General features: G+C 44.5%; 1 long non-coding RNA gene across 1 annotated transcript; it reads right to left on the bottom strand.

The window, feature by feature from the left end:
* Nucleotides 1-17,664: 17,664 nt before the first annotated feature.
* LOC125961925 (uncharacterized) lies at nt 17,665-55,173 on the bottom strand. Its single transcript, XR_007473060.1, has 3 exons — nt 55,153-55,173; nt 54,919-55,008; nt 17,665-17,745 (listed from the first exon to the last, which is right to left on the bottom strand). It is a non-coding gene; the product is annotated as an uncharacterized LOC125961925 (long non-coding RNA).
* Nucleotides 55,174-72,089: the final 16,916 nt, after the last annotated feature.

Below are 72,089 nucleotides of genomic sequence, written 5' to 3'. Positions count from 1 at the left end.
GTGTCCAGAAAGAGTATTTTTTTGCTGAGATCTGGTGCTGTCAGGTCCCTGTTGACTCACTGCACTGCCTCCTTTCACTTTCTCCCCACACTTCTGCTCAATCTCAGCCCTTCTGGAAGCCCTTACGTCTGCTTTGGCATTTGAAGATCATATCGGTCTCCTAATTTGATGGGAAATAGAACTTGTGGAATATTTTTACCATCACTTTGCTGATTCAATACAATTTAAAGGAGGAAAATCGGGATCAATATTGATTTATGCCACCATGTTCCTACTGAAGTCCTCTCCAAACCAAAACTGAATCCAATGGGCACTTGAATTCTCAGCTCATACAGTTCCATTGGGATGCGTTCTGTCTTAGATGAACACCAATAATAAATACTTGGAATTATTATATCAATATAGACCAAATAAATGAAGGTTAGTTCATTTTATTGATGTCATTCTGATGATAGGTGGGAATTATATTTCCTCTCTTTGTCCTTATTTCCTTTATCATAATTAACACATGGCCAACTCTAGAAGCAAAGGAAGCTGGGAAATTGAGTATTTCAATTTTCTAGTCCTTATATTAGAAATGACCAGAGGAGATGAGGGTTGGATATAGATGTTAGGTTTGCCAAAAATGGTGTCTTCTGCAATTTCAGTAGTAAGGAGGAACATGGACACAGGTTCAGTCCTGTTGAAACCTCTTAAAACTTAACAGTAGTCCAGAGGCCTGGGTTCTAATCCTACTTCTGCCACAAACTGGCAGTGGGGCCTCGAGCAAGCCATTGTACCTTGGCTTTCTCATCTATCAAGTAAGCAGGTGCTAGAGAATCATAAGATTTAGACAGAAAGCTGACATACAATGGCTCAGAGACAGGCCAAAGATGTGTCAGTTGGCTTGTCGGGAACTAAGAGCACAGGATAGGAAAAGGTCTCACTGCTTAGCAATGAGAGTGAGGAATAGGACAGCATTTTGACTATGAAAATCCTCCAATGCTTCTCAATCTTCCTACATCACAAAGTTAATTCAGGTTATGGCTTCTGAAAAAAAAAAAAGTTATGGCTTCTGGGTCAGATTTTCCTCCTGACATTAATATAGATTAAATATATCTTAGCTAGCCAGCTAGACAGACAGACAGATGCTCTATCTACTTATCTACTTCTCCAAGTAATAATTTAGGGAACAGAATGGGAGAAAAATATTTGCAAACGATGTGACTACAAGGGGCTTAATTTCCAAAATATACAAACAGCTCATACAACTCAACAACAAAAAAAACCAGACAACCCAATCCAAAAACGGGCTGAAGACCTTCATAGACATTTCTCCAAAGAAGAAATACAGATGGCCAATAGGCACATGAAAAGATGTTCAATGTCGCTAATTACTAGAGAAATGCAAATCAAAACTACAACGAGGTACCACCTTACACCAGTCAGAATGGCCATCATTAAAAAGTCTACAAATAATAAATCCCGGAGAGCATGTGGAAAACAGGGAACCTCCTACACTCTTGATGGGAATGTAAATTGGTACAGCCACTATGAAAACCAATATGGAGGTTCCTTAAAAAACTAAAAATAGAATTACCATATGAACCAGCAGTCCCATTCCTGGGCATACATCCATAAAAAACTAATTTGAAAAGATACATGCACCCCATTGTTCATAGCAGCACTATTCACAATAGCCAAGACATGGAAACAACCTAAATGTCCACTGACAGATGAAAGGATAAGGAAGATATGGTACATATATACAGTGGAATATTACTCAGCCATAAAAAAGAATGAAATAATGCCATTTGCAGCAACATGGGTGGACCTGGAGATTACCATACTAAGTGAAGTAAATCAGAAAGAGAAAGACAAATACCATATGATATCACTTATATGTGGGATCTAAAATATGACATAAATTAACCTATCTATGAAACAGAAATAGAATCATGGACATAGAGAACAGACTTGTGGTTGCTGAGGGAGTGAGGTTTGGGCGAGGGATGAAGTGGGAGGTTGGTGGTAGCAGATATGAGCTTTTATATATAGAATGGATAAACAACAACGTCCTACTGTAGAGCACAGGGAACTATACTCAATATCCTATGATAAACCATAATGGAGAAGAATATTTTAGAAAGAATGTACATATATGTAAAACTGAATCACTTTGCTATACAGCAGTAATTAACACAACATTGTAAATCAACTATACTTCAATAAAAAAAATAACTAAGGGAACTCTTCTTGAACATGGGCTAGACTTGATGACTCATCTCTAACAAATGGAGAAGCATGGATGGCGAAGGTGAGTGACTACAAGCCTAGGTCATAAAAGGCATTTTGGCTTCTTATTTGCTCTCTTGGATCACTTGCTCTGGGGAAGCCAGCTGCCATGTCACAAGAACATTTCCAACCACTCTTTGGAGAAGTCCATGTGGTGAGAAACAAAGGAAGGTTTTCTGTCAATAGCCATTTGAGTGTTCCATCTTGGAAACAGATCCTCCAGCCCTAGTCAAGCCTTCAAGCCTTCTTTCCAATTCTTTAGCTTAGTTCAGTGTTGTTAAACTGGATTTGTTCCTTCATCAGAAGAGGTAAAAGATATGTCATTTAAATCACACCTTTTACATTTGTCTGTTTACATATTATCTGCAAAATAAGCTGTATCTAGAGATAGCTGGGATTTGAAGATTACTGGAATATAATTTGCAGATCTTTCAACCTGCATCCTTTAATCATTCCACATAAGCTCTAATTATCAGCAGAATTCTTCTGTAGGTACCGCTATATCCAAGAAAACATTGGACCAAATAACAAAAGTCTATTCAAATTAAATGAGATAAGCATTTAAAATTGCTGTGTAAACTGTAATTTACTATGCAAACGCAAGATACCTGCAGCTATCATTTTCATCTAACCAATTCTTTATAGAATAATGTTATGGGCGGAACTGCCTCCCCCTCACCAACTTCATATTTTGAAATCCCAATACCTCAGAAGGTAACATATTTGGAGATGAGGTCTTTAAAGAAGTGATTAAGTTATAATGAAACAGGATGGGACCCTAATCCAATATGACTGATGTCCTTATGAGGAAGAGACACCAGGGGTGTGTATACACTGAGGAGCCACCATGTGAAGAGGCAGCAAGAGAGACAACCGTCTGCACACCAAGGCGAGAGGAAGTCAACCCGGCCAGCACCTTGATCTGGACTTCCAGCGTCCAGAACTGAGAAAAAATAAATTTCTGTTTTTAACCCACTCTGTGATGCCATGCTATGGCAGCCCTAGCAAGTGGATACAGCTGGTCCCTTCTCCATCCTGTACATCCTTACAGCCACAGTTCAAGTGTAGGAGGTTCACATCATTATCTTTAAAATACTCAAAGAATAAAGTTTTTTATTAAACATTGCAAATTGCATCCAATAACAACCATTAAGTATACCATACAACAATCTATCTACAATTAATCGAGCCCAACAGTAGTTCATTCTTGCATAACCAACAAATGAGGGCAAAACACCCTGCTATTTATACGGGATTCCTAGCACTTGCAGGCAGGCAACGGGGAATTCCACTTTATTTAACGAGTGATAAGAAGCATCGGGAGAACTATATGAAAATGAAGGATGATTCTGATTTAAAAGCACATTATGTTTGGAAACTAAACAAAAACATCAAAACGACACAAAAACATCCATTAATACTAAATCCTTGGTCTCATTTCTTGATTTGGACCATGCTTATCATTCAGACACCCCCATTCAGATCCATTCTCCCCGCTGCCACCAGAATAATCTTTCTAAGTTACCCTAAAATACAGATGTGATCAACCTGTTTTCTAGCTGGGGTCTTGGCACTGTCAAATAATAACCTTAAGCAAGTCAATTAGTCTCTCTGAGTGTCAGTTTCTCAAGCTATAAAGTAAGGGAGTTGGGTTGTAGGCTGTTTTAAGTTTCCAGGAATTTCTCTGTCACTCCTCCGCTTAAAATTCTGTGAATGCTTCCTGTTTTCCATGGAAAAAATCCAAACACATGCTTGGTCTGTAAAGGCCCTTCACAGTCTCACCTCAATCTACCTTCTAGCTGCATCTCCCCCTCCCATTACGACTTCCAATGGCTCCGTGTGCTTGTTCATCCTCTGTGAGATTCTGAGCATCTTGGATACTGTGTCTTCGTCCACCTTTGTGTGTCCGATGTAGGACACTGACAGGGCTCAGAACAAGCTACCCCAGGGCTTACCTGGTGGTCCACAGGTAAGGGAAGATCCCACATGCTGCGCGGCAATAAGCCCACGCACCACAACTACTGAGCCCATGCGCCGCAACTACTGAAGCCCGCGCTCTGCAACAAGAGAAGCCACCGCAATGAGAAGCCCGCGCACCGCAACAAAGAGTAGCCCCCGCTCGCCGCAACTAGAGAAAGCCCACGTGCAGCTTTCAAGGACAAGCTACCCCAAAATATGGCACCTTGGTGTGCTATTTTAAGCTGAAGGAATTTGAGAAAAACAGAAGCAGAAAGATCTCTGACCTTCCCCCACCTTTTCCCTTGAAATAGGTCAAAAGAGCCTCATGTGAGAGGTGTCCTCCCTTCTCTCCAAGATGGTGGGATGCCGAGAAGCGTCCAAGCAAGCAGGTCTTGCAGAGTTTCCCCCAGCTTATTACACTTAGCTGCTACCCACACTTCGGCCCATCATATTTCTCCACAACCTTCCACTCTTCATCAAACCTAGCAGAAAAGCACTCAAGTTTAACTGCTGCTTCGAGTCTTCATTTTCTTATGAGAGCTCCTGTGTCATATAAATCTATATCAAATAAATCTGAATGCTTTTCTCCTGTTAATCTACCAGTTTAATTTTCAGACCTAGCCAGGGATCCTAAAAGGGTTGAGGAAAACTTTTTCCTCCCCTACATCCCAGTGCCAGACATAGAAATACTTTCTTAATAAATGTTGGATGTTGCTTCTGCCCTGAGTACCACCTGCCTACTTATCACTCCAGTGCCTCCTTTAGTATTTATCAGATTTCTATTTATCCTTTAGATACAGTTCAAACGCCACTTCGGTGAATTTTTTCTTTTCCTGTTCCAAATTAAACACTCTGTCCTCTCTGCACTTTTTTTTTTTTTTTTGCCTACCACAGCACATCTCCATTGTACATTATTAGAGTCCCTATTATGTCACTTCTGCGGTTGTATTCTAGTTGGTTGGATATGTGTCCAGATTATTTTCCAGATTAGGAACAACTTGTATTCAGAGACCATTTTTTGCTTTTGCTTTTTTTTTTTTTTTTGGCCACACTGCTCGGCATGTGGGATCTTAGTTCCCCAATGAGGGATCGAACCCGTGCCCCCTGAAGTGGAAGCACGGAGTCCTAACCACTGGAACGCCAGGGAATTCCCCCAGAGACCATTTGAAACTGAACTTTTTAGTCCCCATTCCCATGTCGTTCCAGTGCTTTTTCACTTGAACATAGTGTTAAATTAATTCAACAAGGAGGCCATTAGACTGAGGCGGCTCTAACGCCTTAGCAGCCTATGCAGGCAGACCAAAGCATAAGCCTGAAATGCTTCAAGGTTCAGAAATCAAAACCTAAGGACATATCATATGATACCACTTATATGTGGCATCTAAAATATGACACAAATGAACTTATCTACGAAACAGAAATAGACTCACAGGGAACAGACTGATAGGTGCCAAAGGGGAGAGGAGATGGGGGAGGGATGGATTAGGAGTTTGGGGTTAGCAGGTGCAAACTATTATTTATAGAATGGATAAACAACAGGGTCCTACTGTATAGCACAGGGAACTATAGTCAATATCCTGTGATAAACCATAATGGAAAAGAATATATGTAACAATCACTTTACTGTACAGCAGAAATTAACACAACATTGTAAATCAACTAAACTTCAATAAAATAAATTTTAAAAAAAAAGAACAGCAAAAACAAAAACAAACCTAAGGACAACCAGTCACAAGCAGCCAATGAAGCTTTCCCAGGTGAGGCAACAGATTAAGCGACAGCCAATCAAATAAGTTCCTTGCTTTGCTTCTTCCTCTTCTCTATAAAAGTCATGTTGCGGCTCCCCTTGGTGAAGGGGCTCCTAACCACTTCCGGTTTGGTGCTGCCCAATTTGAAACTCTTAAGATTCTTTTTATTTTTTTATTGAAGTACAGTTGAATTACAATGTTGTGTTAGTCACTGTACAGCAAAGTGGCTCAGTTAGACATATATATTCTTTTTCATTGTGGTTTATCACAGGATATTGAATATCATTCCCTGTGCTATACCGTAGGACCTTGCTGTTTATCCATTCTATATATAATACTTTGCATCTGTTAGCCCCAAACTCCCAATTCATCCCTCTCCCATCCCCCGACCCCTGCCTCGGCAACCACCAGTCTATTCTCAATGTCCCTGATTCTGTTTCTGAAACTCTTAAGATTCTTAACATGCTTCAGTTTATCTTTTAACAACAGTGAACATAGATGTTTACTGAATCCAGTTGTGGTAGGTTAAAATTTTCTACTCTGTCATACAATTTTTTTCCTTTGGATTTATTCAAGTAAGGACAGGAGTTTTGTGATAGAACCATTATACTTGGTCAGGTTCTAGTTAACTCCACTTAAAATTTTCATCCTTTTAGTGTAGGGTTTTTTTTTTTTTTTCATATTAACATGCAAATATAGGTCATAGAGATTTCTTAGGCCTCATTAATTTTTACTCTCTAGTTGCCAGGCTTTAGTTCTCTGCATTATTTTTGCATGTCAATTTCATCTGTGATGGGGAAAAAGGACAAAATGATTAAAAATAATAATTATTTTAAAATGAAAACTAGGATACAGTTTTTACATTTGTGGCAGCAATCCCATTTCAATTATTATCTTCATTCTTGCTGTCTCAGGCCCCCCCCGTGGATAAAAGCCAATTTTTTTCCATCTGCACTGCTGTCTCATGTGTAATATTTATAAATTCATTACAACTGTTCCAAACCATCAAGGGCAATTGAAGGTAGCAATAAACTTTGTCAAAACTGTTACTATGGTTAACCAGTTGCCTAGGACATTCACCATCATGGATTTAGCTTCAGGAAGTTAACTAGCAAACCTGGTTACAACCACTAGTGAGCAGCCTTGAAGAGATTATTGCTTAATTAATCTTTGTATTGTGCTAATGAAAATGTTCAATAGGTTCATGCTTGAATTGGATGGTTCAGAGAAAATGTGAATTCCCTAAAGGGCAAATGTGGACAGATCTCCCATTAAAGTCAGTGGTCCAACCAAGAAGCTCTTTTAGTCATTTTGAAGTTAAAAGGGCTAGTAGATAATTTCATAAGTCGATGACGTTTCTAGTGGCTACATGGGAGATATTACTACCACCTCTCCTGAAGATCTTTGCCTGTTCCTTTGGAAAAGAATCTCATTATTACAATTCTTAAATAGATACTGGCTTTTATTTTCCATCAGACTCCACAGGAAAAGGCATAAATTAAACTTGGAGCACTTATCTTTAACAAGCAGACTTGGGTGGGGATGGGAAAATAGCACGTGCTGGTGGTGTCACTGTTCAATCAGGAATCCATTAGGTTAGAAAAATTCTATCCAAAACTATATAATTAAACCAGAGGAAGGCCCTGCTGGATAGGGTTTTTTTTTGTTTTTTTTTTTTTCCGGTACGCGGGCCTCTCACTGCTGTGGCCTCTCCCGCTGCGGAGCACAGGCTCCGGACGCACAGGCTCAGTGGCCATGGCTCACGGGCCCAGCCGCTCCGCGGCATGTGGGATTTTCCCGGACCGGGGCACAAACCCGTGTCCCCTGCATCGGCAGGCGGACTCTCAACCACTGCGCCACCAGGGAAGCCCTGTTTTGTTTTTTTTAATGAGGGGACTCCTGTTTACTTTGCATTAGCCTGTCACGTGGGGTTCACGTGTGGGCAGGAGCAGCCCCATTGGTCACGGCTTGTAGGTGCGCTCCATGGACACTGGTAACTAGTTAATCACTAGTGTGTGTCCCAGGACGGCTGTGCTGGCTTTCTTTCCCCTGCGAAATGTGAATGAAATAAAGTCATTCGTGGAAACATGAAAGCACCCTGCCTCGAGGGTCGGGTGTGTGCAGGGAAGGAGATTATAAGCACAGGTTAAGATGCCTATTTCTCAAGGGGCTGGTAATTGCTGGTCATTAATACCATTTCCCCCACCCACACTCCAAAAACCATCTGTGTGGGCATTTCTTTCCTCTTTGTCCGTGTGGGAAAAGAAAATTCCTCTGGTGTATGATACAGCGGATGGGTAGCAAGCACTTCCTTGATCTCGTACGTGTTTTGTATTCATAAATTGAGAGTTACTTCAATTATGAAAATGGTTTTTTTTCCTGCTGTTGGTACCTAACGTCGAGTAAAGCCTTTTTGGTATTTTAACTGCGAGAAGAGCTTAAATACTGGGAATTGAAATAAACCTGCTGAGCGTAAGTAATAGCAGACTTTAATGACTAACAATGAGTTTATAAAATATAAGTTTAAATAATGAACTCTCTGAAATCTAAGTGCATACATACTTCAAGCTGTAAGTAACTTAGGCTGGTTAAAAGACTTATTCAGTTGGAAACAGTTTTTAAACATTGAAAATTGAGACCTAAAAACATCTGCATTGAATCAAAAAGATTTCAACCTAATCTTAAGCACAAGCGGGCTGAAATTATATTTTTATTTGAATGAAAATCCCAAATGCCAGAGGCTTTATGGAGAACACTGAAAGGTAATATTATTGTTTCATAACTCAGATATTATTGTCTTAATCATGACGCACGTTGTCTTAGATGCACACCCTATCTAGCACTTAGCGTTATGGTGTATTAAAATAGATCAGAGAAGTGAAAGTTAACTGTTGGTGTCAAATGTTATTCTTTCTCACATTCCTGTTATTATAGGCATTTTACATAATTCTTGGTATTCAGTTGACAGTGTTGAACTGAGCCTTGCCCTGTGTGTCCCAGAAATGGCTTACTGCAAAGAACCACCCTTCCCCACAGACTTAGAAAGGACTCATGGATGACCCTTTATCTATGACAAGGCTAGAGTGACTAGCCTTATCATGGGTTGAGTGACCGCTATGTGCCAGACCGTTTCCCATTCTGTTCATTGAATTCCTATCAACCTCTAAGAAAGATGTCATCAACCTCAGTTTTCTCATGAAGAAAGGGGGGTTCAAAACAATTACATGATTGCCCAAGGTCAAACAGCGACAATATCAGACTTCAAAACATATTTTCAACCACTATGCCATGCAGACTTCATGCATGAAATATGCCACCATCAAAGCAAAACCAGTGTTGAAAAGAGGAATCCACATGTTAAAAGGATTCATTTTTGTGCAACTGCCATTCAAATTCTGAAGCCAGTCTTGTCTTTCCTCTCTTGCCCCCCAAACCTCCCTTTTTCCTCACTCACTCTCTACAGTTCTTTTCTTTACGCCAAACTTCCAGCTGCCTCCCTTTTTCCACGCTCGCAGAATTATACCCTCACCTGTTTATCGACTAATCCTCCACAAGGTATTAGCTGACGATAGAGTGATCCTTTGGGAGTCATGAAGCCATTGACCCAAATATTTACTTAGTGCCCGTTAAGTACCAAGCAGTATTCAGTGTGCTGAGAATAAAATGTTGAAGGAGAAAGACAAATTCCCTGTCTACGAAAGCTTATAGTCTAGTAGTGTCAGCTGACAATGAACAAGTCAATCAAATCATCATAAAATACATTTTTACCATAATAAGTACTATGACGAAAAGTGAAGCTGTGTAAAGAGCAGGGGTGCCATTTGAAAGTAGTAACCTCTCTGAGGAATAGAGGCTTGAATACGAGATAAGGTTACTTTGGCAAAAACATTTCATGGGTGGTGGTGTGTACTTCCAAGAGGAAGCATGTACTATCTGCTTATCTCTTTTTGTGATGGTACCATCTATTGACTGTTATCGTCTACATCCATTACTTCATTATATGTTGCAAATATAATGATTTAATTACATTCTATCATTCTTTATCCATTTATAAAGTGGAAGCCTTTTATAAGGAGAAACTTTCCTCATCGATTATTTGGTTACAATAAGGTACGATTCATACAGGAGAAAACAAGATAAGCACTTATTCTTTTCCTCTATTCACCAGTCACCCCTTTCCCCCAAAGGTAACTGAGGGGTTTTTTCTTAATTGAAGTGCAGATAAGCGATTCAGTTATACATATATATACATTCCTTTTTCATATATATATTCTTTTCCACTATGGTTTATCACAGGATATTGAATATAGTTCTCTGTGCTATACAGTAGGACCTTGTTGTTTATCCATTCTATATATAATAGCTTACTTCTGAGGGTTTTAAAAATATAATCAAATACTCATGCATTTACACACATCGGATCTAACTAAATCCAATGCAGTTATTGATAGTGTTTCTACTGATGCCACAGTTATACCATCTCTGGCCAAAGGGAACCATTTTTTTTTTTTTTTTAGGGAACCTTTTCCAAACTGGCTCCTAAACTTTTTTTTTGACACAACTCGGTTCTTTTTTTTTTTTTTTAAGTTTCCCTATTTTCTAGTATAAGATGTTTCACCAATTATTTTGTACATTTCTTGCCAAGATCTGGAATCAACCGTTTCTCCAAAGATCCTGTTTCTTTTTCTGGGGGTGGGGGTGGGCGTATTTAAGACCAAGATCTTGCCTCTGGGCCTTTTCAGTGGTGAGATATAGGAAATACATATATTTCTTTGTTAAGATATAACACATTATGAGTTCATGCTGGTACAACTGATGCTTACAATTCAATTCAGAGCTATGAAGTTATCACTTAATCTTTTCTATCTTACATCAGTATCTTTTTTCTTTCATATTAAAAATTCTGCTTTCTCCCACTCTAGCCACTTTTATTCAATATATTTTTGAAAGTCCTAGCAAGAACAATTAGTAAAGAAAAAGAAATAAAAAGCATCCAAATTGGAATGGAAAAAGTAAAACTGTCTCTATTTGCAGATGACACGATAGTACATATAGAAAACCCTAAAGATGCCACCAAAACACTGTTAGAACTAATAAATACATTCAGTAAAGTTGCAGGATACAAAATCAATGCACAAAAGTCAGTTGCATTTATATATAATAATATATATAATAACAAACTATCAGAAATAGAGTTTTTAAAAATCCCATTTATAAATGCATCAAAAAAGAATAAAATACGGAATTTCCTGGCAGTCCAGTGGTTAGGACTCCACACTTCCACTGCAAGGGGCACAGGTTCAACCCCTGGTGGGGGAACTAAGATCCTGCAAGCTGTATGGTGTGGCCAAATAGATAAATTAAATTAAATACCTACAAATAAATTTAACTGAGGAAGTGAAAGACCTATGATATGCACTGAAAACTATAAGATATTGATGAAAGAAACTGAAGGCACAAATGGAAAGATATTCCATGCTCAAGGATTGGAAAAATTAATATTGCTAAAATGTCCATACTACCTTAAGTGATCTATAGATTCAATGCAATTCCTCTTAAAATACCAATTGTATTTTTCACAGAAATAGAACTCCTAAAATGTGTATGGAATCACAAAAGACCATGAATAAGCAAAGCAATCTTCAGAAAGAAGAACAAAGCTATAGACATCACACTCCCTGATTTCAAACTATATTATAAAGCTATAGTAATCAAAAGAGTATGTTACTGGCATAAAAACAGACACACAGATCTATGGAACAGAATAGAGAGCTCAAAAATAAACCCATGCACATATATTCAATTAATTTACAAAAAATGAGCCAAGATTATACAGTGGGGAAAGGATAATAGATTAAAAGACTTGAATGTGAGACTTGAAACCATAAAACTCATAGAAAAAAACCCAGGGGGTAAGCTTCTTGACATGAGTCTTGGTAATGACCTTTTGGAATTGACATCAAAAGCAAAGGCAACAAAAGCAAAAATAAACAAGTGGGTCTACATCAAACTAAAAAGCTCTGCACAGCAAAAGAAACCATCAACAAAATGAAAATGCAACCCATCAACTGGGAGAAAATATTTGTAAATCATATATCTGATAAGGGGTTAAAGTCCAAAAAATATAAAGAAGTTATATAAATCAATAGCAAAAACCCTAAATAATCAGATTAAAAAATGGGCAGAGGATCTGAATAGACATTTTTTCAAAGAAGATATGCAAATGGCCAACAGATACATGAAAAGATGCTCAACATTAATCACCAGGAAAATGCAAATCGAAATCATAATGAGATATCATGTCACACCTATTAGAATGGCTATGATCAGAAAAACCAGAAATAACAGGTGTTGGTTAGGATTTAGAGAAAAGAAAACACTTTTGCACTGCTGGTGGGAATGTAAGTTGGTACAGCCACAAAATATTAAAAGTATAGGGCTTCCCTGGTGGCGCAGTGGTTGGGGGTCCGCCTGCCGATGCGGGGGGCGCGGGTTCGTGCCCCGGTCCGGGAGGATCCCGCGTGCCGCAGAGCGGCTGGGCCTGTGGGCCGTGGCCGCTGGGCCTGCGCGTCCGGGGCCTGTGCTCCGTGGAGGGGGAGGCCGTGGCAGTGGGCACACAAAATATATATATATATATATGTTAAAAGTATAAATACCATATGACCCAGCCATTCCACTTCTGGGTATTTATCTGGAGGAATCTTGAAAAGATATCGCCCCCCCATGTTCACTGCAGCATTATTTATAAGAGCCAAGACATGGAAAAAACCAAAGTGTCCATCAGTGGATAAATGGCCAAAGAAACTGTGATATATGTAACACAACTGAGTAGTAGTCAATCATAAAAGAAGGAAGTCCCATCATTTGCAAAAACATGGACGAACACTGAGGGCATTATGCTAAGTGAACGAGGTCAGAGACTAATACTCTATAATCTCACTTATATGTGGAATCTTTAAAAAAAAACTCATTAAAACAAAGAAAAAACTCATAGATACAGAGAACAGATTGCTGGTTGCCAGAGGCAGGGAGTAGGTAGGGGTGGGCAAAATGGGTGAAAGTGGTTAAAAGGCACAAACTTTCAGTTATAAGATAAATATAAGTCCCAAGTGTCTAATGTACAGCACAGTGACCACAGTTAACGATACTGTAGTGTATATTTGAAAGTTGCTAAGAGAGTAGATCTTAAAAGTTCTTGGGCTTCCCTGGTGGTGCAGTGGTTAAGAATCCACTTGCCAACGCAGGGGACATGGGTTTGAGCCCTGGTCCGGGAAGATCCCACATGCCGCGGAGCAACTAAGCCTTTGCGCCACAACTACTGAACCTGTGCTCTAGAGCCCAAGCCCACGAGCCACAACTACTGAAGCCCACGCACCTAGAGCCCATGCTCTGCAATGAGAGAAGCCACCACAATGAGAAGCCTGCGCACTGCAACGAAGAGTAGCCCCCGCTCGCCACAACTAGAGAAGGTCGCACACAGCAACGAAGACCCAAAGCAGCCAAAAGTAAATAAATAAATTTATTTTAAAAAAAGTTCTCATCACACACACAAAATTGTAACTATGTGTGGTGTTGAATGCTAACTTACTGTAGTAGTAATTTCACAATATATATTATATATCAAATCAGTATGCTGTACACCTGAAACTGATACATGTTATATGCCCATTATATCTCAATAAAAAATTCTGCTTCCCAACATCAGCATAACTACTCACATCAACATAACTAGTCATTTACTCCCCACCCCCAGTAGCTCATGTAATAACCTCAGAATACTGATACGAACACTACTACCAATAACATGACTACTAAAATAGGTTTGCAATTTTTTTTCAGCTTTCACCCTTTTATTTTTAACCTATCTGAATCTTTGTTTTAAATGAAATTTTTTAATACAGCATAATTTTTTTTTGCTTTGTTAGTCAATCTGAAGATCTTTTTATTTTTGAAATATTTATTTATTTTGGCTGTGCTGGGTCTTAGTTGTGGCACGTGGGACCTTCCTTGTGGCATGTTTAGCTGCAGCATGAGGACTTCTTAGTTGCAGCATGCATGTGGGATCTAGTTCCTCGACCAGGGATCGAACCTGGGCCCCCTGCACTGACAGCATGGAGTCTCACCCACTGGACCACCAGGGAAGTCCAGGTCTTTTTATTTTTATAGGTAAATTAAGCTCATTCACTTTTATTGGTATGATTGATACATTCTGCCTCATATTCTTTGGTTATGTGACCTCCTGTCTTATTCTCTGTGATGTATCTTTGTGTTTAGGAAGGTTTGTATTTTTTGTCCTTTCAACGAATGCTTCCTTTTAATACCCTTATTCCACTTTCTTGGATACCATCTATTTTTTACTTTGCCCAGTCTTGACAGTAGCAAAGTAACCTTTCTCCTCCTTTCCCTATCATCCAGCATTTAGTCTGAATATTATTTTTACTCACAGTAAATATTATAAAGTTGTCAATTAGCTTTTCTAGCTTCCGTACGCTCTCCATCTTCTCTCTTTATATTCTGATGGTTGAGCTACTCACTGTCAAATCATAGTTCTTACTACCCTCCCATATTTCTATCATTTAATATTAGTTCTATACGTAAATATTTAATATTCACCATCAGTCCTTATGCCTATGTCTCACCCATCCTCTTGGTTGGTTCAAGCTTGTTCTCAAAAAGATTCCTCATGGGAATGATAGTCCCTAAATTCTAATATGTTCATAACAGTGCGTCTGTGGATGTTATACTTGAAGCCCAGTTTGTCTCAATATATAGTCCTTGGCTTACATTTTCTTTCCTTGGGTGTTTTAAATTTCCTACCCCTTACCTTCTGGTATAAAACATTGTAGTTCCAAACTCTGATATTAGTGTTATGTGTTGTCCTTTAAAAGTGACTTGACTGCCAGTCTCTGGTCAGTGTATAATTCTGAAGATAACACTGTCTTGGCAAGCTTGAGAGATGGGTTACATCCTTCTTCCTCTGAATTACAGCTGTGTGACCTCAGCTAAGTTATTTAAACTTTATATGCCTCAGCTGCAAAGTGGGGATAGAAATGGCAGTAAGATTATTCTGAGGACTGGATGAGGCCATGTTTGTAAAGGACCCCAGTCTTTCCAGGAAGCCAGCTGTACCAACAGGTTCCTTTCGAATAGCACTTCTTTCTCGGTAGCGTTTAAAAACTTAAGGCTGAAGTTTTTGCAGCCACCGACAAAGGACAGTCAATAGCGACTCACGTTTCAGCAACTTTGTAAAATGCTTTTGCGACTGGAAGCAGCTTAAAGAGAGCAATTAGTTTAGTATTGAAGAAAAATGGCATTATCTTCCTGTCTGTTATAGTCCTTGTTTTTTAATAGGATTTTTGTTGTTTGTTTTCGGCCTTGCTGCTTTCAACTCTTGCCTTTCTCCACAGTCAGAAAAGACATCTCAATTAGTGCGGTCCCTTGAGTTCTTTAAATAATACTGATCAGATGATCAATATTTAACCAGCTTTATCAGTTCTTTGGACAGACCCATTAACTAATGAAAACATCTGTTAGCATGAAGGGTGGTCCAACAGTCAGAAGAAATTTGTTTGCTAGATTCTCTCTCTCCCAGGATTTCTCACCAGTTATCTAAATTTCCAATCAAAAATGCACTCTGCCGGATGTTCCCTAAGGATGCATGTCTATTATTCAGAACAAGAATAATCTCAGAATGTGTTTCTGGTGAGCAGGGTTTATTTTGCGTGGGCTGACACACAATGACAAGCATCTGGGAACTGATAGCATCACTGATGCCCTGACGTAGCGTCAGGGCTTTTACGTCTAACAGTCTGATGAACAGTTTTGGCCTTTGAGGCCAAGCTGGAAAGAGGAAAGTCCCTAATCCTGGATGGATGCGACAGCCCCTCCCTGACTGTTTTTTTTTTTTTTTTCTTGCTCTAGATGACCTTTTTAAAAGTTCTCACTGGGACTTCCCTGGCAACCCACTGGTTAAGACTCCATGCTTTCACTGCTGAGGGCCTGGAGTTCGATCCCTGGTTGGGGAACTAAGATCCCACATGCTGCGCGGCAAAAAAAAAAAAAAAAAAAAGTTCTCACTGGAGCTATAATCTTTCAAACAAGCAAGCGGGGCACTGATTGGGCACAGGGGTTGCAGATATACTCTGCCAATTGCTTTTTTCATGCCGGAATAAACCCACGCCTGCCCCGTCCATTTGTGAGCCCAGCATACATGCGGATGGACTTGGTTTTGCTGAACGCAACCTTTGCCTCCCCTTTAATTATCCAAGGCGCACCACTGGGTTTACTGCTCCTTCTTCAAACGCCCTTGCCCTGTGTTTTATATGCACACCTGAGGGTTAAAGAGATGTTCTGTGTGTGGTTCCTTTGCTTATCAAATGAAGCTTCTGACATTCAGCGACCCCAGCAAAGGATCTCGCTGTCTTGAGTGGGATGAACCCTGAGGACACGACTGCCAGAATAATTCTTTTCACACAGTTCTGAAGTCATTTCCTGCCTGAAACTCTCCACGGTTCTACACAGCTGCCAGGACCAACTCACTTTTTGATGTAACGTCCTAGGCCCTCACGCTCTGCCCCCCCACCCCTCAGTGTCCTCCACACGCCTTTCCCTCTGGTCCTTCCTCTGTTCATCTTTCAAATGCTACACGTGGCCCCTTTCATAGCCCTGTGGTGGTTTCCCACATGCCACCCTTCTGCCTGACGTCACTTCCCCGATACTTTAAATAATGCTTATTTTTCAAAATGCACCACATCCAAGAAGTCTCCTGGGATCACTACCTCAGACCGAATTTTTGGATAGCAATTTTCTGTGCCGTTGGACATTTTGGACATGTTTGGCTCAAATGCGTGAGGATAAGCCATGAAGCGTGGAGGACCCATGAGCTGGGTCCTCCACATTTTTGATCAGCTAGAAGAGGGATCTTGGTAGTGTGTAAGCAGCTCACAACAGCTGCTGCATCAGCCCCGGGCGAGTGCAGAGATGAAGGGGAGAAGAACGGTGTGCCTGGGGAGCTTGAGGGGAGTGGACACTGCATTCCAGGCTCACTTTGGCTTTGGAAGGTTCCAGGCAAGTTAGGCCAAGCTGAAAAGGATCTATGTGCTGGACTAAAAGCAGGAATTGCTCCAGGTAGATTTGCCAGGGGAAGAGGCAGGCAGCTCTGCGCATTCAACAAGGAAGGTTCAGGCACAGCTGGATCCAGGAACTCAAGCAATGACATCAGGGTTTTCTCTTCTCTTCCATTCTCTCTGCAGCTCCCCCGTCCCTACACCTGCCCCTGAGGTCTTGCTTGTCTCTGCTAGTCTTTGCTCTGCCTGCAGGCTCTCTGCAGTTGCAGGAGAGATGTTTTCAGAAGCCCCAGGCTCATTCTTAACTTAGCCATCATGCCTCTCCTCTGAGGTCCACAAATCAAATGCAAGGAAAATTTTCCTTGGCTGGCCAAAAGCAGGAGGAAACTGTTTGACTTCAGGGATCTACCCAGCACCCTTGGTTCTTATCTGATTCTATTTAAGACCCATTCATTCAAAGACCCATTTCTTAAACATGTACTCTGTGCCAGACATGGGATACAGTGGTAACTAGGGAGAGCAAAGGGAAGAAGTTGAGTGGTTTCAGGATGGAGTGGGGACGAAAAAATTCACTGTTGCTATTTTGGTGATACTCACAGGTTGATGCTCTGAATGATGTTGATTCTAAGTAGCCGTGACAAAGTATGTTGGGGAGCATGTGATCCACCAACGTCTCCTTGTCAAGTCCCACTGCACCCCTACAAAAAAAGACCAGAAACAGAATTTTTTTTAATTGACATTTTCCCCAATAGCTAAAGAAACAGAGAATAGACCTGAGAACCAAAGGCACAGTGAGTATGAACCACTGTCTCGTGCCCAATGAGGAAAGTACCCTGAGTTGACATCCCAAAGAGAGGCCAGAAATGCTGCTCCCCCGCGGAGCCGTTCCCTGGCTGGGCGGGGGCAGGCCTCCAGGGCTTTATTCCCCTGAGGGACCTTCTGGGGAAGACCTTTGATTTAGAAATAATTTAAGATTCAAAAGAAGTTGCAAAAAAAAAAAAAAAGCATCGAGAGTTCCTGTGTACCCTTCCCCCAGCTTTTCCCCAATGATAACATCTTACACAACCATAGTACACTTCCACAACTAGGAAATTGCCATTGGTACAATACTATTAATTAAACTATAGGTCTCAGATGGCTAACAGGCACATGAGAAGATACTCAACATCGCTAAGTATTAGAGAAATTCAAATCAAAACTACGGTGAGGTATCACCTCACATCGGTCAGAACGGCCATCATTAAAAAGTCTACAAATAACAAACACTGGAGAGGGGTGGAGAAAAGGGAACCCTTCTGCACTCTTGGTGGGAATGTAAATTGGTGCAGCCACTACGGAAAACAGTATGGAGTTTCCTCAGTAAACTAAATATAGAGTTGCCATATGGTTCAGCAATTCCACCCCCGGGCACACAGCCAGACAAAACTCTAATTCAAAAAGATACACGCGCCCCTATGTTCATAGCAGCACTATTTACAATAGCCAAGACATGAAAGCAACCCAAATGTCCATCGACAGATGAATGGATAAGGAAGATGTGGGTGTGTGTGTGTGTGTGTGTGTGTGTGTGTGTGTGTATGTGTGTATGTATATATATATATATATATATATATATATATATATATATATATAAAATGGAATACTACCCAGCCATAAAAAAGAATGAAATAATGCCATTTGTAGCAACATGGACTCAGAGATTATCATACTAAGTGAAGTAAGTCAGAAAGAGAAAAGACAAATATCATATGATATCACTTATATTTAGAAATGTAAAACATGACACAAATGAACTTATCTGTGAAACAGACTCACAGACATAGAAAACAAACTTGTGGTTTCCAAGGGGGAGGGGGTGTGGGGAAGGGATGGAATGGGAGTTTGGGGTTAGCAGATGCAAACTATTATATACAGGATGGATAAAACAACAAGGTCCTACTGTAGAGCACGGGGAAATATATTCAATATCCTGTGGGAAGCTGTAATGGAAAAGAATATGAAAAGATGATATATACGTATAACTGAATCACTTTGCTGTATAGCAGAAATTAACACACTGTAAATCGACTATACTTCAATAAATTTTTAAAAAGATAGACGGTAGGCCTCATTCAGCTTTCGCCACTTTTAATATGCACACGTGTGTGTGTGTGCACAAGCACGTGGTACTATGGAACGTTAGCACACGTATAGATCTGTATGACCATCACCCCATCAGGACGTGGAACTGTGACGAGATACTTCTGCAATGTCAATGTCTTGAATGTCAATCCTGAAACAGTTCCTGGCAAACAGGGAAGACTGGGCCCCCAACTCCTCTGCTGTACCTCCCTCATGGCAAGGAACTTGAGACAGTATCTGGTGGTAGAGGAGGAAGGATCATTTCCAACAAACACTGGGAAGCACTGGCCTCCCTGTCCCTGTCTGGGCTCAAGGTGGCTGTAAAACAGAGGTGCAAATGCCAAAAGCAAGGCCACAAATTTGGGGAGTCTGGTAACTGCTGCTCCCGTTCAATAGAGGAAAGTGGTCTCATCAGCACCGGTGAGGGCAGGAAAGGTGACCCAAGGCCCATCCGGTGAGGTCACCTCACCAGCAAGCTCTGCAGCTGGAGGTCACCCCCCCCCCACCCAAACCTGGGCTCAGAAGGAGCTCTCGGGGGGCATTACCAGAGTCTGTGTTCTTTCCCGCCATCGCCCCCAGGGAGCGGGCAAAATTACAAGGGTAAAAAACGACAGTGTGAAAGTTGAGGTGTTCCCTGAGCTTTGCCTGACACCCCGTAGGCTGCTGAGAGCTTTCTCCCTCCTCTCTTAAAGAAGGGAAGTTAAAAGCCCTAGGGGTCTTACTTTTGTGAGGAAACACTATTTTCTCCAAAGTACTGATAAAGCGTAATCGTTTATCCTTCACAAAAAATTGGCTGAAAACTGAAGGCCAAACTAGGGCACTGCAGAGAAATGTCTAAAGAAAAGAAAGCACAGGAGGCCTCAGATGAGAAATGATTTCATGGTGGGAGGCGGGAGCTCCTGACCAAGGATCTGGGAGGAACGGGCGGTCAAGGTCACAGCTCCTCCCAGGGCCCATCCCAAAGCGAGGCCGTGTATGATCCTCAACCAGCTGGTCAGGCAGATGCAATGGGGCGGCCCAGAGTAGCCCCGTGGGGTCTCCTCTCCTTGTTGGCAATGATGGGGATGCTCTCCCTGTTCTTGACGGATCGTCCTCCCCTCACTCTCTGTGGAAGTGCGGGGTCTGCATCAGATCGGCTTATCATCTGGACACACTAGGTACCAGTCTGGCGTCAGCCACAGCGCTTTTCTAGGGCCTCTGGTCTAAGGAGGGAACTGCCTTGACTTTTCTCCCAGAGATTTTGGGCTCAAAACACCTCCATCTCCCAGAGCACAGCACTGGGAGATGCCTTAGCTGGTTAAAACTTCAGCTCTCTGAAGGCATCACGTGTCACTGTAAATGCCATCAGTACCATCAACCCAGGCTCTGAGGACAGGAGATAAATGTCTGTTCCTTCCCCTCTTTAAGACCTCACTGTGTGCCTGGCACAGTGCCCGGTGCAGTACCTGCTATAGCACGAAATTCTCATAAAGCTGTGTTGATGAAAAATTAATCAGTCAACCTAGGAAAGAAATGGAAAACTCTATTTGAGCCAAATTGAGGATTATAACTTGAGAACAGCCTCTCAGAAAGCTCTGAGAACAGTGCTACCCGTTAGGTCAAAGCACAGTTATAAGTTTTGGTGACAGGACTGTACATTAAGTGACGCGTTATTGATAGTTTATACAATCTAGCGAGTAGTAGGTCATCGAGGCTTCTTACAAGATTAAAAAGGAATGTTCTTTTTTGTTTTGTTTTTTTTGCATTACGCGGGCCTCTCAGTTGTGGCCTCTCCCGTTGCGGAGCACAGGCTCCGGACGCACAGGCCCTGTGGCCATGGCCCACGGGCCCAGCCACTCCGCGGCATGTGGGATCTTCCCGGACCGGGGCACGAACCCGTGGCAGAGAAGAAATTTTATGTTTAAATTTTTCTTGTCTTGCCATAAAACACGAATTTTATTTCCCAGCTGCAATGGGGGCTTTTACCTCCATTTTCTACCAGGCAAATGGAGGTGAAGGTACAGGCCCAACATCTTCCAGCTAGAAAGCAGAATTGAACCTGGGTCAGCCTGGCTGCAGGTCTGCCTGCTGTCCACTGCCGGGCACAGCTCCCGGGAAGCCACTTCAGCTGATCAGATGGGAAAGGCAGCTGTCAGACACAAGGAGGGAGCAAGCCTCCCCCAGATCACTGCTTTCAATTTTCCCAACACTCATGTATGTCTCCTCCCTGGAGGCCTTATTGGTGTGCACCCAGGCCATGGGCAGGAAGGTGAGTGTTCAGGTCTCCTGCTCAGGCCTCGATTCTGGCCAGAGACGTGTCCTCTCAACCTCGCTCTCTGCCCCCAGAGGCCCCTCCCTTTCTCTCCCAGTCTCCTCCAAGTGCCCAGATTTCCAGCGACCTTCAGATTTGATATATTGAACGTCTCCAAAGGATATTCCCATTGACATTGAGCATGCCGCTGTGTGGAGCTCAGCAATAAAAGGGGGAAATTACCAGGCATTTAAATTCTGAAAATTAATGACGAGAGGTCAGAGATTTCCGAACATCTGTTTCCAGCATTTTCAAGGGGGCCTTCAATTTGCAGGCAGCACTGAGCCACGCGGTTATCAGCAGTTACTTCACACAGTGCCGCGTCCGGGAGCTGGGAGTGGATGGTGGGACCCAGCCACTGCACCCACGTGCTTTGTGGCTCGATCCAAGCAGTGTGTCCACTGAGGTTCAGGGTCCCGGCCCTGCTTGTAGGATTCTATACACCCATCTGAAAACCCTGAGTCTGGATTTCCCCAAGTGTCAGAGTTCTGGAAACTGAGGCTTCAAAACAGAAGTCCTTGTGCCAAGGAACGGAACGGAATGTTTCTAGGGCTGCACCATCCAATAGGACAGCAGTAGCCACACGAGGCTGTTAAGTATCTACAATATGGCCAGTCTGAACTGAGATGCACTCTGAGTGTAAAATATATACTGGATTTCAAAGACTTAGTATAAAAAAAGTAATTATCTTTTATGTTGCTTATGTTGGTGAAATGATAATATTTTGGCTAAACTGGGTTAAAGAAGATATCTTATTAAGTCAGTTTCATGCAAAGTATTATATATAGAATGGATAAACAACAAGGTCCCACTGTATAGCACAGGGAACTATAGTCAATATCCTGTGATAAACCACAATGGAAAAGAATATGAAAAAGAATGTATACATATATATATATATAATTGAATCACTTTGCTGTACAGCAGAAATTAACACATTGTAAATCAACTACACTTGAATAAAATAAATTTGGAAAAAAGTCAACTACTTTGTTTCATTCTACTTTTTTCATCAGATCTATGACAATTGAAAAGCACATTATACGGCTCACACACTTCTATAAGTCACCATTGCTCTAGAGTTTCTGTAGCTTGGTGTTTCTTGGGCAGTGGGGAGCTGTTGTCACCCCTAGAGGGCCTTCTAGAAACTCTGGAGGATCTAGGGTGTCACACTGCCTGGGGGAGGTGCTCCTGACATACAGTGTGCTGGGCACGAGGAATGGGTGAGTCCCGTAACTACCAGAGCAGTCTGACGCAACAGAAGAGTTATTCATGACTCCACCTCACTCTGAATGTCCCACCAGACACGATAGATGAAAAATTGGTTATAATGATCTGAGCCTAAACCAAATTCCATTTTATGTATAAACACAGGTATTTGGTTTTCACACAAACTAAGATTTCCAAGGACACAGCTACTGTGTAAATCAAACAAAGATTGCACTTTGTTTCATCTGGAACATTACCAAACACCGTTCATCATGTGTTAGAAATTTCCAGCACTGTTGGCAATACTGCTCACGGTGCTGGAGTTGCCGACATAACATGACCGTCTTCGTCATTCACTGTCATTCCACGGAGAGGTGTAATTTTCTGCCTGCTTCACTCTATCTCCTTCCTAGAGCTTGAGCACTTGTAGACGGAAAGGCATTCCATTTTATTTAAACTACTTTCCCTTTGTTTCTTCTATATTACAATTAGGACTTTATATTGGCTTAAAAAATTATGCATGTAGGTAAATTACAACTGAAAGGGGTCTTGCACACAATTTTGTTTTAAACAGAAAATGGCATATTGCATCTGATAGAGTTACAAACCATCACTCAAACCTACTCATGCCGCTCTTGACTCAGAAGAGTTGAGACTTTGCCTCTTAAACACCTTCTCATTCTTTTTTATTTATTTATTTATTTATTTTTGGCTGCATGGGGTCTTCATTGGTGCATACAGGCTTTCTCCAGTTGCGGTGAGCGGGGGCTACTCTTCGTTGCGGTGCGCAGGCTTCTCATTGCAGTGGCTTCTCTTGTTGCGGAGCATGGGCTCCAGGCGCACGGGCTTCAGTAGTTGTGGCACACGGGCTTGGTAGTTGTGGCTCGTGGGCTCTAGAGCGCAGGCCCAGTAGTTGTGGCGCACGGGCTTAGTTGCTCCGCGGCATGTGGGATCTTCCCGGACCAGAGCTCCAACCCATGTCCCCTGCATTGGCAGGCGGATTCTTCACCACTGAGCCACCAGGGAAGTCCCCAACAACTTCTCATTCTTTAGGTTTCAGATGCAGTGGCCCTTCCTCCAAATAGCCAAGATGTCACCTGCTCTGTGCTTCCCTGCATTCTGCTTCCCATCACCCCATCCTTCATCATGCAGATGGTACTGCCTGTGCAATTATCTTCCTCCCTGGACTGTGGGCTCCAAGAGGGCAGGTTATGTCCGTTTGGTTTATTGCTCTACACCCAGTGCCTAGCTCATGGCTGAGCACACTAGTACATACTCGATACTTAGTGAGTAAATGAATTAATAAAGATCAGGGAGAGCTGGTGTCTAGAGATCTATAAGGGTGAATGGGAATGAGGGCCAGCAGCAGGGTAGAAATAGATGACAACAAGGGAGCCCAGTGTCTTGGACGCTGATAAAATGCACAGCCTACAGCGCGTAGAGTAATGCACTTTGAAATCAGGCAGATTTCACTTCGAGTCCCAGTTCTGCCTTGTACTACCCTTGGTCATCTTAGGAAAGTCCGTTGACTTCTCTGAAAGAGTGATAAGGGTACTTCCCTCATTTGTTGGGCGACTTAACTGAGAACTGCTTGGAAAGCACTTCCTGCCGTGTCTGGTAAATGGTAAGAGCTCAGTACATGTTCTTGTTATTAAAACTCTTTCATAGAGGCTGCGTGTGCCTCTAACAGAGGCCCTGGTTGCCCCAGTGTCGGTGCCCATCACCAGTAGGGAACTTCTACAATTCAAAATCAAAAAAACAAAAACAAGGACAAATGAACTGATTCTTAAATGGGCAAGGGAACTGAAGAGATATTTCTCCAAAGAAGACATGCAAATGACAAACAGGTATGTGGAAAAGGTGCTCAATATTAGTAATCATTAGGGAAATGTAAATCAAAATCACAATGAGATTTCACCTCAACAAGTTAGGATGGACACACACACACACACATATATACATCTAACCATCATCTGAGCCTTCAGTGAGTCAATCTTTTTGCAATAGTAACAAAGATCACTGATCATAGATCACCATAACAAATATAATATACTTGAAAATTTTGAAGTTTGAAATATTGCTACAATTACCAAATGTGACACAGAGAGAGGAAGTAAGCAAATGTTGTTGGGAAAATGGTGCTGATAGATTTGCTCAATGCACGGTTGTCATAAACCTTCAATTTGTAAAAAAACAGAAAACAAAACAAAGAAACACAGTATCGGCAAAGTGAGAGAAAGCAAAGCACAACAAAAACAAGGTCTGTCTGTAGAACTACCATATGACCCAGCAAGCCCATTTCTGGGTATATACCCAAAGGAATTGAAACCAGGATCTTAAAGAGATATCTACACTCTCATATTCACTGCAGCACTATTCAGAATAGCCAAGACACGGAAGCAAACTCAATGTCCACTGATGGATGGATGGATAAAGAAAGTGTGGTATATACATATGATGGAATATTATTCAGCCATAAAAAAGAAAATCCTGCCATTTGCAACAACATGGATGAACCTGGAGGAGAATATGCTAAGTGACATAAACACGAAAAGGACAAATACTATTATACATGATACCGCTCGTATGAGAAGTCTAAAATAGTCAAACTCAGAGAAGCAGAGAAGAATGGTGCTTGCCAATGGCTGGGGGGAGGGGGAAACAGAAGTATTCAAGGGTACAACGTTTCAGTTACGCAAGATGAACGAGTCTTAGAGATCTACTCCACCAGAAGTGCCTATAGCTAACGACCCTGTAGTGCATACTCAAAAATGTGGTAAGAGGGTAGAACTTACGTTAAGTGTTCTAATCACACACAATAACGATGGGGTGGGAGGAAACGTTTGGGCATGACAGATACAGTTAGGGCATAGATTGTGTGACGGCTTCATGGGTATACACTTATCTCCAAACTCATCAGGTTGTATACATTCAATTTATGCAGCTTTTTGAATATCAACAACACCCCAATAAAATGGTTTTAGGAAAAAAATAACAAAGATCAGTTGACTAAAAAGATGTTAACTTCATCCAAAAACACCCTTACAGAAACACCCAGAATAACATTGGACAAATATCTGGGCACCCTGAGGCCCAGTCAAGTTGACACAGAACCAACCATCACGGTTTACATAAACGTGTCCCCACTAAACTGAGTTGAGAACTGGTACTAGTGTCTTTAATCTGAATCTCAAGGCGAAGCACAGACCATATTATTTACTGACCACGTGGACAGTGGTTCTGGCCCTGATCAGAGGACTCATATTTCTAGGTAAGAAAATGCTACCTCCTCACAGATACCCAATTTTACAAGTCTTCCTTCATCCAAAAGTCATTAATTCTGAGGTCTAACAGGAAGCCTTGAACTGTCCATGCTGAAATGTAAGCCAATTTTGTATAATCTTCAGTGGAAGAGAGAGAACAGCCTATCATGGCCCCTCAGTGTTATAACAGCATCACCTCAAGCAAAGTAGGACAAGCTTCCCTGTTCAGCCTTCCTGTTCATCCAAGATCACTACGCCTCCCTCATGGTGGAAAGTCATCTGATGGACACATTTATACAAAGAAAGGAGCTAAGATTTCCTGAAGGATAACTACGTGCTACATACTATAGGTATCTTATCAAATTTAATCATAACAGCCGTAAGTAGTATTCTTTACTCTGACAAGTGAAGAATTTCAGAGAAGTTACTTATAGTCCAGTGGCACCAAATGCTGCCCCTCTATTATATGGTGGGAATGGGTCTTGGTGGGAATCCAGTTTTAGCTGGTTCTGTAGCTCCTGGTCTCTCCAGGACTCCACGCTGCCCCCCTGAATTGTGGCACAATTGTCCTTGCCATCTCCGGAAACAAACAGGATTGCCTGGAAAGAGCCTTAGGACTCTCCCCGGGGGGCCTGCAATGAGCCAGCAGATACCAGAGGCTTCTCTTTCCCCAGAAGATGGACTGAGCCAAGCTCCCCCAAGGTCTCCAGATGTGGGCAGGTGACTTTCCCCAGCATGGCTATAAATAGCTGGTACCCAGGCTCAGATCATTTGCTGCCCAAACACAGACTGGACTTGAAGCTCAGGGCAAAACCATTCTCAGGCTTATTCCAGTGAAAGGGAGGGCGTTAGTGGGAGGAGTATCCTCTGCTGACCACCACACCTGTGCACCTGGGTCCCAGTGTGCCTCTCCCCAGGCTGTCAAGGGGCAGGGATGCACGACAGTTGGCCTTTCCACTGGTCATTCCAGTGTGTATCAGTGAGGCCTCCTGGCGTACACCTGACCCTGCTGTGTGCGGCCTCTTCACCTCGCCGTCCCTTACTTTTTGATAGCACTTTACAGTTTATTTTCACATCCATTTCTTGCTTCCTCTGCTAAATCAGGAGTTGGCAAGCTACCGCCAGTGGGAAGAACCCTGCTCACTGCCTATTTTTGCTACTGGAATACACCCAAGCCCATTCTCTCGTGTTCTGTCTATGGCTGCTTTCCCCAGCACGGCACAGCTGAGCAGGTGCTGCAGAGACCATCATGGTCTGCAAAGCGTAGACTATTTACTATGAGGCCTTTGACAGAAAAGGTTTTGCCAGCCCTGCTTTAAACAATCCCAGGAGGCAAATGCAATTACTATCATTACTAAAGTGACAGGTGGGGAAAAAAAACCCGGGATGAAACCAAGTAGCTCAGAAATGCTTTCTTAAGGACACAGAACTGGTTGGCAGAGCCGAACCGAAAGCCAAACGCCTTTCCTCCATGTAAGGTTCACTTTGAAGCCAGTCGGACACGGGCGAGTCTCGGCACCAGAGGGCGGTTCTTTGGGAAGGTCTTTCCGGCCAAGTGACACTGACTTGGAGGAAAAAGAGAGGCAGGTTTGTTCTCTAAAACATGTCGGACAATCAACACTCAGCCTGTGGATGTTGAGAACCAGCCCTGAGCTAGAGGCTGCAGGGACTGAAATACCAGCCAAAAGGGTCTGGAATATTCAGAGTTGATATATCTTTTTTTTTTTTAATTTATTTATTTTTTGCGGTACGCGGGCCTCTCACTGCTGTGGCCTCTCCTGTTGTGCAGCACAGTCTCCGGACGTGCAGGCTCAGCGGCCATGGCTCACGGGCCCAGCCGCTCCGCGGCATGTGGGATCTTCCCGGCCGGGGCACGAACCCGCGTCCCCTGCATCGGCAGGCGGACTCTCAACCACTGCGCCACCAGGGAAGCCCTCAATTATTTTTTTTTGGCTGCGCTGCAGGGCTGGCAGGACCTTAGTTCCCTAACCAGGGATTGAACACAGGCCCCCAGCAGTGAAAGCACAGAGTCCTTACCACTGGACCACCGGTGAATTCCCCAGAGTTGATATTTCATTAACTTTTTATCTTCCAATTAAAAAAGCAAACAAAATGCTTACAAACCATAGGTATGCGAGAAATAAATGTGAAAAAGATACACGTGAGGAAGGAAGCCATAAGCTCTTCTGGTGTCACCAGGGAAGCAAAGTTCCAGGGAGTGGTTTTTCTTATGTAAGATTTTCTCCTCCTTCCCACTCCGCCCCTCTACACACACGCCATTTGAGTGACAGTCAAGGTCAGAGTCATCACCTCCCCATGCTGTCCAGGACCAGAGATGCTTCTCCTGGGCTCTTTCTCATGATGATTCATGTTTATAACACAGACTTGGAGGCTTCTGTTTCTGGTAAGAACCCATCATTTCCTAACGGTATTTAGTAGCAGCCGGATGCCATCTCCTTGTGGCTTTAACCCAGGACAGTGTCACTCTCCCCTATCACCCTGGGGTATTTAGAATGGTCCGGGAATGATGGGGAAGGGTGAGAGGGCCCACAGGAGACTTTGTGCTCAGTCCTGGAAACCAAGGGTCTGTGGAGCTCTGAGCAGGCAAACCCAACACTGTGTAGAGAGAAGGGCTTCTGAAGAGGAGGCAGCCCTCACTCCTGAGGCAAACGTTTAAAGCAAGAATGCCTTGGAAGAGAGAGAAAAAAAACGAAGGCAAGGCCTAGGATAGAGGGCGAGGCCAACCAGGGAGAGAGAAGGGAGGAGGTGGTTGACAGGAGTCAGCCCTGCTGGGCCAGGTGAGTGGTTGCATCTGTAAATAGCACCTCCTGGATTGTGCAGTGCACAGCCTGTGCAACCATACACGGCGGCTCTGAGAAGCACCAACTTGGCTCAAAAATGTCCAGAAATAGATTTTGGAAATATAAGGTTGAGTCAAGCTTGGGCGGGTCGGGGGTGGCCGTGCAGAGAGAGAGAATACACACATGCATGCATACACATATACATGGATCTTTTGTTAAATAAGTATGAAAGAAACCGAATAAAAATAAAAAAATGAGCACCTCCAGGCTCTTTGTGCTGAGCTGCATTGATTAATCATGAAGGCCTTGCCTGGGAGACAGCAAAATAAGACATTTTAAGAAGTCATTTTGCATGAGCAGGTCAAAGGTGAGGGGCCAGAAGAAGGCCAATTTGAGAGCCAGGTTTCTCCCTGGCCCCTGTGGTTCCTCTTCTCTCAACCAGAACCTGGAGACAGATCTGTGTCTCCCCAGCCAGCCCCAGCTGTAGCCGAGTTCATGCAGACGTTAAGGAAATGAAACACTGGCTTGCTGGAAGATATGAGGGAAATGGTTCTCAAACTTTCATGTGCTCAGAATGCCCTGGAGAGCCTGGGAACACACCAACGATGGGCCCTAACCTCCGAGTTTCAGACTCAGTAGTTCTGGTGGGGTTGTGGGGGGAGGGGAAGAATTTGCATTTCTACTGTATTCCCAGGTCAGGCTGATGCTCCAGGGACCACACTTCGGGAACCACTGGATGATAGACTAGTCAGTTTAACAGCACAGACTCGGGAGCCAGCCTGCCTGTGTGCAAGTCCTGGTCCCGCCCATCACCGCCTGTGTGACGGTAGGCCACGATCATAAAGCGGTCACAGGACAGGGTGGCGGGGCTGGCCTGAGGGCACTCACTGGGGCCCAGGCAGCCATGCAGAGGTTTGTCCCTGGCGTTTGGAGAGAGAGGGGTAGGGCAGTAGCTGTGAGGCCAGGGAGGCCTGATTGTTTCAGGCTCGGAGTTCCACTGCCCTGGACCACGCTCAGGCTGGGGAGGCCTGCCCCATTCCATTAAGAGGTATGTGTGTGTGTGTGTGTGTGTGTGTGTGTGTGATGGGCAGGGAGGTGACAGCGGAACCCGGAACCTTCCTCCTCAGGTCTACCTACTCTGTCAAGGACTCTCCCTGCCCCTCCTGCTTTGCCCCAGGCTTCAGCCCTCACCTCCATTTGTCTCCTCTCTTCCTGTCTCACCATTGCTTGGGCCCATGACCACCTGGCAGTTGACCTCCCCTCCCATGAACTGGCCCAAGGGCAGCCCCGGCACACAGTGCGCTGGAGGTCAGGCAGGCCGGCGCCCGCTGCTCCAAGGCTCACTCTCTCCATCTTTGCTTGGTACACCCAGAGCGAGTAGACAACTGGAACGTTGGGGAGATCCTGAGAAATTTCCCAAGTCTGAGGTTCCACCCTGCCCGTATCTCCTGACCCACTGCCTTTCTGTTTAGAGACAGGTGTCATTTTCTTTCCAATCTGATTTCAAACCAAGTAACAATATCATCAGAGGGACTTGAAATGCCCAAAGCCACATAGGCTGTCATTATGAATCTCTCTCTGCCCCAGTCAACCCAAAGTATGATTCCAAGGAACGTTGTAAATTGCAGCTAGGTGACAGCTAAGTACAACACAAACATGTCACAAACCTCATAAGCGCAGTGAGAATGACAGAAACAGGCTGAAAAATTAATATGTCACACACACATCTCTGACTTGTCTGTTTTTTCTGATTTAACCACACTTATGCTTTTATCAGCATTAGATAACCTTAGCCACTAAATTGTCCTTTTGGGATTGTAAATGTCTTTGAAGTGAACATTTCCACACAGAACTCCCCTGATGTATCAGAAGAGTTTGAAGGAGCTTCATGATGTGATTTGAAAAGTGCTAAAAGGCACCCCCATCCCAGACCTTCTTCATTGCCACAGTGACTGAAATTCCCACAATTAAAGGGATATGACATTGAGTTCAGAAGGCACCTGCTAAAAGTCAATTCCATTAACAAAACAGACCAAAAGGGCTCTTAACTGAGGTCCCAGGCCTGCCCTTCAGTGGTTTGCTGACAAGGTCTGTCACTTCAGTGCACGTGTTACGTGCACATAGCCCTCTAGAGAGAGGTCTCTAACTCCCATTGTATTTTCAAGGAGGTCCATAACTCCCCAAAGGTGAGGGGAAGACTCATTAAATTTGTTGTATTTGACATTTTAAAAGGTTAGCCCAGGACCCTAAAAAAGAGAGACAACCACCAGGTGACCTGGAAAGAAGGGACTGCCAGGAAGGGCAAACCAGTTGAAGGACCACACAGCAGACCCCGGGGAAAGGGGTCAAGGTCACATTTGAACTTCTTCGTGATTACACCTGAAGAGGACCTCTTACGTCTCCATCTCTCCTCCTTACCCTCCCGCCAGCAACTCCATGTACACTCTACAGAATAACACTCTGTAATTTTTTATGTGCATACAACATGACAGGTACTATGCTTAGCACTACTTCTGTTATCTTATTTAATCCACAAAACAAACTTTTGAGATCCGTGCTATCACTCCCCCATTTTACAGACGGTGAAACTGAGGCTTAGAGTATTGGGTACCTTGGTGAGGTCACCCAGATAACAGTCAGACAAACTGGGCTCAGGCAGCCTTAATCCAGAATCCACGCTTTTAACCACCATGTGTGTGGTTCTCAAACATGAGTGGGTCTCAAAGCCACCTGGAGGGCTTGGGAAGCACTCAGATATCCGGGCCCTACTCTAGAATTTCTGATGAAGTAGCTTTGGACCCAAGAACTGGCATTTCTAACAAATTCCCAGATTTTGCTGATGCTGCTGGTCTGGGGACCCCTTGCCACATGGTGAAGCTCCCTCCCTTGCACAGGTTCCTAAAAGTGTGTTCATAAGATCACATATTTTTGTAAAATTTAAGAATACAAGACATTTGTGTATTATCTTCTTAGAGCAGATCCTTAAACTTGTATAAGCTTTGGGCCGCCCCCAAACCTGGATTTGCCCTAGAGCCTGGAGCCTTCCTTCGATCGATCACGTTGATCCTGATTTTATCTCAGACCTGCCTCGTGTTACGGTCCACACCCAGGAGCATTAGCTACCCCCAGTCCAGCAGGCTAGGATTTCGCCAAGTTCTTCCATCTGTCAGAGTCTTATCTGTGAACACGATCTGTCTGCAGCTTTCAGATAAAGACAGGAGGAAGGTAGTTTTATGTATTAAAGTGACCGCCTCAGCCATCAAGACACCCTGGGGGGAGTCGGAGCTGGGATCTTAAGGATGTCACACATGTCCCTGCAGGAAGGGAAGGGAGATGGGGAGACCCCTTCTGGCGCCTGGACTAGGGAGAGTAGCGAGAGAAGCCCTCCTTTAGTACCGGATGGTGATGGGGGGAGTGGGTGTTCACACAGGTTGCTTCAAATCTCCCCCTGGCAAGAGGTCAACACCACCCCACAAGTCAGTGAGCATGGTGTTTGGGAAGCAGGAAAAAGAGGAAGGGGAGAAATGAAAGCCGGACCGGACCTTTCTACAGCGACTCAGGCCTGGGAGATCCCGCAGGAGCTTGGCTGCCCCCATCCCGTCCCCACCACTCAGCAGCGGCCAATGGAAACACAATCGGAGTCACAGATGCAATTTTACATTTTCTAGTAGCCCCATTAAAGAAGGCCAGGAACAGGCAAAAATCAATTTGGAATATATTTAATCTAACATATTTGAATTCTGATCACATCAACATAATCAATGAAAAAATCATTAATGAGACCTTTTCCACTTTTTCATGGTAAATGTCAGAAATCTGTGTCTTTACACTCACAGCACATCTACTCAGACGCAAGATTTTCCACAGATAAAGTGAAACGTGGTTCTAACAAAATAACGTTCTGTGTTTAATGGAAAAATGTTTTATGTTGCTCCAGTTTTCAAATTTATATCTAAATAAGTTAAAACTTCAGAGCCTCAGTTGAACCAGCTGTATTTCAAGTGTTCAATAAACACATGTGGCTAGTATTGGAACAAACTGACTTCCTGGACCTCCTGCAAGTTTATACAGAGTCCAGGAGAAGTTCTATGTCCCTGAAATAGTGGTAGTAATGGTACTAGCTGCCTGGATGCGTCACAGGGAAGCGGGAGGGAGGGATTTTGGAATTTGGAGAACATCAAAAGGAGAAAATCCAAGATGGTTAGGATTCCTGACATCGAATCTCCTGTCTCTGAAATAACTCCTTGTAGCAGTAATTACCACATTTATACGTTTTGTGATGGGTTGTTTAGAATCTGACTCCCCCACCAAGCCGTTAGCTCCATGAGGGCAGGAAGAGTATCTTACTCACTACTGTATCTAGTTATCACAGCTCTCAGTTGAAAGAAGACATGAATCACACTAAATCTTTGAAGGACAGCTGGGGGTGGGGTGTGATTCTGCCCATGCATAAGCAAATCAGCCCAAACAGAGGTGGTCATCTGAGCAAAGGCTGGCAAAGTCAGCATAGAGCCTACCGTTGAGCTAAAAACAAACTACCAAACTGGGCTGAATGTCTCCATTTTGCAGGTGAAGTAGTTTGACGTATTAGTAGGTGACGGGAGGTAGTCCTGCATCTCCACAGAACCTGATGCGCTCCCATCACACATGGCCTGAAGCCACTCTCCTTCCCATTCAGATCCTGTTTTCTGGGTCCTTCTTTTATTTCCTGCAGTTCCAGGGATATCAGAGCCAAGCAGTTCAGACTCTTACTGAGCAATGAGGAAGGGCTGCTTGCAAGTGGGGAGTTGTCTTAGTTTGTGACTTTTAGGGCAAATGACAGAAATCGAATTCTGACTTCCTTAGGCGTAAAGGAGGACTCATTGCAAAAGTCCCGCAGGGGACCCTGCAGGAGACCCTAGACAAGAATGGAACTAGGGTCAGGTACAGCCAGAACCAGACCGGCCACACTGTCTCTTCCCCTCTCCACCTCTCTCTCCCTGTGCCCCCGCCTCTGTCCTGTCCCCTCCACCGTCTCCTTCTCCCCCATCCCTTGCAGGCCAGCTTCTTCTCCGTTCTGAGCCACATGTCAGTAAACACTCAGCCACCCATAACCAAGCTTTAGAACTTCCATTTCAACCACCAGAGGGAGGCTGGCACAACTCTTGAATCCAAATTCTAGAAGCCCACTTGGGGGCCTCTTTGGCCCTGCTCGCCCAGGTGTCCTGCCCTGGATAAATCATCGTGGCCAGGCCTGGGAAGTCACAGTACATACTCGAGTGTCAAAGGATGTTGAGGCGAGTTTTCCTGTTGCCTAGATTTGGTGAATTCAACTCCAGTTTTTTTGTTTGGGTTTTTTGTTTTTTTGTTTTGTTTCTAAAGGAGGCATTAGTAGTCGCACTTTGTGAAGAGTGTCACCTCCAGGAGATTGCCAAGCTGACCCTACCATCATGCTAGATGGGCCCTCCTAACCCCTGTAAGATGACTGCAGAGAGACAGAGGGGCTTTAGACCTTGTATGGAGTGAGATGATTCAAGGAGAGTGGTGCTTTCCTGCCCTCGAGCCAAGGGAGAAGGGAGGCTCTGAGAGAATCATGCTGGAGAGGTGGGCCAATGAGGATGGGAGCCTGGCACTCAGGGCCAGCTTCGTGGGTGTGGGAGCTGTGCAGTCACACAGGGCCAGCACCCAGGAGGGTCCCACACTTGGTTTAATGTTCTGCTGTCACCATCTTGGAATTCTTAATAGTTCAACAGTTTTGCACTGGGCCCCGCAAATTAAGGGGCCCATCCTGAGGGCAATCCACTCTCTATGGGGACGTTGCCCAGGCAGTGAACTTCCTGTTCTATCCTTGTGCCTCCATGAACAGAAGAGAGATGGCAGGACCGAAAGGGTGGCACTAGGGCGCTCAGTACTTCCCTCCATTGGAGGTGGCAAGGATATATGGGTTTCCATTGGTCAAGGAGACACAGTGATAGAGAGTTAAGAGTAACCCATCTTGCTGATATCCTAACAGAAATCCATCTCCATGCAAAGGGACCCTGGCAGCAAGAAAACTGGGGCCTCCTGATGGTGGAGGCTGAAGTGGGCTAGGGAACGATGTTGGGCTTAGCAGGCCCCCCTACACCAGGGAACCGAGCCATGGGGAGGCCCTACAGGATCAAGGAACTCAAAGTCTTCCTGTGCCTTGTGAGAGGGCCATTGATGGGACGTCTGCCTCACCGAGGGCATCAAAAGAAGTAGTGCTGGACCCCGATGAGAAGGGGACTGCAACTGAATCCCAGTGCAGAGTAGTTTGCCTCCCCTTCTACTCCATCCATCTGCCCTTCACTCCCTCAATTCCTGAGAAGAGAGATGGAGGCGGCCACTCAAGGGCATATCATGCTGCCCTTCCTACTTCCCCACCGCAGGTCCTGGCGCTCCGGGGAAAGGACAAGGTGAGCTAGGAAATGCCCGTGAGACCGGAAGTTTCAAACTGGGCTGTAATGAACATCTACAGTCACCTGAAAGTTACGGCGGGATCTGGCCTGGATGTTCTGAAGGAATCCTCTACCCAACAGGGGTACGGTGAGCGTCCACATAGCACGGCTGGGACAGCAAGTGGAGGAAAGACACCTCTGCTTTATGTATACAGGCGGCCGAGTTGAGATCGTTATGCTGACACGGCAGCACAACAGCACCGTTGATGAAGGGGCCCTGGCAGACCTGGCCAGATGCGCCCACACCAGGAAAGGGTGTGACGCAGGCCCAGGTCACCTACTTGGGCTGACAGCCACTCACGCCTTCTGATGCCCTTGGGGTCCTAGCATCACATAGGAATGGTGCTCCCCGAGATGGCCTGCTTTGTGTCCCCTATTGCACAGTCTGGGGCTCTGCATTCAGGAGGTGCTCACTAAGTGCACTGAGTTACGACCCAGAAGAGCATCCCGCTCTTTCTGTAACAGTTGAGAACAGTGGTTCTCCAACATCAGCATCTCCCACAGGATGACTTGTTAAAACACACACTGCTGGGCCCCATATCTGGTGCTTCGGATCAACAGGTCCAGTGTGGAGCCTAAGAATCTGCATTTATACCATTCCCAGGGGACCACCCTTGGAGACCCACTGGGTTCAGTACTGACTTCCTCTACCTGAAAGCCACACCAGCCACCAGAAGGGGTTGGAGGTGCTGACAGAGGTGGCAGGTGGGCGAGTGGTTCTCTTCCTGGTCTGCAGGGCTGGCATGCTGGTGGGTAGGGGACTCAGCCTGAGGTTATCTCCCTCCCCAAGCCCCTTTTCTACTCTGATGGGGGCTGCAACGTCTGTCCTGGAGGTGCCAGGGGTGTGGGATAGGAGGCAACCTGAGAGTTGCCTGCAGAGACCCGGTGTGATTCCCCTCAGCCTCCACACCTCTCCGGACTATTTGAAATAACATCTAAGAGCAAGGTTGCCACTGCCTGACCAGTCTCTTCTCAGTCTCCCATGGGCTTTTTTTTAAAATGTGGTAAAATATACATAACACACACTTACCATTTCGATTGATTTTAAAGTGTGTACAACTCAATGGCAGTAAGTACATTCACATGGTTGTGCAACCACGACCACTACCAATTTCCAGAACTTTGTCTTCCCAAACAGAAATACTTAAACAACAACTCCTCATTCCACTCCCCTCCATTCTACTTTTTATCTCTATGAGTTTGCCTACTTTAGGTACCTCATATAAATGAGATCATACTGTATTTGTTCTTTTGTGTTTATTTCACTTAGCGTAATGTTCTCAAGGTCCATCCGTGTTACAGCATGTGTCAGAACTTTATTCTTTAAAGCTGAATCATATTCCATTGGATGTATGTACTATAGTTTGTACATCCATTCATCTGTTGTTGGGCATTTGGGTTGTTTCCACCTTTTGGTTACCATGAACGCTGCTGCTATGAACAGCTTTGTGCAAATACATGTTTGAGCCCGTACTTTCAATTCCTTGGGCTATATACCCAGAGGTGGAATTGCTGGAGGATATGTTAATTTTTTGAGGAACCACCCTACTGTTTTCCAGACTTTAATCTACCTAAGAATTGTTCACCAGGAGCAGGGATCTGAGAACCTCACCAGTATCCTCCACAGAGGATTTGAGGCTGGCCTCTGACAAGGGGCTTATTGCCCCGAACTGCTATTGGAAGTGGCGTAACCAACCTCCTTATTTAACACAGCCCTGTCACCCAAGCACCTTCACTCTATGAGATGAACAGGCTGTAGTCAAGAGAGGTGAGGCTGCTCTATAGCTTGGCTGGCTCTTCACTCCCCAGGGTTTAGCCCAAACACCACCTCCGCAGAGACTCTGGCCACCCCTCCCCCTACATCATTTTCTAGCCTTGTTTTACTTTCTGCACATGATAAGCTAAAATTACCTTACGTATTTGTCTCCTTGTTTATTCTCCTTCTCTTCCAAGTAGACTTAAGTGAGGGCAGGAAGCTCGTCTGTCTTAATCACAGCACAGCCCTAGCATCTAGAACTATTCCTGGCACATTGTAGGCACTGAGTTGTAGGCACTCAATTTGACTGATTGAATAAAATATAAATACCCTATAAGGATGTATATATAACTCTGATATATGTAAAAAATCTTCTGTGACCTTCACAATTCTCCCAAGCATATTATCTTCCCCATAAAACCAGTTTTGTTTTTTTTTTTTTAGACAAAGTCACACTGAGATGCTCGCTAAGTGACTGACTCCGGCTCACCAGTTCTTGCAGAGAGTCTAAGACTCAGATGTTAACTCTGCAAATGCCAGGTTCTCCGCTCTTTCCACAGCCATGGGATGGTCAGGGAAGGGTTACTATTCCATTAACCAAGGTCTCTGGTTGTGATCACACTAGTAATTTTCTTTCCATTAAGATGTTAAAGCCCTATGATTTTCTAAGTAATGGTTTCTCCTGGTGTAAAAACAAAAATGCTCTAGGTAATGAGAAGAAAGGAAAAAGAGAGGAGCTTGACTACATAGATGGGGTGAGAGGCCAATCGGCGTTGCTGTCCTTGGTCCTGATGTTTTCATAGGAACACACCACAGACTGGGCAGAATTTCTAGGAAGGCTACACATGATTTTACTATTTTCATGTCTACTGGTTGAAAACTCAACAGAGAAAGGTGAGACCTTGTCCTGGGCCTGAAGTAGAGCTAACTGACAGGGCGGGGGTGGAGGGGGGACAGGAAAGCACAGCCATGAGCCATATGACACTGACCCTCAGGTTCATGGTGTTTGACCCAGGAACTAGGTCCATTTGTGGCTTGGCGCTCCCCTCGGGTTCCCACAGCCTACACATGACACACAAACTACGTCCTGGTCTCTGAGTTTCCTGTGCTCTACTGTGCCTGAGTTGCTTGCGCTTTGCCAGGCTCAGCTGTTCCCCTTCCCTGCAGTAGCAGTGGGATTAGACAGGAAGAAGGGGCAAGAGATCCAGCCCAGAAGAGGTCAGTCAACAGGACCAGGGTGTGGCCTTGCAGAGGTTCCATCTGGTGCCACTAGGACGGTACTTGCCAATCACACCTCCTTTCTCAGTGTGGTCTGTCCTCCCCGCCACTCCTCTTCACTCAGCCATAGGCTCCCTCCAGAGTAGCCTCCTTCTAATGAATCTATCTGACTTAGATTACCACATTCCCTCTGTGATTTTATTTTTCAGGTTTTTAAGATCCCATATATTTATTTAAGGTGGGCCTGACTTCTTTGAGGACAGTACCTGCCTCTTCCACTTCCTCATAAGCCCTTCCTGTATTCAATAAAGTACCAGAGGGGTCATGGGGAATTGCAGCAGTAGAGAGTGAAAGGTGCTGAGGAAGAAGAGGGCTTCAAGGGGAGGTGAGGCAATCAAACACAGCAGACAGACAGACACACACACACACACACACACACACACACAGAGAGAGAGAGAGAGAGAGAGAGAGAGAAAAGGCACCAAAAGGGGGATTTTGGATTCAAGAATTAGAAACTCACCTGAGAACTTGAAGAGCAATTTTGGCATAGTTTCAAGAAAAAGCTAGATTAAAAGGCATTAGGAAGTGAATGAAGGATGGTATCCGGTGCTCGTAAGATTTCAAACACAGCTCAACAAGTATAAATTTATGTAACCATGTTTTGAGAGCTTTAAAAATATTCATACCTTTTGGCTCAGAATTTCATTTCTAAGCATGGCTATAGACAAAGATGCAGGCATAAGAATGTCTATCACAACAGTACTTACAACCATGAGAAAATGAAAACTACCTAAATATCCAAAATTGGATATCAAAGATGAAATATTAGTCATTACCACTAGTATGTGTACGAAGGACATTTAATCACCTAGGATTACAACATCAATGTTTAATCAAAGCTCAGAATATAAAACATATTTAGTATGAGTCAAAGTTTGTAAAATAAAAAATTGGTATCTATTGATCTATTTACATACCTATCACTTATGCACCTAGTCTCACAGATAAAAAGACTAAAAAGGAAACTTGCTAGAACATTGGTAGTCATGGTTATATCTACATTGTGGGCTTATGAGTGATTTTCATTTTCTTTTTTTATAGTTTCTGTATTTTCCAGATTTCTGTACTAATTATGAGTCATGCTTACACTCAGGGATACTGTAAAAAGTTTGCTGTAAAAATAAAATGAGACTGTGGTGAGGAAGTAGAAGGAAGGAAGGAAGATTATCTTTTAAAAAGTTCAGAAGAGGCAAGAGGGTTTTGACTCGATGTCAACACAGGAGGCTTCTGAATTAACTTCCTTTCAAGGAACACCACATCTACAGCTACATATGGAACAAGTTCCTCTGAAATAAATCTGCAAACTAGCTCAGTGGCTCTTACACATATGGCAAATGAGGAAAAGCCCACAGTAGGGTTTAGGTAGGAGAGGCTGAGAAACAGTCTCACCATAAACTCCACCCCAAAGGCAGTGACCCATAGCTAAGAGGGAACTAACTCACAGCCTCTCCCTAAAGAGTGAAGGGTATGGACCCCATATCTGGTGCCCAAACTTTTAAGACTGCCACCTGAGAGATGGAACCCCAAAACATCAAGCTTTGAAAGCCAGTGGGGCTTGCACCCATAAAACACAAAGCTATGGGGAACTAAGACACAGTTCTTAAAGGGCTCCTGTGAACACGCTGTGGCTAACCCCCCAGGACCCAGGGCAGAGGCAGCAGACTGAAAGAAGCCAGTTTTTTTGTGAAAGAAACCTGCATGCTCATCTTAAAAAGCTTAAGCCTGACAGCTACATGTAAAAGAATGAAATTAGAACACTCCCTAACACCATACACAAAAATAAAGTCAAAATGGATTAAAGACCTAAACGTAAGAGCAGACACTATAAAACTCTTAGAGGAAAACATAGGCAGAACACTCTTTGACATAAATCACAGCAAGATCTTTTTTGACCCACCTCCTAGAGTAATGAAAATAAAAACAAAAGTAAACAAATGGGACCTAATCTAACTTAAAAGCTTTTGCACAGCAAATGAAACCATAAACAAAACAAAAAGACAACCCTCAGAATGGGAGAAAATATTTGCAAACGAAGCAACGGACAAGGGATTAATTTCCAAAATATACAAACAGCTCATACAGCTCAGTAGCAAAAAACAAACAACCCAATGAAACAATGGGCAAAGACCTAAACAGACATTTCTCCAAAGAAGACATACAGATGGCCAATGAACACATGAAAAGCTGCTCAACATCACTAATTATCATAGAGATGCAAATCAAAACTACAATGAGGTATCACCTCACACTGGTCAGAATGGCCATCATCAAAAATTCTACAAACAATAAACACTGGAGAGGATGTGGAGAAAAGGGAACCCTCCTACACTGTTGGTGGGAATGTAAATTGGTACAGACGCTATGGAGAACAGTATGGAGGTTCCTCAAAAAACTGAAAATAGAACTACTATATGACCCAGCAATCCCACTCCTAGGCATATACCCAGAGAAAGCCATAATTCAAAAAGATACATGCACCCCAATGCTCATTGCAGCACTATTTACAATAGCCAGGACATGGAAACAAGCTAAATGTCCATCAACAGAGGAATGGATAAAGATGTGGTACCTATATACAATGGAATATTAATCAGCCATAAAAAGGAACAAAATAGTGCCATCTGCAGAGACGTGGATAGACTTAGAGACTGTCATACACAGTGAAGTCAGAAAGAGAAAAGCAAATATCATATAGTATCACTTATATGTGGAATCTAGAAAAATGGTACAGGTGAACTTATCTGCAAAGCAGAAATAGAGACACAGGTGTAGACAACAAACTTTTGGATACCAAGGAGAGAAGGAGGGCTGGGATGAGTTGCGAGATTGGGACTGACATATATAACTACTGTGTATAAAATAGATAACCAATGAGAACCTGCTGTAGAGCACAGGGAACTCTACTTAATGCTCTGTGGTGACCTAAATGGGAAGGAAATCTAAAAAAGAAGGGATATCTGTATACGTAGAACTGATTCACTTTCAGGTGCTGTCCACCAGAAACTAATACAACATTGTAAATCAACTATACTTAAATAAATTTTAAAAAAAAAAGCTTAAGCATGAGGGGAAGGCTTCTAATTTAACACACATTTAAGGGACAACACTCTCCAGAGACTGGGGAGGCCAGTAGGCACCATCTTTGTGCTCCCCCTCTGCCTTGCTCCAGGTCATCAGTATCTCCTGGAGAGAAGCCTGTGCACATGTCTGGTACCCTAATTTTTGCTGCTGCTTCTTGAGGGATACCCCTAGATTGCCTGGCTCTGGTGGCCAACAGGGCTTACATTCTCAGGTCTCAGTGGACTCTAACAAGCAGAGAAACAGTACTTAACTGGCCATCCCCTCACCCCCAGGGCACAGTAGAGACAGCAGACAGAAACATCCATCCCCAGTCTCCTCCTGACAGAAGTATATTAGCATACTTTAAAAGTTGCCACCTAAGTGTCCAGCTTCCAATCAGCCTGCATCTAGGTGGCGACTGAGATCCTCCCCTTCAGTACACTGACAGATCTTGGCATACCCTCAACTACTGGAGCCACTAAGAACAAAGAAGGCTGCTCAGACCATAACAAAGGTTTGAGAGACAACTAAGAGCTAGGGCAAGGTTGAAGAAGTTTTTTTTTTTTTTTAACTGAAGTATAGTTGATTTACAGTGCTGTGCCAATCTCTGCTGTACAGCAAAGTAACTCAGTTATACACATATATATATATAATTTTTTAAATGTGATGTTTGTTTTTATATCCTCTTAGAAAACTAAGAATAACTTGGAGGGCTCACATATCAACAGATTCAACATCTTTTTTTTTTTTTTTTTTCCAGCATGCTGCATGGCTTGCAGGATCTTAGTTCCCCAACCAGGGATTGAACTCATGCCCCCTGCAGTGGTAGCATGGAGTCCTAATCACCGGACTGCCAAGGAATTCCCTATACAGTCTTTCTTAAAAAAAAATTCTTTTCCATTATGGTTTATCCAGGAGATTGGATATAGTTCCCTGTGCTATACGGTAGGATCTTGTTGTTTATCCATGAATGATAAGTTTTATCTCCTAAATGAGAGCACTCCATCAGGACTGGGAGAGGTGGCTGTTTTATCTAATGCATAGAAACCAACACAGAGAGTGAAGGAAAATGAACAGAGGAATATGTTTCAAATGAAGGAAACAGATAAAACTTCAGAAAAAGACCTTACTGAAATGGAGATAAGTGATTTACCTGATAAAGAGTTAAAAATATAAAGATGCTCCCCAAGGTCAAGAGAACAATCCATGAACAAAGTGAGAATTTCATCAAGAGACAAAGAATATTAAAAAGTACAATGTAAAAGCACAGAGCTGAGGAATATGATAACAACTGAAATATTTTAAAGAGGAGTTTAAGAAGACTCTGTGAAGTGGAAGAAAGGATCAGTGAACTCAGACAGAGCAGCTGAATTCATCCAATCAGAGCAGCAAAAAGAAGAATGAAAAAGAGTGAAGATATCTTAAGGGACTTATGAGACAATATCAAGTGGAACAATGTTTGCTTTATAGGGGTCTCAGAAAAAGAAGAGAGAAAGGGGCAGAAAGCTTAGTTGAAGAAATAACAGCTGAAGAACTTCCTTAATCTAGGGAAGAAAAGATATACAGATCCAGGAACCCCAGAGAGTTCCCAAAAAGATAAATCCAGTAGATCCACACCAACACAAATTATAATTAAACTGTCAAATTTAAAAACAGGGAAGAATCTTAAAAGCACCAAGAGAAAAACTACTTGTTACATGCAAGGGAGCCCCATAAGACAATTTGCAGATTTTTCACCAGAAACTGCAGATGAGAGAGAAGTGGCATGATATATTCAAACTGATGAAACAAAAGAACTGCCAACTAACAGTACTCTACCTGGCAAAGTTGTCCTTCAGAATTGAAGGAGAGATAGAGTTTTCCAGACTAGTAAAAGCTGCAGGAGTTCATCATTAGACAGCCTTACATGAAATGTTAAAGGGACTTATTTAGGGTAAAATGAAAATGTGTTAATTAGTAACAGGAAAACATATAAAAGTATAAATCTCACTGGTAAAGGTAAATATATCATTAAATTCAGAATAATCTAATGTAATGATGGTGAATAAAATCACATAAATCTAGTATCAAGGTTAAAAGACAAAAATAGTAAAAACTATACAATAAATTTCATAAATATACAAGATAATAATACAGCAAATGAGAACCTAAAAGAAACAGATAATTTTCTAGAAACATACAATCTACCAAGACTGAATCATGGAGAAATAGAAAATCTAAACAGACTGATTACTAATAAGGAGAATGAATCATCAACTAAGAATCTCTCCCCAAAAAAGTCCAGGATCAGATGGCTTCCCTTCTAGCAAACATTTCAAGAAGAATTAATACCAATCCTTTTCAAACTCTTCCAAAAAAATAAAAGAGGAGGGAACATTTCCAAAACTTATTTTATGAGGCCAGCTTTACCATGACTCCAAAACCAGACCAGGACACTACAAGAAAAGGAAATTATAGGCCAATATCCCTGATGCACATAGATGCAAGAGTCTTCAAAATACTAACAAACCGAATTCAACAATACATGAAAGGATCATACATCATGATAAAATGGAATTTATTTCAGGGTGCAATGATGGTTCAATATCTGTAAATCAATCAGCATGATATACCATATTAACAAAGTGAAGGCTAAAAATCACATCATCTCAATAGATGCAGAAAAAGCATTAGACTAAATTCAACACCCATTCATGATAAAAACTCTCAGCAACCTGGGTATAAAGGTAAAGTACCTGAACATAATAAAAGCCATCTATGACAAGCCAACAGCTAACATCATATTCAATGGTGAAAAACTGGAAGCTTTTCCTCTAAGATGAGGAAAAAGACAAGAAAGCCCACTCATGAATTCCACAGCGCTACCTATGTTCTCTGTTGCCTAACGCTTGTAGGACAAGGAGATGCACACACATGATCACCAACATAAAAATTTTAAATGACTCAACTAGTCAACCAATATGGCAGCTCATTGGTGGTGAGAAAAGCCATTTGAACCAGAAATTTTCAGCTCTTTTGAATACCTTCTGGTTTAGTTCAATTAAATGGAAGAAAATTGCTTTCCTAAATGCAGAATTTCTTAATACTTGGGAGATCACTGGTGTACCTAAGAGGTCACCAAACCAAGATTGGAAGTCATAGTGGTTATATCAGGACTTGGCTGGAGTGGGTGGCTTTAGTCCAACAGTTCATACCTGAGGAGGATCATGTGGAATGTATTGAAGTGGCCAATTGCTCCTAATAGGGAGAGATGGGCTTTTTGCCCCTATATATTTGTTAAAAGCCTATAGATACTAAAGATTATGGTGAAATGTAGTTCTCAGGGGGTCCCACAGCAAGTATAGGTTCTTATAAAGAATCTGAAAGGACCCATACACCATGCCGTTTACACAAGATTGTTTAAAGTTGTCTGAGGTAGTCCTGCAATTCCAGAGAGGCCAAATCAGAGCCCCTGACCAGTCAAGATCAGCCTTCATTTCAAGAGGAAGCCAAGAGAATGGTCAAAAGAATGGTCTCAGTTCCGGGCAGACCCAGCAAGTGTCACTCTGACCTTTCCCTTTACTTTTCTTTCTACTCTCCCTCCCCACCCCACATCCAGGCTCCTGCTCTGGTGGGTTTATTCTATAAAGTGGAAAAAAAAAAAAGGTCATACAGAGACCCTGTTCCCAGTGCCGCTATCAGTGGCACCTACCCATCACTGACTCACAGTTTGCTTGTTGGCAGTTTGCGTTCTGTGGCTACTGAGCTCTCCAACCAGCTCCTGAGAATCACTGCAGCATGACCCTCTAGGTGAGGAACCTGACACCACTGCTGTTCCTATGATTGTTTTCCAAAAATAAATAACTGTTGAGTACCATGTAAAAATTAAATGGCAGGGCTTCCCTGGTGGTGCAGTGGTTGAGAATCTGCCTGCCAATGCAGGGGACACGGGTTCGAGCCCTGGTCTGGGAAGATCCCACATGCCACGGAGCAACTGGACCCGTGAGCCACAACTACTGAGCCTGCGCGTCCGGAGCCTGTGCTCCGCAACAAGAGAGGCCGAGATAGTGAGAGGCCCGCGCGCCGCGATGAAGAGTGGCCCCTGCTCGCCACAGCTAGAGAAAGCCCTCGCACAGAAATGAAAACCCAATGCAGCCAAAAATAAATAAATTTATTTATTTAAAATAATAATAATAATAAATAAATGGCAGTTACTCTTGTATAGAAAAAAAAAGCCTGAAGGAAATATACTAAACTATTTTTGATGACTTATTTTCTTCTTTGTGCTTTCTTACATGTTTTACATTTTTTTTGTTTTAAACAATAAACATGTCCTTTTCTCAGAGAAAAGAAATAAACGTTGCCACAAAACATTCAACCCTAACAAAAAAGGAAATAGTATTTAAAAGCTTCCTGGTTCAATTTCTATTAAAAGCATGGCTGTGCATTAGGTACTGAGGTGAGTCATTTCCTGCTTTGGTCATGCTATTTTTTTTCTACTAACTCTGGAGCCTTAATCCAAACAAATATAGGGTTTTTTGCCTCACTTCAACTTCTCCTAGCTTCAGTTTTCCCTGAAGGAGTTAGATTAGCTGTTTCTAAGGTCCATGCCAACAATAAATTCTGTTTCAAGAAATGAAGTTCTAACCAGCAGAAAGTTGACAATACCTACAAGAGGATTTTGCCAGTAGAAAAATTGTTTGACTTATTTTTTTTGCTGACATAATACTTCAATTTAGTATCAATTTAGGGTCTACTTTTAATTTGAACAATTTTTTTTAACCCCCAACATTTGGCATTTTGTAATAAACCTGCCAGTTATTTTATACTGGTCGTTCATTGTGAATATAGAATAAAAGTAATGGTCAAACTGTCAAAAAAAAAAAAAGGAAAGAAAGCCCACTCATGCTGCCTGTATCCAACATAGTCCTAAAAGTTCTAGCCAGGGCAATTAGGTAAAAAAAGAAAAAAGCATCCAAATCAGAAGAAGTAGAACTGTCTCTACTTGCAGATGACATATTATACATAGAGAACCATAAAGACTTCCCTCAGAAATTATTAGGACTAATCAATAAATTCAATAAAGTTGCAGAATACAAAATCAATATACAAAAATTAATCATTTCTATACACTAATAACAATCCCATTTACAATTGCACCAAAAAGAATAAAATACCTAGGAATAAATTTAACCAAGGAGGTGAAACTATGACATCAATGAAAGAAATTGAAGATACAAATTAATGGGAAGAATATTGTAAAAATGTCCATACTACAAAGCAATGTACACATTCAATGCAACCCCTATCATAATTCCAATGGCACTTTTTTTTTTAACAGAAATAGAACAAACAATCCTAATCCTATACGGAACCACAAAAGACTCAGAATATCAAAAGCAATCTTGAGAAAGAAGAACAAAACTGGAGGCATCACACTCCCTGATTTCAAACTGTATTATAAAGCTATAGCAATCAAAACAGTATGGAATTGGCATAAAAACTGACACACAGATAAATGGAACAGAAAAAAGAACCCAGAAATAAACGTATGAATATATGGTCAATTAATTTATGACGAAGGAGCCAAGCCAATAGGGAAAGGACAGTTTCTTTAATGGATGGTGTGGGAAAAAATGTACAGCCACATGGAAAAGAATGAAACCAGACCACTATCTCACACCACAAAAATCAACTCAAAATGGATGAAAGACTTGAATGTAAAACCTGAATCCATAAAACTCCTAGAGGAAAACATAGGCTTCTTGACATTGGTTTGTGATGATTTTTTGGATTTGATGCCAAAATCAAAGGCAAAAAAAGCAGAAAATAAACAAGTGGGACTATATCAAAGTAAAAAGCTTCTGCGCAGCTAAGGAAACCATCAACAACATGAAAAGTCTACTGAATGGGAAAAATAGTTGCAAGTCATATCTGATAAGGGGTTAACATCCCCCCAAATATAAAGAACTCACACACTCATTAGCAAAAAAACAAACAATCCCATTAAAAAAATGGGCAGAGGATCTGAACATCTTTCCAAAGATGACACACAGATGGCCAACATGTACATGAAAAGATGCTCAACATAATTAGTCATCAAGCAAATGCAAATCAAATCCACAATGAGCTATCATCTCACACCTGTTAGAAAGGCTATTATCAAAAAGACAAGAAATAAATGTTTGTGAGGATGTACAGAAAAGAGAACACTTGTGCATTGTCAGTGGGAATGTAAATTGTGCAGCCACTATGGAGGTTCCTAAAAAATTAAACGTACAACTACCATATGATCTAGTAATTTCACTTCTGAGTATTTATCCGAAGGAAATGAAATCACTGTCATAAGATATTCGCAACCCCATGTTCATTGCAGCATTATTTACAATAGCTAAGATATGGAAACAACCTAAGTGTCTACTAACAGTGCATAGATAGAGAAAATGTGGCATATTTATATAATGATTATTCAGTCATAAAAATGAAGGGCTCCAGCCGTTTTCAGCAATGTGGATGTACATTAAGGGCATTAAGCTAAGTGAAATAATTCAGACAGAAAAAGAAAAATATTGTATGCTATCACTAATATGTGGAATTTTTTTTGTGTGTGTGGTACGCGAGCCTCTCACTGCTGTGGCCTCTCCCATTGCGGAGCACAGGCTCCGGACGCGCAGGCTCAGCGGCCATGGCTCACGGGCCCAGCCGCTCCGCGGCATGTGGGATCTGCCCAGACCGGGGCACAAACCCGTGTCCCCTGCATCGGCAGGCGGACTCTCAACCACTGCACCACCAGGGAAGCCCTGGGGTTATTTTTAAAGATGGCACAATAAACCATCATTTTAGACAGAGAAGAATAAAATAGGGAAGGTGAAACTGAAGACCCAAAGGGGAGAGTAATTCATAAGAATGACCAGAGCCACAGGGACAGGTCAGTAGCACAGGGAGAGGCGGTCTTAGAGGGAAGAGGGCCCTTTCTTTCCTGAGATGATCCAAGGTAGAGAGGAAGAAGCGGGGAAGAGCCTGGAGCGACCTCAAAAATGACCTTGTTCTGCTCTGGTGCAGAGCTTAGGGGCCAGGGGTCGGGGTGGGCTTGGGCTTTAGAGGGAGGTAGGCACTGCTTTGTCTGCATATCCACACCTGGGACCAGAATCCTTCCCATCTTCCTATTAAAACAGGTCCCAGGCATCCACGGCTCTGTGCTCCCACTTTTCTCCCTTCTAGAAAAGGGAGAAAAGATTCTTGCACAAGGAAAATATATGGACAAAGTCTGTTACTGGTTGTGGGTGTACTGCACTGGGCGGGTTGCTTCTCGGGGGAGTCCGGGAGAACACAGTCTTCTCCTGGGAGCCAGTGCGAACTCAGTGGGTCTGAAGCTGAGGCCACTGCCACCTGCCCAAGCCAGCTCCCCTCGCAGGTCGCTATTCCTGTTAGAGGCATTGATGTCCGGACAGCGCTGAAGACCAGAGCTTCCCCCCTCAAGGGTCCTTTCACCTCTCCCTTGGGGTGTCTCCTGTGCCCACCTGGGGAATATCCTCACTCCCACTGTTGGCCTCCCGTCCTAATCACCTCTCAGAAGGATGACAAAAGTACCTACCAGCTGGTCTCCCTGCCTCCAGCCTGTTCCCACTGCCCCCCTGCCAAACCCCGTAGTGCCCTGTTCTCCTCAGCATAGGGGCCTTTGGCTATGCTGTTCCCTCTTGGTGAAGTGCCCTTCCTGCCTTCTCTTGGCCAACGCTGGTCATCCTCCAGACTCAGCTCTGACCCTGTCACTCAGGTTCAGCCCCTCCCTGGCACCGAGCCGACTGCACTGTGCAGTCTGGAGGGGTGTGTGAGGGCAGGAACATAGTTCTATTTAAGCCACAGTCATGTTATCCCAGCATCTAACCTGGTATCTGACCCTGAGTGAGTGCTTGGTAAGTGATGGAGGAGCTGAAGTGAAGAGTGATGCTCACAGCTTATACCCCTCAAGTTGGAGGACTAGGGAACTAACACCTGTGTCATGTCTACTCCAGGAATCTCACCTAGTTACCCTAAGTGCTTTGAATATGCTATTTCGATAAGTCTCAGATCAACACAGAGGCAGAGGTTATTATTACTCTTTTGCAGATGAGGAAATGGGCTTAGAGAGGGAAAGCGTTTACTCAGTCATCCTGTTAGCACCCACCACTGTCTAACTCCAAAGTCCCTATAATCAGTCTATGTACCATCATATTCGCTCTCATTCCCCAGCTAAACTCCCTAGTGATTGCAAAGCTTAGGGAACTAGGCAATTACTCTTTTGCATAGAAGTTTAGGGCTTCTAACAAATAATTTTATGCCATCTATACATCTTTCAACGTCTATTTTTTATCTTTACATCAGGTTGAGAGGTCCCCGCACCAGAACTATGTCTCATTCATCTTTTTTTTGTTTTGCAGTACGCGGGCCTCTCACTGTTGTGGCCCCTCCCGTTGCGGAGCACAGGCTCCGGACCTGCAGGCTCAGCGGCCATGGCTCACGGGCCCAGCCGCTCCGCGGCATGTGGGATCCTCCCAGACTGAGGCGCGAACCCGTGTCCCCTGCAGCGGCAGGCGGACTCTCAACCACTGCGCCACCAGGGAAGCCCTCATTCATCTTTGTACAGCCTACAGTTCTCAGCAAGTTGTAGGTATTTTATAAATATGTACCGACTTGATAATCAAATTGTTGATTTATTAAATGAAGTTATGATGGTGAGTTTTCTGGAGTCGGGGCAGGAAGTTTTTTTGAGCACATGGCCCATTCTGGCACCCAAATGATACTACATCGGTCATTTTCTAAGTACAGGGCCAGCCCTTGGGGCTGTAGATAGAACAAATTTAAATTCATGATGACTTCATTAAAAAAAAGTCCAGGGTAAGAAATCTTTCAGGAGCACTAATGACACCATTTAAAACTGAATTAATTCTGAATGGTTTAAATGTTGTTATAGTGAAGTGCAAACGGACACAGTTGTGATGAGGCATTGCTTTGGAAAAAAGAATCTGTGAAGTGAGTCAATCATCATAGCTTAGCTGTTCATTAATACTACTTGACATTTTCTATCTTACATCCTTCTTCAGTTCATTTATTCCTCTCGTATTTACAGAGCACCTGTTTAAACAATGCAGGGGGCTGGGTGCTTGGGAACTGGCACAGAAATGTAAGTCTGCCCTGTAGGTCTTCGCTGCTCCAAGAAGAGCAGAGATCCAGCATGTGGAGAGTTCAGCTAAACTGCTCCGTGATATCGCTGCCTTGCCATCCACCTTGTGTGGCCAAGTGGCCCACGGGGGCCTTAACTTGACATTAGCCTCTCATGCAAGTGCATGCCCTGGATTACAGCCCGTAGATTCACAAGTAAACTTAAGTTCCCTGTGACTTCTCTGATGACCCTTGTGATTAAAATAGTGTCTCTGCCTCCCAGGGCCTTCCCCTTGTGTGCCCCTTAGATAAGACCCCCAAGAAGCTTACCAAAACCCTGCTCTTTTGGTTTAAACTCACCAATCTGGCCTTAGACACAGAACCCCAAAGCACTCCACCCACCCACTCTAAAAAGGCCTGTGGCCCAGGTCCTGCCACTCTACCCACACCCCACCTTGACTTCCCTGCCTGGCCCCGCAAGGCATGCCGGGTACCTCCTCCAGGACCTGGGGGTAGTAAACCCGTTTCAACTTCCCCTGTGGTCTTTTGTTGAACCTCACCATCGACACCCTGTGGCTCTACTTAACAAACGTTGACCTGACAGACACAACGCAGCGGCAGCAGCAGCTGGGAGCTTGTTAGAAAGGCAGGATCTTAGACCCCATCCCAGACCTACTGCATCAGAATCTCCAGTTTAACAAGACCCCCAGGTGATCGGAATGGACATTAGTTTGAGAGGCACCATAAAACTCGCCAACATCCCACTGACCATATAGGACAGTCAAAGGAGATGATTTCTCAATGACTTAAAACCTTTTGAAGCAGGTCTACTCTATACGTGTATCAAGTCATTTTGTTGTGCACTTTAAACTTACACAACATTATATGTCAATTATATCTCAGTACAGCTGCAGGGGGAGGGGAAAGGCCTACCCTGACCACCCTATTTAGTCCTACCACCTGAATCCCTCACGCCACCACCCTCATAGTCTCCTTGCCCGGCTCTATTGTTTTTTGCAGGGTATTTATCACCTAACATGTAAGGCAAGTTTATTTTGTATACAGTTCACTGTCTCCTACTGGAATTCAAGTCCACAAGGGCAGGGGTGCTTCTGATCCTCCTCTAGCCCCCAGCTCAGCCTGAGGCTAAGCTGAAAACAAATGTTTAATCATCAGATGAAGAATAGACGGCTGCTTCCAGGGCCCAGAGACCATTCCTAGTGCATGGCTTCTAGGCTGTCTACCGGTTCTGAGTCAGTGAAGAACAGCCTGGAGTCCTTGTGCCTCGTGGGTAGCATGGCCATGGCATTTAAACTGGGATGCTTCTGAGATGGGGAGAGGAGCCACTATTAATAACCCTGCAGATACAACAGGTACAGAACTGTGACCTCACTTATGGGGCCCACTCTGTTGCAGCTACAATCCAGTTCTAGGGAAGGGATCATGTCATGTATTTTTGTCTTAGTCTGGAATCATCGAGTTGCAGGAAACAGGATCCAACTCAAACTAGGTCAGGTTGAAAAGTGCCTTATTGAAGGTTATAGGAACATCTGGCAGAACCAAGTACAGGAGTTGCAGGCAGGCCTGAGTGCAATGGGAATGGGGGAAGCACTCCCTTGCTACTCCGTGAGCCCACGGTCCCCTCATCACTGTGCCTCTGTCTCCCTTCTTTGCAGCTGCTTCCTCTCCACGCCTGTACCCCTGACTCCTAACCAATTCTTTTTTATACTTTGTGTGGTTGTCCTATGGGCATACCCCTGGCAGCTTGGGTGGGACAATTTTTTCGGTGTATTTTTATTTGTAATATTTTTTGTGATTTAATTTGTTTTATCGTGGTAAGCACACAACATGAAATCTACCCTCTTAACAAATATCTAAGTGTGGTTTACTATAGGCACATCAAGAACTTATGTCTTGCGTAGCTGCAACTTATTAAACAGAAACTCCCTGTTTTCCCTTCCCAGTGATTTAGGTGCTTAAATCTACTTTAGATCTTCTCTACTTGCTGATTCTCCACCAGGTGCTGAATTATTCGCTCACGACCTCACAGTCATTCACAGGACGGATACTTCTTGATGTATGGCTGGGTAATAATATGGTTCAAGTGTGGAGTTACCTACAGAGACCTGGTTTTGGCTTCTGACCATCCTGGGTTCAAATCAGTTTCTCTGCCTGTGAGTTGTTTGGCTTTGGGCAGGTCGACTAGCCTGAGTTTCAGCTTCTTCATCTATTACAAAATGGGGAATATTTACCTGGCCGGGCTATTGTGAGGATTGAATGTTACAACGTTTGTAGAGAACCCGAAAGTTTCTGGCAAACAGTAGGTGCTCAATGAAAGGTCATTTCTCCCCATTTCCCTTTCTCTACCTGGAAGCCTGCTCTAGCTTAGGTGTGAAAAGAGAAAAGCATTCCCTGGGATATTTCTGGCTTACGGCAGTTTGGGAAAGCTAAGTAATCTATAGGAGTAAGGGAGAGAGGAGAGGATGCTATGATATTTTTGGCATGTGTTCGTGGTTTGGCATGGCCTAAAACTTGGGTCAATTAATATTCCTTTAATATGGAATGTTTTTTCTTCCCTGTCCCTTTAAACAGTCCATGTCTTCCACCAAGCCTTTTCTTGTAGCACTTTTGGGGTGGGACAATTCTTTACTGAGCCCGTTGTCCGGTGCAGAGTTGCTCGTTATTTAGCATCTCCTGCCTCTGCCCAGTAAATGCCAGTAGCACCTCCTTACCTATTCACTGTTACAACCTAAAATACCTCCGTGCATTTCCAAACACCCCCAACTACATGATAATATAGGTGTAGCATCCACTTCCAACAGAGTGTCAGGGTGTCAGTTCAAACTCCCAGGAGAGAAACTGATCACTCTGCAGCCACTGAATTGGACCCTGGTCCATCCAGCCACGACTGAAGTGTGAACGGTCGATCACAACCACAGGATACACGCAAGGCTGCCGAGCCCTGCCCCCTCCGTGGAAAGTGAGGGCAGGGATAATTCCCAGAGAGGGGACTGTGCCTAATCAGCCTGTTAGATTAGCTAAGGATGGGGCCAATGGAAGGAGTTCTCAGCGATAATTACACTTGCTCAGGGGGCTCCAGTTACAGCATTCAGTATCTCACCATGCTTTTCGAATCAAAGCCTACAGGTCATCTATTTTCCCTTCCCTTCTCCTTTGAACACAAACCTCACCCCACCTTCTAATTTCTCCCTTTCCACTTTCTCTCATCTTGTACTTGTCTATGCCTCCCTCCAACCTTTACGTCCATAAACATGTGATCTCAGCAGTTCTGGCTTCTCCTGAATACCAGATAACGTTAGTTTACTGAAACCTGAGCGAGCTATTTCATAGTGGTAAGAACGCAAGAAAATGCCCTAATTTACCCCCAATTCACACACTTTTGGTGTATGTATTTGCCTTGCACAGCTGTTCACTATTTGAAGAGGCCCTCACAATGCTCAGAAGATAATCAAAGCTACTTAAGAATAACATGCTGCCTTTAAAAAAAAACAAAAACCAATGCCCACGCTGAACTCAGAATGGTAATGAGCTCAGACAGGAACGCAGCTGAGATATTTGCATTTTACACGAACCTTTTTACGATACTATAAATTTCACATTTTTACAGTTACAGGTCTTAATCATCATGAAAACCATTTCTGCACGTATCTTTGGTAAACGGAATTCAAATTTCCACATGATCTGGAAATACTAAATTGTTAATAGCTTCTCTAGGGTCTTGTGGCTTGTTCCGACCTCTTTGATGATTTCATCATTGTTTATGCATATAAAAATCACAATTAGACTCACACGCCTAATGTTAAGTCTCCCAAGCATTTTTCAGCCCATTTTTGCTTTTTGATACTCTTTAAGATAGAGGACCAGGGGTTTGAAAAGCAATGAGTGTATTGGTTAAGGCTTCTAAATCCTTCTCACAAGTTTTTTCAATAAGCAACACAAAATAGTACAAAATCACGGAGATACAATATACGCTGGGCTTACTAACTGTAAATACCACTGTATCTATTGTTACACTCTAAAGCATTCATTTGTAACATCAATCACAAGGTCTGACCCGTAATTTTTAGTTGTTTCACTCAGTATTTAGCTCTTCCATCTGCTTTTCCATTTATAATCTTTCTAAAACATTGCTTTAACCTCATTCATTTGAGGTTTTGAAACTGCTCTTTCTACATTTGCTTACTTCTTAGGGCACAAAGCTTTTTGTAGCAGACTCAGATTTCTTGGATCTAAGAAAGTATTTGATTTAAAAGTTATCTTTGAGCCGTTTAGCAGCGACTTATGGACATTGTATGCTACCCTATGGGAATTCTGAATGTTTCATTCATTTGTATTTTATCAGTTCCATACGTTTGGGGGTAAACGACATAAAGTAAGGGATGTGGTCACAAGACAGTAAATTTAACAAGCTGTTTTTTGATTTAACCATAAAACAAAAGTTTGTGCTGCCTCAAAAACATCCTTCACATAAAATGAAGGCCTTTATTCCATTGCTGTTACCTGCCAGAGATGATCAACAAATCCGTGGTAAACGCTGTCCAGACTGGCTCCACGGTCTCGCCTCCATCCACGCTGCCATCTTGAAACCAGCTTTGAGAAGCAGGGAAGGCATTGGTTGAAGCTTATAAACCCCTTTCTCACACCAGGTGTGTGGGGTTAATGGTGCGATGGGGGCAATAGAAAAAGCACTAAGTTTCCATGGGAACAAATGGAAACTGAAGAATTTGGACACACCTGTAAAGGATCTGATGGGTCCTGCCTGGGCGTCTGACAAAGCCCTCTTGTCCTGGCAGTATTGGGCCATAAGAGATGCCGGGTCTGTCTTTTGAATTAATGTAAGAACTTCCCTGCTTCAGCCTCAGCAACGCGGCCCCTGGTTTATCCTTCTCAGATGTAAATGTGATTCTATCGTGTCTTCTTTGAAACTCTTCGAAGTTTTCCTATGGCTTGCAGGGAAAACATACAAATGAGTTGGCAAGACCTCTAGAGCTAGCATCCTTTGGCCCCAGCCATCCCTCTGGCCCTGCCTCAAAGCACTTCCTCTGAGTCTAGCCCATTCCGGCCCTGTGGAGCCATTTTCCTTTCACGTGTACATATCTGTCTAAAGGGACTCTCCCACCCCAACCCTCTTTTACCTGCCCTGGTAACCCCCTAGCAAACTCCTATTTATCCTTCAAGACCCAGTTCAAGCATTACTTCTATGAAGTTTTCCCTGACCACCAACCCCCTTCCAACAACTGCATTAGTAGTTCCCTCCTTGCTGACACAGCTGTGTTCATTTATTACATATTGTTGTAACTATCTTTTGTCCAATGGGCCAGTGGTTGTCTCGATTATATAACAAAGTCGCTTGAGAAGATTTTTTTTTCATAATACCTATGAAAAAGGTATTTTAGGCTGCACCTTTGAAGATTCCTGGGGTGGAACTCAGGAATTTTTTTTTTAAAGTGCTCCAGGTGATTCTTTTTTTTTTAAACACTTTAAAAAAAATTATTTATTTGGCTATGTCGGGTCTTAGTTGTGGCGCGAGGGATCTTTTGTTGCGGCGTGCGGGCTTCTCTCTAGTTGTGGCACACGGGCTTAGTTGGCCTGTGGCATGTGGGATCTTAGTTCCTCAACCAGGGATCAAACTGGCGTCTCCTGCACTGGAAGGTGGATTCTTAACCCCTGGACCACCAGGGAAGTCCCAAGTGCTCCAGCTGATTCTGATGTGCACAACAAAACTCACTGTCGAGATTGTTGAGAATTAGCATACTCAACTGTGAGCTCTGGGCAGGCCAGGACTGGGCTTTGTTCATTTTTTACCACGCATCTCGCCGCCCCCCCATCTATGGCGGAATGGTACCTACTAGACTCTCAGTTGATACTGGGTGTGGGTGGAGGGAGAAGGGAAGGAGAGGGGAAGAGAGGAAGGAAGGAAAAGAAAAAGAAAAAAGGAAGAAGGAAGGAAGGTAGAAAGAAAGGAAGAGAGAGAGGGAAGAAAGAAGGAAAGGGGGAAGGGAGAAAGGAAAGAAAGAAGAGAGGAAGGATGGGGAGAGAAATAGAGAGGGAAGGGACAGAGGAAGGAGGGAGAGAGGGAGAGAGAGAGAGAGAGAAAGCAAGGGAGTTCTAGGCTTATTGGAAACATCTTACCTCTGGGGGAAAATACTGCAAATTAATACAGGTTGTTTTTATAAAAAGAAACCTCCTGGTTTGGCCATAAGCACCAGGTCTATCTCTCAAGAAGATACAAGCCAGAAGATATACACTTAGAAAGGTGAACTGTGGGTGCAGTTAACCATGGGAGTTATTAATGGGTTGGCCAAAAAGTTCATTCGGGTTTTTCTGTAAGATGTTATGGAAAAACCCGAACGAACTTTGTGGCCAACCCAACATAAGCCCCTTATAAGCACCACTCTGAACCACCTGTAGAAGACACATCAATCAGCCCCTTGAATTTGGCCCGCTGTACATCACTCCTCTGATAGCCTGGCATCTGGCTTAAAAGAATCTCCCCCTTCTGTGAGTCACAAATTATTCCCAAGACCAGCCAAGTGTTTCCATTCTCAAACCAGTTTTTTGACCATCAGGTGGTCCTCATACCAGAAAGTAGGATCAGCCTCCTGGTTCCACTGGTCAGCCCCGCCCCCGCCCAGAGCCATGGCCAGGCTGCTTCGGTCTGGCGGCAGAGATCTGCACTCAGCAGGCATCTTGTACAAGAGGACTGGAGAGACAAGAGAAGACTCCAGAGCGGGATTGGAAGGGAATCTTCCCCAGCTCCCAAGGGGTTTGCCGGCAGCAGGATTAGCGCGTCATTTCCCCCTGCACTGAATACCAGGATTGGGGCTAAGCATCGTGCAAAATCAGCCCCCCAGGGCTGCCAGACTGGTACAAAGGCAGACCTTTCCCAGCTTCTGGGATAACCCTTTCACACTCCTGGTTTTTGTAATTAGTGCAAAACAGACCTCAGGACTTTAGCAACCAGTCAGAGCTGACGAATCGCTGATGACTGCGGGTTTTTGTCTTTAAATATATGCCCTGGTTAGGGAAGGAAAACTCATTGTGCAGGGCGCAGCATTTCAAGCACAAACGTGATCTGGGGAAGAGTTATGATTGCAGCAACCACTGCACGACTCTCCTTTGGGGCTCTGCCAGAGTTCCCATAAAACCCTCCTTTTTCTGGCATCTACACCACGAGCTCTTATGTAATCAATTTAAGAGGCTTTTATGAGATGCCAGAGCATGTTACTTAAAGCATTCCCATTTATTTTGCCTTACTTTATGTTTTTATTACATAGAATTTGAATTAAATCCATTTGGCAATGTTTTACAGTGGAGGGAGGTGGGGTCCGTCAGGAAGAGAAAGGGAATTTGTCATGAGGGGAAAGTTCTAGCGGTCAGGCTGTTCAGACTCCTTGGAGGAAGCAGAAGTAAAGGTGCCTCAGGTGGGAAGCACACCCTCCCCCCAACTTGGTGAGAATGGACAGTTCCTTAGGCATCACTAGGCTTCCCTCTCTCCTACAATCAGTGGTAATTTTTCCAAAGGCTCTCTCTGCCCACCACTGCTCTGTTCAAAACCCTCCAGTGACGTCATGTTGCCTTCAAAATAAAGCCCAGATGCCACAGTGCGATGTTTTTCATCATCTGTGATCGGCCCTCAATCTGCCTCTCCAATGTGACTTAGCTCTTCCCTTCTCTTGCTTCTCGCTCTACGTCTAAACATGAACTCCCACTCACTCCCACTCACCAGCCTTCGAATCCTACCCGATGGTCAAGGCCCAGACACGACGTCATCCCAGACTCAACATTTCACAGAATACTTCTGGAAGGAAGTCGTTGCTTCCTGTTCTGAATACCTGCGGCATTTTCTTTTTACATCTGACAATGATCACTTTTTATTTTGACTTGTGCGTGCATCCCTTTCAAAAACTTCTAAGTCCAGGGCAACAGTTGCCCACATGTTTTATCTCTGAATTATGCTCAGCACCTAGTGGCCTAACCTGAACGTCAGAGGGACCCAATACATACTCCCTGAATGGCTATGTCTATGCTGGCGGCCCCAGTAAGCAATTTCAGAATTAAGAAGCATTTGCTACTTAAGTGTAAATGGGCCCAAGGGCTTGATTCAGAGGCTGCTCCACAGCTGTTCACACTCCCACCCAAGAGCAGTCCTGGCGATCACACAGATCAGCCTCACGGCACCATGGGTTCAGCTCCGCCCCAGCCCAGAGCCAAGGCCAGGCTGATTTGCTCTGACGTCAGAGATCTGCACTCGGACGGCATCCTGCCGACGAGGACTGAGTTACTGAGGACGAGGATTGCTTCACCCGGTTGCAGTAAAGAGGAGTCCTCTTAGGTATTACATAAAATCAAGCTCAGCTTGAGGATCCAGACGGAGCTGTCATCAGGCCAAGCCCCTCGTGGACACACCTAGGGTCTGGATCGGGGGCCCTTCATTCTGGTGCCCCACCTTGGTCAGACACCACCTCACCTCGGTTTCTACCTGCTGAGTCACCCGCAGGCCCTCCACCTAGACAAGGTCTCCCCATGCCCGACTCCACTGCATGGCCTTTGAGCTGGAGCTCTTGCAACCAGCCGTCTCTCTTTTTTTTTTTCTTTTTTGCGGTACGCGGGCCTCTCACTGTTGTGGCCTCTCCCGTTGCGGTGCACAGGCTCCGGAGGCGCAGGCTCAGCGGCCATGGCTCACGGGCCCAGCCGCTCCGCGGCACGTGGGATCCTCCCGGACTGGGGCACGAACCCGTGTCCCCTGCATCGGCAGGCGGACTCTCAACCACTGCGCCACCAGGGAAGCCCCCGTCTCTCTTGTTTTTAGTTTAGAGTTCTGAGTAAAGGCATTTGATTGGTCTAGTACATCTCTGTAAGCCAGATGACCGCGGCCCTTAGGTCAGGTGCCTTCCGTGGAGTCCGGGGACTCACGTGCATCCCTGGGTGTGTGCAGTGGAAGCTACTGGTCAGGCAGGCACTGCCACGTACCTGTGGAGGATCGTGCCCTGCCTCCACCGTGACCTTGCGCCTCAGTGAGCGTGGGAAGCACGGCCTCTGCTCCCTGTCTGAGCAGCAAAAGAAACACAGTGATCAAATGTGACCCCTAATTTACCCAGATGTCCAGGCTTTGATGAGGTGAAGTGAGAACTGGGGGCAGTGGTGTGGGGAGAATGAAATCACCACAAGTGACCCCAGACTTGTTAGGAAATAAAAACTAAAAACATACACAAGGGAGAAAGAGAAGACAACACCACAGTTAGCAGCTGAAGCCCGAGGACAGTCTTCTGTACTAAGTGATAAACTCCATGCCTTATTTAGAACCTTAAATAGAGCTCATTTGGTCCTCCTGTATTTTAGACTCATATTCTATGCCGGGTCCTCATTTTTAAGACATTTGAGGTTGTCTGTTGGATATTTAAAAAGCAAAAAAAATCATAAGCCATTGCCTGGTTAATGCCTAAGACACAGCCGTTTCTGATGTTCATTGCGAGTTGTGCCTCTAGAAGTGGCTGATGCTGGTTCAATTTTTACCTAACAAGCTCTCCGTTCTCAAGTCTCTGGTACTTTATAATCACAGATGGAGAGCCATGATTAGCTGTGCAACCTGGTGACCACAAAAAGCACTAGTTATTTCTTTTAGCACACTCAGGCCCTGATGTATCTCTGAAAAGAGTCTAAGATCTGATTACAGGGCACTAATGGTCACGGAGGCCCTATTGCCCTTTCCCTCCCGCCTCCCAGGCTTCCTTCTCTTTCTTCCTTCAGGAATCCTTTGGCTCAGAGGATGAATCCAATACCGATCTTAAGAGCCAACATCTATTGAAGGCCTAATCTACACCAGGCACCCTTGTAAGCGCGTCCCATAATTACGTCACTGAATCCTCACAACAGCCCCACGGGGTGGGTACCATCCATACCTCTAATTTTCAGAGATATTTTCAATGGTCTCCTTCCAATCTGGGCCGGGGATGAAGTGGGGGTGAGGAGGAAGGAGGGTACATGAGAAAGGCGGGGCGCATGCGGCACAAAGCCGACCTGATAAAACTTACTAGGTTGTGAAGTAGAGCGAGTGACTCAATGTCTCCATGCCTCAGTTTCCTCACGTGCAAAAGGAGAATAACAGCACAGACCTACCTCACAAAGAAGTTGGGAGGATTAACTCATGCCTGGAACAGACAGAGAGCTCTGTTATTGGCAGTCGTTATAAGTATCCTATCAACTCATCATGCTCTACCCCAATGCCAACTGCGGCCCCTCCCAGTAGGGCCTTGCTTCCCAGAGTTCTAGGAAGCAATCTGAATGGTTGATTTCCAAAGAGATGCACTAGGGGGAAGCTTCCTGAGGATGGAATTCCTGGACCTACAACGAGGTGATGAAAATAGGTTGTGGCACATAATATTAGTTTATTTAATTTGCACAACAGCTTCTGAGATAACAGATGATTTCATCCTCATTTTACAAGTGAGGCACAGTAAAATGAATCACTTTGCCCAGCATCAAAGTTGGGTGAGCGGAAGAGCCATCCTTCCAGCCTGGGCACTGCACCAGTGGCCACCCCATCTCACCACGCTGAGTTGCAATGAAAGGAAGAGGGAGTGATGGGAACACATCCTAATGGGACCTGCGTTTAATCAGTGGGCCCCCTGCGGGTTTTTTTTTAAATCAGGCAGACCTGCCACCTCTAGCTCCCAACCCTGGCATATCTGCGGCAACGGGAAGCCCAGCTCTCCCTGCCCACGGGCACCCTGGCACCCTCCTGTGTGGCTGCAGCTCCACTTCTCATCCCCCATCATCATCCCAATGCCACACGCAGAAAAAGACAGGGGAAAGATATCTTCTGTATGGCCTGGAAGACTTAAATTTAGGAGTTAATTCTGCTTGAGTACTAAGACAACAGAAATATGGAATGCTTATGGGGTACTTTCTTTCTTGTCAATTCATTGTTAATTTCACGTGACTTTTTGCTTACTTTCTTGGGGAAAATCCTACACTCTCCCCCTTCACCCTGTAGATGGATGTCTTGAGATCTCTCTCATGTCCCTCATTATTTTCACGTTTATGCTTTCTTTAAAAACTATTTTTTCACTTTGTCACTCCCTGGGGCTGCCATTAAGTCCTACAGCCTCATTTATCTCTTCAGCAGCATTAAAATGTAAACCTGAGTTCCACCCCTCACCTGACCTCTGCCGTGGGGTTTCTCAGCTCCTTCCAACGAGGGCTAGAAACTCGCCCCAGCTCTGCTGACAGGAAGACAAAAGCGGGGAGCCTGAGCCCCTGAAGTCCAGCCAGAGTCCGTGGGCAGGGCGCAGCTTGGCTGCGGTGAGTTTTTAGATAGCTGCGCACTCTTTAAAACAATAAACCTGGACAGTTATTTCCATCCCTAAAAAAGAATTAAACTTTAACAAATTCCCAGTGTTTTTTATCTCCCAATAGAAAGATCCTTAGGGATTTTGCCCTGGGCATTTCAGACTGAGGCTAGTTCTGTTTCAGACATAATCTCCTCAAAACTAGGAGACCCTCAGCCAATCAAATTTGAGGGCTTCACCTGACCACCCCCCCCAAAGCACATTTACTAAGGGGTCCATGACAGTGGGTGTGCTTTCCATTTTTTCTACAGTAAGGGAGGAAAAGCAGCAGCTTCCCATCCCAGAATCTTGGACTACTTCAATATGCAACAAATAGTGAGCACCTACGAGGTACCAGGCAGTGACTGTGCTAGGGTAGAAAAGAGACCCTACGATGGTTCTAGGAAGGAAAGAAATCATACACCAGTTTCCATCCTCTGATCTCAGATCCAATGAAGAGATACATTCAAGAACCTGACAGGAGGAGATTAAAATATCAGCTTCAGGGCTTCCCTGGTGGCCCAGTGGTTGAGAGTCCGCCTGCCGATGCAGGGGACACGGGTTCGTGCCCCGGTCCGGGAAGATCCCACATGCCGCGGAGCGGCTGGGCCCGTGAGCCATGGCCGCTGAGCCTGCGCGTCCAGAGCCTGTGCTCCGCAACGGGAGAAGCCACAACAGTGAGAGGCCCGCGTATTGCAAAAAAAAAAACAAAAAAAACAAAAAAAAACAGCTTTATTATTAGTAAAAGCTGGATTGGAGGATGTGGCTTAGCTATGCAGACAATTACTATTTCCCACTCCTGCCCAACCCACCCCTGGAGAGCCAGCCTCCTGCAAGGGGCAGAGCGTGTACGCCCAGGGAGCTGGCCCCAAGCTGAGAGCTGACAGGCAAACCTCCACGGGGGCCAGATCTGAATGAGAAAGGACCGTACCAGTCTCAGGCCCTTTTCCAAGCTCACAGGTTCCATGCACCAGTTACTCCTCTGCAAAGAAGGCACAGTGAGGGCGGGAGGAGGGCCAGGAGTGTTGCTCTGGCTGAAGCCCCCGCACCGGGAACTAGCCACGCCCCTCATAAACACGTTCCCTCCTCTCATGGAGAGGACAGCCCAGCGGGGAAAAGGAAAAGAAGTATACAACGATGGAGGCAAGATCATTGCTTTACACAGTAAGGGGGTCTCTGGGCTAAGGCCAGAAGGATGAGCGGGGCCCCTGCCAGCTGGGCAGGTCGCGGAGGACTCAGATGCACGAAGGCTCAGAGCCTGATATAAAGCGCGTGAGTGCAAGATGAGGGTGGACGTGGGGAAGCGACCAAGGTGGACTTCCCCCTCCTGGCTCTGTAAGGACCAGCTTCCTCCGCATCCATGACTTTTGCACTCAAGGAATAAGGAAATGAGCACAGGACCCAGGACGTAGATACTCCAAGGGCAAAGGAAGGTTTGCTCGTGTGCCTGCGGCGGCCTCGTACATGTAGGTGCTCTGCAAGTATTTGTTCTTTGAACTCACATCACATCCCTCCAGCAGCTCTCTGCCCTGCCTGCAGCAGGCCACTTTTCCTTTGAGACTGTTTCTTTCAGCTGAAGAGACCCCAATCCGAGTCACCTTCCCACTTCCTCAGCCTCTGCTGTGAACATTCCAGAAGTGATGTTTGCATAAGCCTGATGCTCTCAGGAGCATCTGTAAAACGGTAAATACAGTTTTATTATTAGAAGACAATGAATTTTTAAAATGCCAATTCCAGGCTTTTCATTGTGACAGAGTGTAACTCAAGGCTGCATAGACTTCGTTCTTTCTTCATCAGAAACCTTGCAGGTCTCAGCTCTGGGCTGAGGACACGACTCTGGGCAACGGTCAAGGCCACAGGTGCCCAGGGGAGACGGGGCGGTCCTGTGAGGGATGGAGCTTGCCCAGTCGGAGCACGGCCGCCCAGCTCCTAGGAATGTTCAGGAATATAGGTCCAGCCATAGCTTGTCAACATTTTCAGCCTTATACTCATTTTTCCTTTCATGGTTCCAATTGGAGGACTTGTCCTAATTAAGGTTTATGCCTTATAGCACTGCTTCTTAGCCAAACAGGGTTGGGGCCACACAGGGCAGAGCCTGTGACGTCACACCAGTCTTGGTTCAAATCCTGATTCCGTCGCTTACTGGCTGTGTGATTTTGGCAAATCATTTAATCTTTCTGGACCTCATCTGCAAAACAGGAATGTTCATAATCCCTATTTCAAAGGATGACTGTGAGAGATACCACAGGTAAAGCACGGAGCACCCTCTTCTGGCAGAGCAGAACCCCAGAGAGAGGTTTCCCTGACCCTCAACGCCTCCTGCCCCCAACAGAGAACCCGGGGGAAATGGAAAGCCAAGTGGGCATCTCCTGGGGAGAGAAAAATAAGACCAGAATCAGCCAGCATCTGGGGCACTTCCTTAATTCTCAGCGGGTTGCTGATCTAACTGGGAAAAAATTTGTCACACACCTAACTGGCCTCCCTTACTGATGGGATCAAATAAGCTTGCAGGGCAAAGTCTGAGGCATGGAGGCCTCCTAAGCCCTTGGCATTGACCCTTGGGCCCTGCAGGGGTATAAAGCGGCTCCTTCTCTTGGATGAAGACTACTTCCCTGCCTCCTCCAGGACTTAACCGGAGAGCTTGATGTAACTCACTTTCATGGCATTTATTATTCTACCCCGTTTCTCACTGTCTGCGGGCAGGTCTCTTCCCTGGTAGAATGCAAGCCAGTGGGAGGTAGGTTGGACGGCGGGCAGAATCTTCGTCTCCTTCATCCTCCACCAACTTGCCCAGTGACTGCCAAGTAGTGCTAAAAAAAACCCAAAACCCGAACTAAACAACTCTCCTAATGAAGGGCTGAGCCATGCCCACCACAGTGCCACAGGACCTAAATTCTCTGCTAATCCCATGCCAGCTTTTATCCATTGATAGTTTTCACATCCTTTTCCATTTTAAAGCTCTCAGTGATATCAATTATTGCCTCCACCATAAGACTGTTGTCTGTCTTCTCCTTTACCTTACAGATTCTTTGGGGGCCTGTACAACTTTGAACATGAAACTTTGAAAATAATGGACTGTGGAGAATAGGGACTAGGTCTTTAAAAAAATTTTTTTGAGGCATAATTCACATAATACAATTAGCTATCTTAAAGTGTACAATTCAGCAACATTTAGTACATTCATATGGTTGTGCAACCACCACCTATATCTAGTTCCAAAAGATTTTCATCACCCAAAAGGAAATCCCTGGGACTTCCCTGGCGGTGCAGTGGTTAAGAATCCGCCTGCCAATGCAGGGGACACGGGTTCGATCCCTGGTCTGGGAAGATCCCACGTGCCGCGGAGCAGCTAAGCCCCGTGAGCCACAACTACTGAGCCTGTGCTCTGGAGCCCACGAGCCACAACTATGGAAGCCCACGTGCCGCAGCTACTGAAGCCCACGTGCCTAGAGCCCGTACTCTGCAACAAGAGAAGCCACCACAATGAGAAGTCCGGCACCGCAACAAAGAGTAGCCCCTGCTCGCTGCAACTAGAGAAAGTCCGCACGCAGCAATGAGGACCCAACGCAGCCAAAAATAAATAATTAATTAAATTTTAAAAAAGAGAGAGAGCTTTGCTTTAAAAAACAAAAACAAAACATCCCGAAGGAAATCCTGTACCCATCGAGCAGTCACTCCCTCTACCTCCTCCCCACCAGCCCCCGGCATCAATCAATCTGCATTTTGTCTCTGTAATAGATTTACCTATGCTGGATATTTCATAAATTAAAGGCAATCACATAACATGTGGCCTTTTGTGTCTGCCCTCTTCCATGTTTTCAAGGTTCATCCATGTCGCAGTAGGCATCAGTACTTTATTCCTTTGTATAGACTGAGCAATATTCTATTGTGTATACATTTTGTTTACCCATTCATTCGTTGAAGGATATCTTAGTTGTTCCGACCTTTTGGCTATGATGACTAACACTGCTGTGAATATTTGTGGGGAACTGGGTTTTTTAAACCATTGTATTCTGGGTACAATGGCCCTGCAATAAATATCTATTAAATAGTTGGATGGATTTCAAAAATGGTTGTGAAAAAATAGGCCAATGTCATAGAATTTAAGGTGGAAGCTTAAAGGGTCCTGTTACCTCGTCTCCAGCTCCAAGGAAAACAGCTCACACTGTTCAGTGCTTGGCAAGTGTAATGGGTGCTGACAGTGATGACAAGACGGGCGGTAACAATGAAGAGGAAACTCAGGATGATCGTTATAGACCTGGTCCTGGCGGTAGTGCCGGGTTTCATGGACTCATAGATGAATTCATTACGGCCACACTGGATAACTTAAAGATCGGTGGCCGGTGTTTTAGATGTTCCTCAGCTCCTGCAGAAATCCAGAGAAAGAAATCAAAAGTTCTGAGATTGGACAAGAACTTGGTATTTGCCCCACGTCTGCCCCAAGGAGCAGTGGAAACACCGTCCCGAGAGTGGAGCCGTGACATGCCGGGACGCCAGAGTGACAAAGGGACAGGCCTGCTGTGGGATGGTGGGCCGGGGCTGGCTCTTTTGAGGGAGGAGAGCAAACTGACCCCGAGCCCAAGAGAAAAGGCTGTGCCAGGCCCAGGGAGAAGAGCGATATGGTTGCACTTCAAAGAGCAATGACATCGTGGAAAGAAAAATGGCTCCTACAGTGGCCTTGTCAGTGGCACCTGAACAAATTGTCAGTAACTATGTTCAAGGTGTCGGTGTGACTATAAAGTACGTCCTGGATCATGGCACATTTGGAAGAATAATGGATGGTACAGTTTTGTTGTTAGGGTGCCACTTCCCAGTTGTGTGGTGAAGAACTTGAAATAGCCAATGATCCCACATTCATTCATTCAGTTGTTCGTGCATTGAGCAAACATTTATGGCATAACGTCCATGTGCACGGCACTGTGCTCAGTACTCCAGGATTACTGTCAGCAGGTCATTCATCAATGAGCAGGGGCAATTTGGTCTTAAAGGCTGAACAGAAATTTACCAGGACGGGCATGGGCTGGGGAGGGGAAGGCACAGGCCTGAAAATCTGACCTTGAGGAAGATGAAAAAATATGTCCCAGAGACAAGGTTTTTTCAAGTCCAGATAATGCAGTTATCACTTTGAAAATCTTTGGCATGATCTATCATCGGGCAATAGCTGAAGAAAGTGATTTTGGAGTAAAATATCTTTCTTACTCATCATTTATTAGACAGTGGTTACCTGCCAACGTTCAGAAGGAACTGAAGTGACTTACAATAAAAATTCCTTATTCTCAGTGTGAGAGAAAGCCCTGCTATCTGCGGTTTTAGCAGACGCTGTGGCCCTCGGGGTTCCTGCAGGCAGCCACCTCCACTTGCCCGGCTCCGGCTCTGCCCGAGGGCTTTCCCAGGAAATGGAAATGCTAGGAGGCAATGCCCCAGCAGCCCCAGGCCAATGACAGAAGAGGGTAGGAGGACAAATACTCCAACCTCCTCGGGTGGGACATTCTCCATGGTCATCGGAGGCCCCCTTTCCCTGGCAGGACTGAATCCCAACCTCATGCCCTCTGTATTGCCGTCCTTCCCTTCCCTTCCTCATTTCTCCGCCTACTCACAGCGCTTCCTGGGATCACCTCCCGAATTTGCATTCAAAACTTTGTCTCAGGGCTTCCCTGGTGGCGCAGTGGTTGAGAGTCCGCCTGCCGATGCAGGGGACGCGGGTTCGTGCCCCGGTCCCGGAAGATCCCACATGCCGCGGAGCGGCTGGGCCCGTGAGCCATGGCCACTGAGCCTGCGCATCCGGAGCCTGTGCTCCGCAACGGGAGAGGCCACAGCAGTGAGAGGCCTGTGTACTGGAAAAAAAAAGAAAAAAGAAAAAAAAAACACAAACTTTGTCTCAGGGTCTGTTTCAGGAGGAACCCAGCTGTTGCAGGTTGAACTGTGTTTCCCAAAAGACGTGCGGAAGCTTTAACCTTTCCTCCCCAACCTGTGCACGTGACCTCATTTGGAAATAGGATCTTTGTAATTGAAATCAAGTTAGGATGAGGTCCTCCTGGATTAGAGTGGGCCCTAATCCATTATGACTGGCATCCCTATAAGAAGAGTCATAGACAGACGCAGGGAGAAGGCCACGTGAAGGTGGAGGCAGGGATTGGAGGGATGTGTCTACAAGCCAAGGAACATCAGGGATCGCCAGCAACCTCCAGAAGCCAGGAGAGGGGCATGGAAAGGATTCTCTCTCTCAGGACCTCCAAAAGGAACCAGTCCGGCTGATACCTGGATTTTGGACTTCTGGCCTCAAGAACTGTGAGTGAATAAATTCCTGTTCCTGTAAGCCACCCAGTTTGTGGTCCTTTGTTATAGGTTCCCTAGGAAACAAATACACCAACCTATGACAAAAGTGAATGTTTCATTCTTTTGAATTTTCCAGGAGTCTGGGGTTCTTTGACCATGTGCTTCAGAGACCCTTACTGCCGGGGTCCACACTGTCCCTGCTCTGGGGTCAGACTGTGATGACAGGAGGGCTCAGGCAGAAAGGACGGGAGGAGGAGGCTAGTGGACTCTGCTGGGGTCCTCCTGGGTGGTCACAGCCAATGAAAATAACGGTGTGACCAGGTTTAACAAACAGGAGGGATTGGAAATGCCTGATGCCTCTGTAACATTTACAGGTCTTTTCTATACTCCCCCACAAAACCCTACACTCACATGTAACTGAGCTTGTACAGCTGTTAAATGCTACAGTATGCTGTTTGCCAACATCAGATGGATCACGGCACTAATTAAATCCTGGCAGGGGAGTTCATATAGCTGTAAAACTTGTTTATGTCAAAGTATACATTCCAAATCTCTTGACTGCTTACATTTCTATTCCATTTCCAAGAAAGGAAGGAAGGAAGGAAGGAAGGAAGAAAAGAAAGAAAGAAAGGAAGGAAGGAAGGAAGGAAGGGAGGAAGGAAGGAAAGAAAGAAAGAAAGAAAGAAAGAAAGAAAGAAAGAAAGAAAGAAAGAAAGAAAGAAAGAAAGAAAATCATTGACCTCTTTTGGAAATTATCTTAATCCTTTATCAAAACCCAATTCCAGTTTTCAAACCTTCAACTGTTTCTATCTTCTTTATCTTTATTGAGCCAGCTGCCTCTTCCTTAACTTGCATTCAGTCCTTTTCTGTAAGAAATAAATCTGCTTTGAAGTGTTTGCCCTTGAGCCCTGAAGACAGAGGAAGGACAAAGGAAAATCGGCACAGCCTGATAAAGACGCTGCAAGCCCTCTCCTGAGGCTGGGGAGACGCTTCCTGCGTGTCTTTGGAACCTTGGAGTTTTCCTCCTGGTCTTTTATCCCTTAGGCCAGAGATATCAGGTTCCCAAAGCAAAACCCAGTGCGGACCTGTGGCTGGAAGTGGCCGTAGCAATTTGGAATCTCTTTTAAGGATTCCCTCCCGCTCTTCAGCAGACAAGCGTTGCCATGGTAACCCTCCGGGGGCATTTTCAACCAGACAGAGACATTCCAACTTGTGAAGATGGTTGGTTAGGAAAATCTATCTTGACAAATAGTTGGCGTTTTAATTTGAGGCAGAGTCAGAAACTCTGCCTACGGCTCCGAGTGACCCTTTGAGCAGGAGAATGCAAGTGATCAAAGTAATCTGAAATGTCTGTAATCAGACTCCCAACCGGGGAGAGCAGGGCCCGGAAGCCCTTTTGGAGAGGTCTCTCCATAAGAAAGAGGCCCGGCTACTGAGATATCCTGTGAGTGTTGTTAAGAGCAGAAGTCAATGGTGTTGATTCCTCCTGGAAAGGGAGACGGGCGCTCTTTTTATTCACTCTCCCCATCTCCCTCCTAGAATCTTCCTTTCCGGGTTCCATTTCTCTTAGGCCACATACCATATTGGATTTTGAATTCATTTGAACCTGGAGCTCAATCCCAGCTGTGTGACCTTGTTCCTTAACCTCTCTGGGCCACAGTTTCCTCATTTGTTAAATGGAGCTAGTACGGTGGAAGATACTTGTAAACACTGAATGGGATGACATCTGTACCTGGGTTAGCACAAAAGCAGCACAGAGCTACCCAATAAACATTGGTTCCTTCCCCTCTTATAACTTTTCTTTTTCTTTGTATTCTTTGTGCAAAGAAGAGTGACCACGAATTAGAGAGAGAGATGCCATCCTTCAGTTCAGTGGGTGTTTGGCTAAAGCAAAAGCATGTGATCGTACCTACTGTTCAAATGGAGAGACCCTCACAGGATGAAGGCACGATATCCCAAGAGAGCTGGAACAGGACCAGCAGAAGTATCAATTAATCAACAAAATCTTGCTATGCCACTTCTAGTAAGTCCAGACTGCTGGGGGTAGGGGTAGGAGGAGATGCAAAAGTGTGTCCAATAGCACACTATGAATGTAGTTAATGTCACTGCACTATACTCTTAAAAAATAGTTACGATGGTAAATTTCACGTTATGTGTCCTATCACAATTTTTTTTAAAAAAGTGTCACTAGTGGGCTTCCCTGATGGCGCAGTAGTTGAGAGTCCACCTGCCGATGCAGGGGACAAGGGTTCGTGCCCCGATCCGGGAAGATCCCACATGCCGCAGAGTGGCTGGACCCGTGGGCCATGGCCGCTGAGCCTGCACGTCCGGAGCCTGTGCTCCGCAACGGGAGAGGCCACAACAGGGAGAGGCCCGCGTACCACAAAAAAAAAAAAAAAAAAAAAGCCACAAGCTCCATTCAGCACCCTCGGAGGAGGGACCACAGCAGCTTGGGAGAGAGGAGGTTTGCAGCTGGGGTGGAGCAAAGAGGGGCTGGAAAGAAGCAATGAAATGCAGTGCTGCTAAAAAAAATAGCAGGAAAAACCCAGTCATGGCCAAGTCCTGGGGGACTCTGAGTGCTGGAGGGAGGCTCACTGCCCATGTTGAGTCATTAATGGGGAGCCACTGAGGACCGTGAGGAAGGGCGTGCCCATACCAGATCTTTAGGAAGGTTCCTCCAGCCTCGATCTGGGGGTCACACCCAAATGGAACGACCCCCTACATACGAACGAGTTCTGTTCTGAGAGCACGTTCGTAAGTCCAATTTGTTTGTAAGTCCAACAAAGTTAGCCTAGGTACTCAACTAACACAATCGGCTATACAGTACTGTACTGTAATAGGTTTATAATACTTTTCACACAAATAATGCATAAAAAACAAACACAAAAAATAAAGTGTTAATCTTACAGTACAGTACCTTGAAAAGTACAGTAGTACCAGCTACATCACTGCTGTTTTTTTAAAAATAAATTTTATTTATTTATTTTTGGCTGCATTGGGTCTTCGTTGCGGTATGCGGGCTTCTCACTGCGGTGGCTTCTCTTGTTGCGGAGCACGGGCTCTACGCACACGGGCTTCAGTAGTTGTGGCATGCAGGCTCAGTAGTTGTGGCTCACAGGCTCTAGAGCAGAGTCTCAGTAGTTGTGGCGCATGGGATTCATTGCTCCGTGGCATGTGGGATCCTCCCGGACCAGGGCTCGAACCCGTGTCCCCTGCATTGGCAGGTGGATTCTTAACCACTGAGCCACCAGGGAAGTCCCTCACTGCTGTTTTTAAGCTTGCTTCTGGACATCCTGGGCTTGAAATGAAGATACTGTACTACTGTACTCTATACAGTGCTGTACAGTAGAGTACACAAAAGCACAGCCACTTGTAGAGGATGCACACAGGTGACAACGTACGCCAGACACGTGAACTAAGTTACGTGACTGGACATGCGAACACATGTTCGCATCTTTGAAAGTTCACAACTCAGAGGTCCATACGTAGGGGACTTACTGTATTTGATGGTGATGTCGGCCTCACGGTTAGACTCTCCCTATTTTCTGCGCAGGTACACTTTCTCCCTTTCTGTGCACATCTCCTCGTGGGAGGAGGTGGCAGAGCGAGGTGGTCGAGAGCTCTGCTAAGCTCTGCCTCTTTGCAGCTGTGTGTCTGGGGCAAATTACTTTCCCTCTCTGAGCTGAGTTTCCTCTTCTGTAAAATAAGCATAATACTATGCACCTCAGAGGCTTGCTGTGAAAGACACAGGAGAAAAAGATTATGCATCACACGGCAGAGTGTTACACGTCTCTGAATGACACTCGTTATTATCACTATTAGGACACGTCAAAGTGCCCTGCTTCTTCAGTGCAAGCAGGTCTGACCAGAATCAAGACTGTGAAGAAAGGGCCATTAGCCTTTGGTCTCCTTTTATCTGTACCCACAATTCCCAAGCTGCAAAAACTCATTTGGTGGCAAAACCTGCCCTGGAGTCGAGGGCACCTAGTAACAGACTGTATCTCACTTAGTGCGGGACATGCCATTTTACTGCTGAAGTGCTCGCGTGCTTGATGAGGCGAGGCT

The sequence above is a fragment of the Orcinus orca genome, chromosome 18 (assembly GCF_937001465.1).
Source record: "Orcinus orca chromosome 18, mOrcOrc1.1, whole genome shotgun sequence".
In the NCBI taxonomy this organism is placed as follows: Eukaryota; Metazoa; Chordata; class Mammalia; order Artiodactyla; family Delphinidae; genus Orcinus; species Orcinus orca.
The sequence above is the reverse complement of the archived record's forward strand: the minus strand, read 5'-3'. Positions and strand labels throughout refer to the sequence as shown.